We start from the raw sequence: 63,220 nt of genomic DNA, 5'->3' as shown, positions 1-63,220 counted from the left end.
CTTCGAAGTCGCCCACAATTTGGTTGACGACGAGCTGAGAATCACTAAAGGCCTTCAAGTCCTTCACTTCTAGCTCTTTGGCTAGCTTAAGCCCGGCGACGAGCGCTTCATACTCCGCCATGTTATTGGAAGCAGAAAACTCGAGGCGCAGGGCCTGCTCGGCGACCACCCCCTCCGGGCTGGTGAGAATAAATCCTGCTCCGCTACCCCCCGAGTTTGAAGAGCCATCGACATGTAGAGTCCATGTCAAACTCGGGGTCTGCTCCAGCGGTGGCTCAGATTCAGGCTCGACCTCATCCGGTATGGTGCACTCGACTATAAAGTCTGCGAGTGCTTGTGCTTTGATCGCCGGTCTGGGCCGGTACTCGATGTCGAATTTCCCGAGCTCAATGGCCCATTTAGTGATCCGACCCGCACGATCTGATCTCTGCAGGATCTGCTTGACCGGCTGGTCAGTCAGCACAGCCACTGTATGAGCTTGGAAGTAGGGTCGGAGCCTCCGAGCCGAGATGACCAAAGCATAGGCGGTCTTCTCAAGCTTGGAGTATCGGGTCTCAGCGTCCCTTAAGACCCGGCTGGTGTAATACACTGGTTTCTGAAGTTTCCCCTCCTCTCGGACCAGGACCGAGCTTACTGCTAACAGGGAAGACAGCTAGATACAAGTAGAGAAGCTCACCCTGTTGAGGCTTCGTGAGCAGGGGAGGGGAAGCCAGCAGGTGCTTGAGCTCTTCAAAAGATTGCTGGTACTCGTCCGACCACAAAAAGTTCTTCGGCTTCTTGAGGGCTGCAAAGAATGGAAGGCAGCGCTCGGCCGAGCGGGAGATAAATCTCCCGAGGGCTGCCACTCGGCCCGTGAGCCGCTGTACCTCCTTGACCGTCCTGGGAGGCGTCATCCCTTGGAGGGCTCGGATCTTCTCTGGATTGGCCTCAATTCCTCGTTGTGTAATAATGAAGCCGAGGAATTTGCCGGAGGTGACCCCGAATGCACATTTAGCTGGGTTGAGCTTCATCTGGTACTTTCGGAGTGTGAAGAATGCTTCATTGAGGTCGGCTATGTGGTCTTGCGCCGCCTTGCTTTTCACCAGCATGTCATCCACGTAGACCTCCATGTTTCGGCCTATTAGGTCTTTGAAGATCCGGCTGACCAGCCTTTGATAAGTTGCCCCGGCATTTTTTAGACCGAACGGCATCACTTTGTAGCAGTAGGTTCCCCCGTCGGTGATGAAAGCTGTCTTTTCCTCATCTTCTGGCGCCATGCGGATCTGGTTGTATCCGAAAAAGGCGTCCATGAATGCCAGCAGCTCGTGACCCGAGGTGGAGTCCACGAGCTGGTCGATGCTGGAAAGTGGAAAGCTGTCCTTCGGGCAGGCTTTATTCAGGTCGGTGTAGTCCACGCACATACGCCACTTCCCGCTGGCTTTCTTGACGAGGACCACATTGGCGAGCCATTCCGGGTAGGATATCTCCCGGATGAAGCCGGCTTCAAGGAGCTTGCCGACCTCCTCGGCTGCTGCTCGTTGTCGTTCAGGGGCGGCGCCTCGCTTCTTCTGTCGCACGGGCTTGCAGGTCGGCTTTACCTGAAGCCGGTGGACCATAACCTCCGGATCTATCCCTGGCATGTCTGCAGGCGACCATGCGAAGACATCCATATTGTCCCGTAGGAAGTTGACGAGGCGACTCCTCTCGTGTTCGCCAAGGCCAGAGCCGACCTGCACGGTTAGCTCGGGAAAGTTTTCTTGTAAGGGAACTTGAATTAACAACTCACCAGGCTCTACCCGCTCTTTCTGGGGGTTGACCCGTGCCTCCATAACTTCAGTTGAGGGCTGGTCAGTCGTTGGGGCAGGCACCTCGGCTGGTTGTCTTGCTTCGTGGGTCGCTAGGTAGCATCGTCTCGCCACCATTTGGTCCCCTCGAACTTCACCGACTCCCTGGCTGGTAGGGAATCGCATCAACAGGTGGTGAGTTGAGACCACTGCTCGGAGGGCATTGAGTCCTGGCCTTCCGAGGATGGCGTTGTAAACCGAGGGCAGGCGTATTACAAGGAAGCTCATACCCACGGTACTTTCACGAGGGGCGAGCCCGGCTGTGACCAGAAGGTCGATCTCGCCCTCTACTGGGACTGAATCCCCAGTAAATCCAACTAGCGGAGCATTCATCCTCCGTAGCTGTTCTTTTGTCATCCCCATTTTACAATAAGCACCAAAATACAAAACATTCGCCGAGCTTCCATTATCAACCAGGATGCGTTTTACATCAAATTTATTTATGATCATGGAGATGACCATGGCATCATCATGGGGAGTTTCGACTCCCTCTAGATCGTCATCTGAGAAGGAGATGGCTTCAGAGGTGCGCGGACGCTTCGAGGAGGCTTCTTCCCCTGAGGCTTCCCCAGCCGAGGTCCTGCCTCGGATAGTGTTGATGACGCCGGCGATGGGCCTGTTGGCATTTGAACCTTCAGGCTGTGCTGCTCCTTCGGCTGGCTTCTTCCCTTCACGCCGGCCTTGCACAAACCGATCGAGCACCCCTCGGCGAATGAGTGCTTCGATCTCATTTCGGAGCTGATAACAATCCTCGGTATCATGGCCGTGATCCCGGTGGAAACGACAATACTTTCGGAGATCACGCCGGATTCTGGTGTCTGGCATCGGAGGTGGGAGCCGGATGCAATCCCGACTCTCAATCTCCATGAGGATTTCAGCCCGAGGAGCATTGAGGGGAGTATACTTTTCATACCTCCCTTCGGGTGCACGGGCCTGCAGCGGGAGCCTCGGGCGGAGTGGTGACCTCTGCTGTGGCGGTCCTCTCAACCGGGGTGGACTCTTCGATCGGGGCGGATTCTTAGCTTGTCGCGGAGACGGGCTTCTGGGCTGGCCGCGCTCCTCACGACGTCTCTTCTTGGGGTTTTGCTCGGTCCCGCCCCGCCTAACCGCCACGGCCTCTTCTGCCTTGGCATACTTCCGCGCCCGAGCGAACATCTCAGTGAGGTCCGCAGGAAAATTCTTCTCGATCGAGAAGAGGAATCTGTAGGACCGGGCTCCAGTCTTTAGTGCTGACATTGCGATGGACTGGTCAAGCTCCCGGACCTCCCATGTTGCGGCGGTGAATCGGTCCAAGTACTCTTTGAAGGATTCTCCCTCCTTTTGTTTAATGTCTAGGAGGGAGTCGGATGTCCGCCGCTGGGGTTGGCTGGCAGCAAAGTTGCCAGCAAATTGTCTGCCAAGCTGCTCAAAGGAAGAGACAGTACTCGGCTTCAGCCCGGTAAACCAAAGCCGGGCTGGTCCTCGGAGTGTCGCCGGGAAAGCTTTGCACATCATGGCCTCCGAGGCTCCTTGTAGGGCCATTAAGACCTGGTAACTCTCCAGGTGGTCAAGGGAATCAGCCTTGCCATTGTAGGGCTCCACCTGGGGCATCTTGAACCGTAGCGGAACCGGTTCATCTTCAATCTCCGGGGAGAAGGGCGACTTCGTAGTAAACTCAAAGTCGTCATCACGCTCCGATTTCCTGCCATGGAGTGCCTGGATTTGGCGCTCCAGCTTCTCGACCTTCTTGTCGAGTTCATCATTCTGGAGGATCGCTGCAGCGGTTCGTTCGAGCGCAGGTTGCCCTGGAACCAACTCAGCTTCTGAAGGCTGTGGCCAGCCTCCGTAGCCTCTGGCTGGGTGCTTTCTCCAGAGGGAGGCCTGGACTTGGGAGTCCTGACCTCGAAGGGGAAGTCCGCTTGTAGGAGGCTCCGGTTGAGCTGGAGCCGGAGGAGGCGGTGCCGTTGGGATGCCCCTGGGTTGCAAGCTTTGGACAGCGGTAGCCAAGGCTTGCACTTGTTGCACCAGGGCATCAAACTGCTCCGGCCGAACTTGAGGGGTTGACTCGGCCGGAGGTGGTGAGTTCCGGACGGAATGCTCAGGACTGGGTGGAGGACGTCGAGAGGCGTTGGAAGCCCTTTTGCTTCTTAGCTTCATGGCAGCGAACTCGGGCCCTTCCTCTAGCGCCAACTGTTGCTGGAAATTGGACCCGGGGGCTGCCGCGAAGCCGGGAAAGGAGGAGCTCCGCAGCCGGAAGGGTGGTGGTCGGCGGCGCGCCGACTGGTGACGTCCTCCTGGAGGGGTGTAAGTCCTGCAAAAAGCCGGTGGCCGGGCTCCTCGGCGCCGGCCCTCCGATGCTTAAGTCAGAGGGGGGCAGATATGTGGAGAGAGCAAGGAAGAGAGTATATGGAGAAGACAGCAGGAATATTTGGATAAGATGAAGAAGATGAAGAGGATGATGTCCTCTCTTGTGTCTGTGCTGTTTGCTTCTTTTTACCCGGTCCAGGAGGGTTCTGTCCCGGGCCCCCTCCTTTTCCCCCCAGGTTTTCTTTTATAGAAGGATTTTTGTTACCTGGAAGGTGACAGGAGGTTTGTCCTCTTTTGTAATAATTGGGCACGATTTGGCCCATTAATGGCGTAGTAGAGAACGGGACCGAATCAGACCGAAATCAGGGAGTTGTCACGGTCGATCGGACCTGTTGGAGTGGTTGAACCGCCGGCCGTGGTGGGCCTGGGGTCCGTGGATGGTAAGTGCATTTATTACCGAATGAACCGGCAGTCAGGGAGAGCCATACGCTCTGATGGTTCAGTGATCCGGAGATCGTCTTGGGCCGTGCTCATTAAATGACTGAGTGCATCGGAGACTTGAGGGAGTCTCATGCATTAATGGCAGGTCGTGCCGAATACCTGCGGAGATCTTATGCCTTGATGGCTGGGAGATAGTGGCAGGTTGTAGTAGAGTCGCGTGTATAGCCGCCAGGCCTTTCGAGAAAGTTAGGCGGAGAGGAGTATTAGTGAAGGCATCGGCTCGGCAAGGGTGCCGAGCCGAGCCGGTCGCCCATAGGGGCGCCCTGTGGCGGGGTTGCTTCGAGTACTCCTGGTCGGCGCCCTTTGGGCGAACACCTTCTAGCCGAGCGCCTCTATTTGGCGCTCTCTAGTCAGCGCTTTCTAGTTGAGCGCTTCTCTGGTCGGCGTCCGCTGGTCGGCTGTTCCTATCCGAGCATCTCTACTTGGTTATTTTGATTGGGCGCCTCTTGGCGCTCTCTCTGGTCGGCGCCCTTTAGTCGAGCGTCTTCCTGGTCGGCATTCTTTGGCCGAGCGCCTTTCCGGTCGGCGCTCTCTAGCCGAGCGCCTCCGTGGCGGTATGATTTGGGGTTTTTCCCCCAACACATCTCAATACATAAATTAATTAACAAATGGCAAGTGAACATAAGATAGATATATAGAGGCGGTTCCTCATATGCTCCCCCCATATCTAACAAGGGAGAGATAAAGGATGATTAGGTTTTATCATAAGAGAGTTCTAGTAAAAGCAACCCTCACAAATGCAGTCGAGAAGCCATGTCATTTGTAGGCATAATACAAATAATAATGCATGAAAATGTGAAGGAGAACAATAGAATTTTGGCCTTTCATGGACAATCAACCAAAATTTCGGTGCTGAAATTTCTGATGGATTCATGGACTAGGAAACCCGTTTGAGCATAGGCCTTGTCAACCCAACACCACCAAGTCCGAATCCTATAGGAATTAAAAAAAAAAAAAAGGGCTATCAAAAGGCCCATAGACTTGGATTTAGGGTAGGGCTTTGGCAAGATATTTAGAGGATGAGGGCTAGGTTGGTCAACATGTCCGATCCTGCAAGATATTCCTAAATGAATATCTAAACAGGCCCTTCATGTTGTCTTGAGCTTTTCTCTTAAGACTTGTTTGGTTCGCGGAAAGCATTTTCTCTCCTAGGAATATAATTTCTGGAAACAAATTCGTAGGAAGAGCATGCCTAGCAAAGTACTTTAGGCATGTTTGGTTGACCAAAAGAAAGTGACAAATTTCCAAAGTGCTTATATTTGGTTGGCCATCCACTTTCCTATGAAAGTTATATATAATTCCTATTATGCCCTTAATAAAAATTAGGTCTTTAATGCTTCTTTAATGTTGAAGGGTCTTTTTGTGAAAAAGTAAAAATGGAGTGATTCCCGCCTCATGGGAAAGACTTTCCTATGAAATGTAGGAATCATATTCCCATGGGAATACAAATTTTCCATCTCTCTCCTTTGAAAACTCCAACCAAACAAGAGGCATCTCATTACTTTCTCGTTGACCACACTTTCCTCCTTTCTTTTCCCGTGAACCAAACGAGCCCTTAAGCTCAAGCATTATCCTTTTCTTTGCTTTTTTTTTTTATTGATGTTGTCCTTTTCTAGAGGTTTTCAAACAGTAATTTCGACTCTTTAAGAAATAACCCGAATTGATGGAATAGAGTTCAAATCCTCTACTACTAGGGACTAGAAAATCCAGATCAGTTGCTTACTAGTTTGTGCACCGATCAACTGCCGATAATTGAACATGATAGATATATGGATGGTAGGACTGCATATCCTTCCCTGTTTGATCACTTAATGCTAAGTTCTATGAGGAAAAGTGAACCATTAAACTACACCGAACTCGAATTTATAGGAAATGATCAGCTGTTCAAATAACTCTTTACTCCCAACGTTTTAGTTCCTTAAAATAACTCAGGATAAAAATTGTTGCTGGAAATTGGACCCGGGGGCCGCCGCGAAGCCGGGGAAGGAGGAGCTCCGCTGCTACAGGGGGCGGACGGCGGTGCGCCGGCCGGCTGCGTCCTCCACTGCGGGGGGGTGTGCAAGTCCTGCAAGGAAAACCGGTGGCCGGGCTCCCCGGCGCCGGCCCTCCGATGCCTAAGTCAGAGGGGGCAAGTATGTGGAGAGAGCAGGGAAGAGAGTATATGGAGAAGGCAGCAAGAATATTTTTTCCCCCCCACCCCTTGGTTCTCCCAGCTTCCCTTTTATAGGTGGGGATTACGTTACCTGGGAGGTAACCGGGGGATTTGTCCCTGTCTGTGATAATTGGGCACGATTTGGCCCATTTATGGCATAGTGGAGAACAGGGCCGAATCAGACCGGAATCAGGGAGTTGTCACGGTCGATCGGACCTGTTGGAGTGGTTGAACCGCCGGCCGTAGCGGGCCTGGGGTCTGTGGATGGTAAGTGCATTTATTACTGAATGAACCGGCGATCAGGTAGAGCCATGCGCTCTGATGGTTCAGTGATCCGGAGATCGTCTTGGGCCGTGTTCATTAAATGACTGAGTGCATCGGAGACTTGAGAGAGTCTCGTGCATTAATGGCAGGTCGTGCCGAATACCTGCGAAGATCTTATGCCTTGATGGCTTGGAGATAGTGGCAGGTCGCAAGCCGTAGGAGTTGTCAGTCCCTTGGACTTTAGGCGGAGGTTGAACATTTGGTTAAGGCATCGGCTCGGCAAGAGTGCCGAGCCGAGCTGGTCGCCCAATGGGGCGCCCTGTGGCGGGGTTGCTTCAAGTACTCCTGGTCGGCGCCCTTTAGGCGAGCACCTTCTAGCAGAGCGCCTTGGCGCTGTCTTTGGTCGGCACTTTCTAACCGAGCAGCTTTGGGTGGGGCACCTCTTGGCGCGCGCTCTGGTCGACGCCCTCTAGTCGAGCGCCTTTCTGGTCGGCACCCTTTGGCCGAGCAGCTTTCCGGTCGGCGCTCTTCGGCCGAGTGGCTTTCCGGTTGGCACTTCTTGGCCGAGCAGCTTTCCGGTCGGCGCTCTTCGGCCGAGCGCCTCTGTGGATATATGACTTAGGGTTTTTCTCCTAACACTACCCCCCGACTTCCGAGCTCCAGTTGGCTATCAGCTGGAGCGCGGGAAGTAGCTTTAATTGGGTCATCACGAATTCCGAAAATTTTGATTTACTGTGCGTTTTGAATTATCGAACGCTTCGAGGTGCCTTTAATAGGCGGCGTCTCTTCTTTCCCGAAGAGCCTCATTATTGGGACACCTTTTGCGAAGCGTCCTCGCGTCGTGGGCTCATGATGGGGCCGCACGATCTTCGATTGCGGATGCGTTTCCGCACGATCCGATGGGGCGCTTCGACATTCGAAGTGCTAGCCCTAATTAAATGCGTCGTTCTGTCTTTTAGGCCGACACGTGTTATCATCTAACCAGGACGCAGCGCTTTCTTCGCTGATCCGGGCCGTTGGGGAGGTCTATATAAACTCTCCCCCGGCCCCCCTGTCCTCTTTCTATTGCCTTCTGCTTCCAGCTTCCTATTCTCCCAGCCTTCCTCAAACCGAAGTCCCTTTTCTCCGGCATCTTTCCCAGGTCCCCCTTCTTTTTGATTTCCCTCTCTTGTAATGGGTTCTTTGCCTAGCGAAGTAGTATCCACCATGAGTGTCCTGGAGGTCGAGATGACCGAAGAGTGGTTTTTTCCTCTTCACGGGTTCCATTTGGAACCTGCCAGGCGAAGGGATCGGGTAACCGATCCTCCGGTAGGCCGGATCGGAGTGCACTCGGAGTCACTCTGGGCCGGCCTCCGATTTCCTCTTCACAGCTTTGTGAATGAGTTGCTGGCGGTATGCCAGTTGGTCCCGGCGCAACTCACTCCAAACGCTTGGAGGGCAGTGATGGGTTTCCTATCACTGTGTTTACTACAGGGGATTCCTACCTCTGTCAACGTCTTCCGGCGACTTTTTATTTTTAAGTCGAATCCGGGAGACGGGGAGTGGCTCTACATCGCCCTCCGGGTGGGTCGTCCACTTTTTCATGGTGCCCCCTCATCCATTCATGGTTGGAAGGAGAAATTCTTCTTCCTGGGTTCCGAACGGTCCTGGGGGTTTGACCCCAGGTGGAGGCCGGCCCAACTTAAATCCATCAACAGGCTCCCCCAGCTTTCTCCGCGTGAGCAGGAGATCTTCGATACCATCCGCAGCCTTGGGGACGGGATTTTGCTGAACGGCCTCATTAGCGAGGACGCCCTGGTGAACGTGGGCTTGAGCTCGGCACGTCCTCAGGGTAAGGATAGTTACAGCAACTTCTTATTTCCTTATTGTTCTAATGTTCTAATTTTGCTCATCTTTGCAGACATCGCAAAAATGGTGACCAAGAGCGAAGTCCTTTACGCCCGCTTCCAAAAGAGGGCGGCCGAACTCTCAGGAGAACCGACCGAGCCGAGGAAGAAAGCAAAGACCTCGGCGAAGACCTCGACGACCACAACCGTTGAGGCGCGCGCTTCTCACCCCGTGCGCCCTGAGGCTGGTCGGGGAGAGGGCGTGGGCTCTGGCGGAGCCACGATGGCACCTCCGTGTCCGGTGCCGATTTCGCAAGTCCCTGGTCGGCGGGAAGCTCCAAATTCCGACCAGGGAGGGAGGACCTCAACAGATCTGGCGCTCGCACGCCCCACCTCTACCACGCAGCGGTCCGGTCAGTCGTCTACTCGACCCCAATTCCCCAGCTCTGAGCCGGGGAATAGCCAAGAAGCAACGGGGTCGGCCGCACCCAGGCCAGCTGAGGCCGGTCTGGCGAGTTCTTCGGGTCCTCAGGAGCGGGTGCCTTACGCTCCTGGATGGGCTGTTTTTGAGGGCGACTCGGCCCTCGATAATGTACAAGTGGCGCGCGAAGTTCTTCGGGTCGCGCTGCTCTCGGCCGACCAGGCCAAAATTCGGTCCATGAACTACGGCGAGTTCATGGACTCTGCTATTTGCTCTTCCATCCGAGTAAGTCAGCTTTTATCTCTGTGCAAATTTGTGTTTCGGCTTAAGACTGTTTCTTACATGTCCCTCTTGCAGCGCCTCCACGAGACCGAGACGATGATTCACATCATCCAGGACTATCGGGACCGGGCCCGAAGGCATCAAAGGGGGCGTGAGGAGGCCGAAACAAAGTTCCTCGCGTCTGAGGCCGAGCAGAAAGTGCTTCAAGCGAAGCTAGGGGCGGCCGAAGACGAGGTTCGGACTCTGGTCGCCGAACTTGAAGAGGAGAAGGGCGCGCACTCTTTGACTAGGTCCGAAGTGCGCGCCGCGGAGGCCTGCCGGACGGAGGCCGAATCGTCGCTCGCTATACGCGAGCAGGAGGTGGGGGAGGCTCGAATAAAGGTCCGAGATCTCGAGATCCGTCTACTTGACGTGCAATCTCTGCTCGCGGATCGCGAAAGAGAAATAAAGATTTTGGAGCGGAAGGCCGCCTACCATGAGGCTCGGGAGAAGGAGGCCCGGGAGCAGGCCCAGGACGCCGTCAAGCTCTTCCGTGAATCGGAAGAGTTTCGCAACTTGATGGAAGAGGAAGGCGTCAATGGTCTCATCCAGGGCTTCAAGGACTTCCGCAATCAGTTGCGGCGACTTCTCCCAGATTTCGACCTTAGCCTGCTTCAACCAGGCGCTGGGGTCGAAAACCCAGAAGCGGAGGCGGAGGTAGAGGTTCCAACCTCTGGCGGGACCGACCAGGAGGGTCAAGCTGAAGAAGGCGAGATCGTTCTCGAGGTCACCGAGGCAGCTCCTAAAGCCACCGTGGGGGCCTCGGCCGCAGAAGAGCCAGCTGTTCCTGAAGTCGCCGGGCCTGAGCCCTTTGTGTAGTTTCCCCTTTTTCCTATCTTCTTTTTTCTTTTTGTAAGCCGGAGCGGCCTCTATACTTTGTTAAGGCCGGGTCCGAGCTCTTGTACTAGGCCTCCGGGCTTTTTGAAATGAATATTCATGTGTGGAAACTTGTCTATTGTAGCTTAGGTTTCTCTGCTCGGATCTATTTTAGGTTCCGAGGATATGGGCTCTAGGGCCTGAGCTTAAGTTTTGGCTTGCCGAGCTCCATTGCTCGGTTCTCCGACCAATGGTATAGCAACGCATAGATAATGTAAAAAACATTAAATAAACGGGTACCTTGCACAGTATGCGTCCATGCGCCGAGGCGACTGAGGACGCTTCTCTGCTCGGACTCCGTTCTTCGAGGACGTCGGCAGAGAAATCCAGAAGCAGAATAGATAATGTAAAAAACATTAAATAAATGGGTACCTTGTACCGTATGCGTCCATGCGCCGAGGCGACTGAGGACGCTTCTCTGCTCGGACTCCGTTCTTCGAGGACGTCGGCAGAGAAATCCAGAAGCAGAATAGATAATGTAAAAAACATTAAATAAATGGGTACCTTGTACCGTATGCGTCCATGCGCCGAGGCGACTGAGGACGCTTCTCTGCTCGGACTCCGTTCTTCGAGGACGTCGGCAGAGAAATCCAGAAGCAGAATAGATAATGTAAAAAATATTAAATAAATGGGTACCTTGTACCGTATACGTCCATGCGCCGAGGCGACTGAGGACGCTTCTCTGCTCGGACTCCGTTCTTCGAGGACGTCGGCAGAGAAATCCAGAAGCAGAATAGATAATGTAAAAAACATTAAATAAATGGGTACCTTGTACCGTGTGCGTCCATGCGCCGAGGCGACTGAGGACGCTTCTCTGCTCGGACTCCGTTCTTCGAGGACGTCGGCAGAGAAATCCAGAAGCAGAATAGATAATGTAAAAAACATTAAATAAATGGGTACCTTGTACCGTATGCGTCCATGCGCCGAGGCGACTGAGGACGCTTCTCTGCTCGGACTCCGTTCTTCGAGGACGTCGGCAGAGAAATCCAGAAGCAGAATAGATAATGTAAAAAATATTAAATAAATGGGTACCTTGTACCGTATGCGTCCATGCGCCGAGGCGACTGAGGACGCTTCTCTGCTCGGACTCCGTTCTTGTACCGTATGCGTCCATGCGCCGAGGCGACTGAGGACGCTTCTCTGCTCGGACTCCGTTCTTCGAGGACGTCGGCAGAGAAATCCAGAAATGGAATAGCGGGCCGAGCTCGTTGGCTGAAGCCGGTAAAGAATGAGCCGAGCTCGCTTGGCCAATAAAGACAACATCCCAACGTATCGGGGCATCCCGGCCGAGGTCGGGGTAGGAGCACGAGCCGAGCTCGTCCGGTCAGAGGACCGCTACTCAATAGTCGATGGAGCACGAGCCGAGCTCGTCTGGTCAGAGAGGACCGCTACTCAATAGTCGATGGAGCACGAGCCGAGCTCGTCCGGTCAGAGAGGACCGCTACTCAATAATCGATGGAGCACGAGCCGAGCTCGTCCGGTCAGAGAACCGCTACTCAATAGTCGATGGAGCACGAGCCGAGCTCGTCCGGTCAGAGAGGACCGCTACTCAATAATCGATGGAGCACGAGCCAAGCTCGTCCGGTTAGAGGACCGCTACTCATAGTTGATGGAGCACGAGCCGAGCTCGTCCGGTCAGAGAGGACCGCTACTCATATCTCGACGTCTCGAGCTTCCCGGTAACCGGGGCATCCCGACGTCTCGGGGCATCCTGACCGTGGCCAGGTAGGAGAACGAGCCGAGCTCGTTGGTTGATGGAGAGCGCACCACGAACTCACGGACATCTTCAGGGAGTCCACGCAGGTACTCCATCATCCCGAGGCATCGGGGCATCCCAACCGTGGTCAGGGAAGAAGAATAAACCTGATGCCATGAGATAATCAGGAAAATTGGTGAGCTCGGAATAAGTTCGCAAACCATCAGTTTATTGTAAAATGAAATTCACAGAATGAAATTCAATGGTTGAATAATGGGGAACCCCTTAGGGCTCTACTGGTGGTACACGCGGAGATTTTCAGAGCTCCAGCTCCGCGGAATGGGAGTCCCATCTAGAGACTCCAATTGATAAGTTCCGGGTCGGCGAATGCGCGTGACTCGGTATGGTCCTTCCCAATTCGGGGCCAGCTTCCCTCGCTCAGTTGGTCGGGAGGTTTCAGCTCTTCTTAGGACAAGGTCCCCTGGTCTGAAAGATTTGACTTTGACCCTGGCGTTGTAGTACTGAGCTGTCTTTTGCTGGTACCTCGCCATACGCACTCGGGCGACCTCCCTTGTTTTCTCGATCAGGTCGAGGTTGCCTCTGAGCTGCGAAGAGTTGGAGCTAGCATCGTGGTGCTCGACTCTTGGAGAGGGGAGCCCAATCTCTAGTGGAATGACGGCCTCCGTCCCATATGTTAGGTTGAAGGGAGTCTCGCCGGTGGGGACGCGGAACGTAGTCCGGTAAGCCCACAGGACATTGTATAGGTCTTCGACCCATTGTCCTTTGGATTTGTCAAGCCTGGTTTTGAGACCCTGCAAAATAGTACGATTTGTTACCTCGGTTTCTCCGTTTGTTTGAGGGTGCGCGACCGAGGTGAAGCGATGGTCAATGCCAAGCTCGGAGCAGAACTCTCTAAAATAGATGTTGTCGAACTGGCGACCGTTGTCAGAGATAAGGATGCGGGGAAGCCCGAATCTGCAAATGATGGACTTCCAGACGAAATCCCGCATCTTCTGCTCGGTGATCCGGGCGAGGGGCTCGGCTTCTACCCACTTTGTGAAGTAGTCGATGGAGACGACCAGGAACTTCCTTTGCCCGGTGGCCAGTGGAAATGGCCCTAGAATGTCAATTCTCCACTGGGCAAAGGGCCAAGGGGAGCTGATAGAAGTCAAAAGAGCCGAGGGCCGGCGCTGAACGTTGGCGTTCCTTTGGCACCGGTCGCATCTCTTGACGAAATCCATAGCATCCTTCTGGAGTGTCGGCCAATAATACCCTTGGCGCAGAATTTTATGGGCCAAGGCTCGTCCTCCCAGATGGTTTCCACAAATTCCTTCGTGGACTTCGCGCAGGGCATAATTAGCTTCCGTTGGGCGAAGGCATCTGAGAAGGGGAGAGGTGAAGGATTTCCGATAGAGCTTTCCCTCGTATAGTATGTATCGAGTGGCGAGGCGCTTGATTCGGCGAGTCTCTCGTACATCAGCAGGGAGAGTTTCGTCTTGCAGATAGCTGATGAGTCCATCCATCCAGCTTGGCTCGAGCTCGGTGCAGAGGGTCTGCTCGGTCTCGTCCGTGCTGGGCTTTTGGAGATATTCCAGGACTGCCCCTTTGGGAAGCTCGCTCATGCGAGAGGACGCCAGCTTTGATAGCTGGTCGGCCCTGAGATTCTCCGACCTGGCAATATGTTGAATGTGGAAAGAGTCCAAGGTCGAGGCGAGATCCCGTACCTTCTGGAGATACTTCTGCATGGTCGGGTCTCTAGCTTCGAAGTCGCCCACAATTTGGTTGACGACGAGCTGGGAATCACTGAAGGCCTTCAAGTCCTTCACTCCTAGCTCTTTGGCTAGCTTAAGCCCGGCGACGAGCGCTTCATACTCCGCCATATTATTGGAAGCAGAAAACTCGAGGCGCAGGGCCTGCTCGGCGACCACCCCCTCCGGGCTGGTGAGAATAAATCCTGCTCCACTACCCCCCGAGTTTGAAGAGCCATCGACATGTAGAGCCCATGTAAAACTCGGGGTCTGCTCCAGCGGTGGCTCAGGTTCAGGCTTGACCTCATCTGGTATAGTGCACTCGGCCATAAAGTCTGCGAGTGCTTGTGCTTTGATCGCCTGTCTGGGCCGGTACTCAATGTCGAATTCCCCGAGCTCAATGGCCCATTTAGTGATCCGACCCGCACGATCCGATCTTTGCAGGATCTGCTTGATCGGTTGGTCAGTCAGCACGGCCACTGTGTGAGCTTGGAAGTAGGGTCGGAGCCTCCGAGCTGAGATGACCAAAGCATAGGCGGTCTTCTCAAGCTTGGAGTATCGGGTCTCAGCATCCCTTAAGACCCGGCTGGTGTAATACACCGGTTTCTGAAGTTTTCCCTCCTCTCGGACCAGGACCGAGCTTACTGCTACAGGGGAGACAGCTAAATACAAGTAGAGGAGCTCACCCTGTTGAGGCTTCGTGAGTAGGGGAGGGGAAGCCAGCAGGTGCTTGAGCTCTTCAAAAGATTGCTGGCACTCGTCCGACCACAAAAAGTTCTTCGGCTTCTTGAGGGCTGCAAAGAATGGAAGGCAGCGCTCGGCCGAGCGGGAGATAAACCTCCCGAGGGCTGCCACTCGGCCCGTGAGCCGCTGTACCTCCTTGACCGTCCTGGGAGGCGTCATCCTTTGGAGGGCTCGGATCTTCTCTGGATTGGCCTCGATTCCTCGTTGTGTAATGATGAAGCCGAGGAATTTGCCGGAGGTGACCCCGAATGCACATTTAGCTGGGTTGAGCTTCATCTGGTACTTTCGGAGTGTGGAGAATGCTTCATTGAGGTCGGCTATGTGGTCTTGCGCCGCCTTGCTTTTCACCAGCATGTCATCCACGTAGACCTCCATGTTTCGGCCTATTTGGTCTTTGAAGATCCGGCTGACCAGCCTTTGATAAGTCGCCCCGGCATTTTTTAGACCGAATGGCATCACTTTGTAGCAGTAGGTTCCCCCGTCGGTGATGAAGGCTGTCTTTTCCTCGTCTTCTGGCGCCATGCGGATCTGGTTATATCCGAAAAAGGCGTCCATGAATGCCAGCAGCTCGTGACCCGAGGTGGAGTCCACGAGCTGGTCTATGCTAGGAAGTGGAAAGCTGTCCTTCGGGCAGGCTTTATTCAGGTCGGTGTAGTCCACGCACATACGCCACTTTCCGCTAGCTTTTTTGACGAGGACCACATTGGCGAGCCATTCCGGGTAGGATATCTCCCGGATGAAGCCGGCTTCAAGGAGCTTACCGACCTCCTCGGCTGCTGCTCGTTGTCGTTCAGGGGCGGCGCCTCGCTTCTTTTGTCGCACGGGCTTGCAGGTCGGCTTTACCTGAAGCCGGTGGACCATGACCTCCGGGTTTATTCCCGGCATGTCTATAGGCGACCAGGCGAAGACATCCATATTGTCCCGTAGGAAGTTGACGAGGTGACTCCTCCCGTTTTCGCCAAGGCCAGAGCCGATCTGCACGGTTAGCCCGGGAAAGTTCTCTCGCAAGGGAACTTGAATTAACAACTCACCAGGCTCTACCCGCTCTTTCTGGGGGTTGACCCGTGCCTCCATAGCTTCAGTTGAGGGCTGGTCAGTCGTTGGGGCGGGCACCTCGGCTGGTCGTCTTGCCTCGTGGGTCGCTAGGTAGCATCGCCTTGCCACCATTTGGTCCCCTCGGACTTCACCGACTCCCTGGCTGGTGGGGAATCGCATCAGCAGGTGGTGAGTTGAGACCGCTGCTCGGAGGGCGTTGAGTCCTGGCCTTCCAAGGATGGCGTTGTAAACCGAGGGCAGGCGTATCACAAGGAAGCTCATACCCACGGTACTTTCACGAGGGGCGAGCCCGGCTGTGACCAGAAGGTCGATCTCGCCCTCTACTGGGACTGAATCCCCAGTGAATCCAACTAGCGGAGCATTCATCCTCCGTAGCTGTTCTTTTGTCATTCCCATCTTACAATAAGCATCAAAATACAAAACATTCGCCGAGCTTCCATTATCAACCAGGATGCGTTTTACATCAAATTTATTTATGATCATGGAGATGACCATGGCATCATCATGGGGAGTTTCGACTCCTTCTAGATCGTCGTCTGAGAAGGAGATAGCTTCAGATGTGCGCGGGCGCTTCGAGGAGGCTCCTTCCCCTGAGGTTTCTCCAGCCGAGGTCCCTCCTCGGATAGTGTTGATGACGCCGGCGATGGGCCTGTTGGCATTGGAACCTTCAGGCTGTGCTGTTCCTTCGGCTGGCTTCTTCCCTTCGCGCCGGCCTTGCACAAACCGATCGAGCACCCCTCGGCGAATGAGTGCTTCGATCTCATTTCGGAGCTGATAACAATCCTCGGTATCATGGCCGTGATCCCGGTGAAAACGGCAATACTTCCGGAGATCACGCCGGATTCTGGTGTCTGGCTTTGGAGGGGGGAGCCGGATGCAATCCCGATTCTCAATCTCCATGAGGATTTCAGCCCGAGGAGCATTGAGGGGAGTATACTTTTCATACCTCCCTTCAGGTGCACGGGCCTGCAGTGGGAACCTCGGGCGGAGTGACCTCTGCTACGGCGGTCCTCTCAACCGGGGTGGACTCTTCGGGCGGGGCGGATTCTTAACTCGTCGTGGAGACGAGCTTCTGGGTCGGCCGCGTTCCTCGCGGCGCCTCTTCTTGGGATTCTGCTCGGTTCCACCCCGCCTAACTGCCACGGCCTCTTCTGCCTTGGCATACTTCCGCGCCCGAGCGAACATTTCGGTGAGGTCCGCTGGGAAATTCTTCTCAATCGAGAAGAGGAATCTGTAGGACCGGGCTCCAGTCTTCAGCGCCGACATGGCGATTGACTGGTCAAGCTCCCGGACTTTCCATGTTGTGGCGGTGAACCGGTCCAGATATTCCTTGAAGGACTCTCCCTCCTTTTGTTTGATGTCGAGGAGGGAGTCGGATGTCCGCCGCTGGGGCTGGCTAGCGGCGAAGTTGCCGGCAAACTGTCTGCCGAGCTGCTCAAAGGAGGAGACAGTACTTGGCTTCAGCCCGGTGAACCAAAGCCGGGCTGGTCCTCGGAGTGTCGCCGGGAAAGCCTTGCACATCATGGCTTCCGAGGCTCCTTGTAGGGCCATCAAGACCCGGTAACTCTCCAGGTGGTCAAAGGGATCAGCCTTGCCGTTGTAAGGCTCCACCTGGGGCATTTTGAACCAGAGGGGAACCGGTTCATCTTCAATCTCCTGGGAGAAGGGCGACTTCGTATTGAACTCGAAGTCGCCGTTACGTCCCGATTTTCTCCCGTGGAGTGCCTGGATTTGGCGCTCCAACTTTTCGACCTTCTTGTCGAGTTCATCATTCTGGAGGATCGCTACAGTGGTTCCTCTGGGTGCAGGTTGCCCTGGAACCGACTCGGCTTCTGAAGGCTGTGGCCAGCCTCCGTGATCTCTGACTGGGTGCTCTCTCCAGAGGGAGGCCTGGACTTGAGAGTCCTGACCTCGAAGAGGAAGCCCGCTAGTAGGGGGCCCCAGTTGAACTGGAGCCGGGGGAGGCGGTGCTGCTGGGATGCCCCTGGGTTGCAAGCTTTGAACGGCGGTAGCCAACGCCTGCACTTGCTGCACCAGGGCATCAAATTGTTCCGGTCGAACTTGAGGTGCTGGCTCAACCGGGGGTGATGAGTTCCGAACGGAACATTCTGGGCTTGGTGGAGGACGTCGAGAGGCGTTGGAAGCCCCTTTGCTTCTTAGCTTCATGGTAGCGAACTCGGGCCCTTCCTCTAGCGCCAACTGTTGCTGGAAATTGGACCCGGGGGCCGCCGCGAAGCCGGAGAAGGAGGAGCTCCGCTGCTACAGGGGGCGGACGGCGGTGCGCCGGCCGGCTGCGTCCTCCGCTGCGGGGGGGTGTGCAAGTCCTGCAAGGAAAACCGGTGGCCGGGCTCCCCGGCGCCGGCCCTCCGATGCCTAAGTCAGAGGGGGCAAGTATGTGGAGAGAGCAGGGAAGAGAGTATATGGAGAAGACAGCAAGAATATTTTTTCCCCCCCACCCCTTGGTTCTCCCAGCTTCCCTTTTATAGGTGGGGATTACGTTACCTGGGAGGTAACCGGGGGATTTGTCCCTGTCTGTGATAATTGGGCACGATTTGGCCCATTTATGGCATAGTGGAGAGCAGGGCCGAATCAGACCGGAATCAGGGAGTTGTCACGGTCGATCGGACCTGTTGGAGTGGTTGAACCGCCGGCCGTAGCGGGCCTGGGGTCTGTGGATGGTAAGTGCATTTATTACCGAATGAACCGGCGGTCAGGTAGAGCCATGCGCTCTGATGGTTCAGTGATCCGGAGATCGTCTTGGGCCGTGTTCATTAAATGACTGAGTGCATCGGAGACTTGAGAGAGTCTCGTGCATTAATGGCAGGTCGTGCCAAATACCTGCGAAGATCTTATGCCTTGATGGCTTGGAGATAGTGGCAGGTCGCAAGCCGTAGGAGTTGTCAGTCCCTTGGACTTTAGGCGGAGGTTGAACATTTGGTTAAGGCATCGGCTCGGCAAGAGTGCCGAGCCGAGCTGGTCGCCCAATGGGGCGCCCTGTGGCGGGGTTGCTTCAAGTACTCCTGGTCGGCGCCCTTTAGGCGAGCACCTTCTAGCAGAGCGCCTTGGCGCTGTCTTTGGTCGGCACTTTCTAACCGAGCAGCTTTGGGTGGGGCACCTCTTGGCGCGCGCTCTGGTCGACGCCCTCTAGTCGAGCGCCTTCCTGGTCGGCATCCTTTGGCCGAGCAGCTTTCCGGTCGGCGCTCTTCGGCCGAGTGGCTTTGCGGTTGGCACTTCTTGGCCGAGCAGCTTTCCGGTCGGCGCTCTTCGGCCGAGCGCCTCTGTGGATATATGACTTAGGGTTTTTCCCCTAACAAAAATAATTAAAAAAAATCAGGTGGACCATGCATTTTTGCACGTCTCAATAGTTTGAAGTCTCCGTGCTTTGCAGGAGTTTGTTGGTTCAAGCAGTGCCATGGAGACATTATGGAAATTGTTCCTTTATTTACATCCCTTTTGGTCATATGTGACAGTTATTATTCTCTCATTTCCTTGGGTGCGGCAGAATTTGAACTTAAGTCACTGGTTTTCAAAATCCAACATACCAATTTAACTAGTTGGTATCCTAAGAGAGCCTATAGTTGGGTGCACGATGTAAGGACCTATGAATGCATGTGTTTAATACCATATCGATTATTTACTAGAAATCTTGGATATATATGCAGAATTAAAAAATCCAAAAAATACTTTCCAACTAGCCATTTTGGATGAGATCTAGAGTTGTTACAAATAGTATCAGAGCAAACTCGGCCTAGAGCTTATGTGGACTAGGAGATACTACAGCACAAGTTTATGAAGGATGACTACGAACCGATTATGGTGCTTGTGATTTGATTTGAATCGATTTGAATTCTTAGCCTGATAAGAACATCAAAGCTTGAACAAGAGAAGTATGTAAGGACCTGTGCAGACGTATGTTTAGTCCCACATCGGTTATTCGCTGAAAAAATCTTAGATACTTATACAGAATTAAAAAACCAAAAAAATACATTCCAGCTAGCTTTTTTAAGTGAGATTTTGAGTTGTTACAAATGGTATCAGAACGAACTCATCCACATAGCCTATGTGGACTAGAGAACACTGCAGCATAGGTTTATGGAGTTTAACTGCGGGCCGATTGTAGTGCTTATGATTACATTTGAATGGATTTAAACCTGAGAATGTCAGAACTTGAACAGAAGAAGTATGTAAAGACCTATGTCGACATATATTTAGTCTCATATCGGTTATTCGCCAGAAAGATCTTGCATACTTATACATTATTAAGAAACTCCACTAATATAGAAAGCAGATGCCATAAGGAAACTTCTATGAGCTTGCACAACAAACAGAGCTCAGGTCCCATGTGAATAAGATTGAACCGTCTAATTGCTCATCTACCACTCTTTAGTATTGCTCATCTAATTACTCATATATATATATATATATATATATATATATATATATATATATATATATATATATATATATATATATATATATATATATATATATATATATATATATATATATATATATATATATATATATATAACGTTTCGCTCTCGATCGAACATGGGAGCAACATATATCCCACATCTCTCTCTCTCATCATGCTATATTGTTCTTTTGTTTTTGTTAGAATAATGCCATGACAGTTGACAGCAAGCAATCGAATCATATCTTCCATGTTAACAAGTATGCCAGAGCGGCCATGGTGTGGCCAGCCGCCCATGATTATTTCTTTGAGGAATTGATCATTTGATACTATAAACTGAGTTCTAAACTGAATGTCCATCCAAGATCACAGACTGCAAATTTGGTTTCTTTTAAGTAATGCCATCACCATTCATCTCACAGGTCCTACGTGACTGGTATCGGTCAACGCCGATGGTAAAAGCAGTGATAGAGACATTTAATTTTTAGCTTTTTTTTTTCTTCCTCTTAAGCCCTGTTTGGGGAGCTTTTGGAGGGTCAAAAAGTACTTTCTGGCCCTCCAAAAGTACTTTTAGATAAAAAATGGTGTTTGGTAAAATTTTTGGAAAGTTGTTTCAGCTTTTGCGGGAAGGTGAAAACAGCTTTTAGGGAGAAGCTCCAATTTGGAGCTTTCCGAAAATGCTGTTTTTAGCTTTATCGAGAAGCTATTTTTTGGACCAAAATACCCCCATTTAAATCACACTTTTTTCCTTTATAACTCTCATCCCGCCTCTTCCTCTCTCACCCATCCTCTTCCTCTCCCTCTCTATCTTTTTCTTCCTCTCAACGCCGCCGCCTCTGTTCCTTCTTCCTCTTCTTCTTCTTTTTTTTTTGTTTTGGAAGCTCATGGCTGCCCACGGTGGCAGCCACCATGCCGGCCACCACCCATGGCTGACAACCCCTCTATATTTCAATGAAATAAAATAATAAATAAATAAATAAATAAATAAAAAGAAAAATAATGAGTGAGGGGCAATTAATCTGATCTAAATAAATAAATAAATAAATAAAAATATTAGTAATTATTCAACCAATTTTATCACCTAGCTAGAAAATTTGTTACAGAGATAAATGGTCTTTAGAAGGATAAAAAATTAATTTACACTAATAATTATAATATTTTATATATTTATTATTGTATTATACTATAAATATAATATTATATTACATTATATCATAATATATTGATATGTTATGTTAAATAATTTAATATTATATTAAATTATTATTCTATAATACATAATATTATAATATTATATTATAATGATATTATATTACATTATATTAATATTATACTGTATCATATATTTATGTATTAATACATATTATATTTTATTATGCTCTGTTATATAATACTGGTAATGTCCTTTATGGTCATTTTGTCACACAAAAGTACTTTCTCAATTTGTTTACCAAGTACATATTAAAGTGCCACAACACTTTAGAAATGTAATTACCAAACAACAAACAGCTTTTTATAAAAGCTCTGCTTCGGACAGCTCTACTTCCAACAGCTTTACTTTCAAAAGCTCTACTACTAACAGCTCCCCCAAACAGGGCCTTAGTAGTTAGACTACAGGTAATTAGCATGCTTTGCATTTGAAACATCTGAAAGAATGGTTGTCATCTCCTTCCCTCAAAAGCCAAATAGTTGTTGGATTTTTTTTTTTTCATTACTCTCGACTTTGATTTAAATACGAATGGCCAAATGCTTGGAGATTGTACCAAGGAAAAAAAAATCTTTGATTCCTGTATTAGAATAGATAGCTTAAATCACATAGCTTTACTCTAAAAGAACAGAGGCAAATACTGCCGTTGGATAGAGTTGTCTTCTGAGAAGTGGAGCCTAAATCATATGCTTGCTTCTTCTTGTGCTTTTGGAGGCAAGACGAGAATATTATATCTGCATGCTGACACCAGAAAAAGGTTGGTTGCAGAGAAAAAGGCTGTATTCCAATTGATTTAAGCTCAACCAGTTCATATTAATAGAGAGGACGGCTAAATATAACCTGTACTTTTGCAACATGAATGAAACACCTTCTATCCCTTCTTACAACACAATTTTCTAATTAAGACGGTCTCTATAATGTTAAGCTATTTGGATATCACATTCCTCATGGAACAGTTAAGCTCATATATATTTAGATTTAACCATGACCCTGATTTTAGATCTGTATTGGTCCCAATTGTAGTTTTTACTGCAGTTTTAACGCTTGGTATGGACCCACCACAATTCAAACCACAGGACACATTAAAGTAAGGAAAAGATTTAACCTAAATGCATAGGTGAAGATCACACCTTGCTCCATATGAACTAAATAAGGAACTCGGAATAAGAGACGATTATGTTTAACAGCATGTTACTATGTATTTATATATGTAAATACACACAATCACAGGTCTGTAGACATACATATACATACATATATACATGTATATACATATAAGTACCCTATCAAATAACTTGAAGTTTGAAATTAATTCTTCAAATTAAGATTTATACTTATAGCCGAGCTATATTGATACATTCTCTCGAATATTTCATAATCCATATTAATAGTTGGCTGAGCTGGTTGGTAGTCTTCTCTATTAGAAAATTCGATCACATCTCATGTCATTTTCATTATATATTTTAAGTTTGCATGAATAACCTTTTAAAAATTCAAATTTGCATGAATACCCTTTTAAAATTTATATTTATTTCTATATCCTTATAAAACACTATTTTTACATAAATGTTTCTAATATAACGGTTCTTCTAACACAGTTAATAAAAAACATATTTATTTTAATTACAAAAAAATAAAATTTTGAAATTACTTTTTTTGTTCTCCATCGCAATCGCCTTATAAATGTTTGTATTTGCACATCTACCTATTTAGAATATTTTAGTCATTTTAATTTAAAATTCTTAATTTTTTAATAACGTTAGATGGCGTGATTATATATGCAAAAATAAAAAAGGCAGAATAGCGCGATGATATACATGCAAATATCAATTTTGGAAGGATATCCATGTGGAATTCGATATTTAGGAAAGCATTTATGCAAAAAAAAATTTTAAAAAAAAAACATACATTTTGTCCATCAACCAACGATACCAGATCCTGAACTATCCAATCATCCACCAAATGGATATGTGAGACGGCGCAGCGCTATCTACTTTACCATACCATTTGGTGGGTCCCTCGTAATCGCATATTCCAACGTCTATCATTTCAAAATTCATATCTTTGGTGTGCTCCGGTCGGAGCCGTTGGGAGGATGACTCCCTCCCGCGAAAAAGCCGCGGGCGATTGTGAATGCCGCCGCGCAATCTGTCATGACGCCCAAAAAAGACAGCTTTTTATTATTTTTTTCCTCTTTTTCTTTAGAGAGACAGAGGAGGGGGAGAGAGATAGAGAGATAGAGAGATGGAGACGTGACGTCCTTCGTTTGATCCGAGGGAGGGAGAGGGCAGCAGCTGGATGTGATCTGAGACTGAGAGGGAGAGGAAAAGATAATGAGAGATTGAATTCTTCTCACCTTCTCTCTTTGATACTCTTCCTCCCTCCTGTCTCTCGCTCTCTCTGTCTCCCCTCCTTCAAACAAAAGCCATCGAAGAAAGTGTCTTCCGACAAGATTTAAAGGGTCTGTCCCTGAAATTTTGATTGGGTTTTTCCCTTTCTTTTCTGATTGGTTTCGCACTGGAAGATATGTCGACGCAGCCGAAGCCGAAAAGGCTTTATCAAGTTTGGAAGGGAAGCAATGTATGGATCTCTTATCTTCATCTTTTTATTGTTCTTTCCATCTTTATGCTGAATTGTTGTTTGGATTTTGCTATTCCATTGGAAAATGCTTGTTTGGTTGTTGTTCGCCAAATATCATCTATGTTTTGATTGATAAACAAATCGTGTGATGACAATTTTTATGGCAAGACGGGATTCGGAAATGGGTCTTTGCCTTGCAAATTTGGCACATGATCCTGAATATCTTTTGCTGTCAGATGATATAAATTTTCTCTCGTTTATTATTAGATTAGAGATTTGGTTGGTTTTTGTTTCTCTATCAGCTTTATCAGAACCTGCTTATTATTGATAGAAATGATTTCGATCTCATTGATTTCTTGGAAGAAGATTGGTTTTTGAAAGGCATGTGAACTTTCTCAATCAATATTAGGTCACCACATTGGACATAATGATTAGTAACAAGAAGTACTAGCAAATAACAACACCACCAACCATCAACATCATTTCAATCTTCTGAAACTGGATCTGTGGATATGCTTATTAATCAAGCTTCGATACTACAATAAGGGGATTGAATGAAGCGGCTGGGCAGCAGCCCCTCTTTCACTCAAATATCTATGATCTTTTGGTGTTCCAGAGACTTGAACTATAAAACTTCAAATTTGGAAGTACAGCCCTCAATATATGAGTTGCCCTGTGCTCTATTTGTTTCATCTATTAAGTATTCTTGTCTTTCTAGCTATTTCCTTTGCTAAATTTATGTTCTGAATGATATAAAACGTTCATACTAGATCATCGGATTTATTTTGTAATTGATGAAGTTTAAGGTGGAGCTGTGGATTCTAATCTTGCTATTTTTTCGATTGTTCAAGTAATCTTGGTCTTTCTTGATTGTGGTTCTGTGAAAGCGCCACTGCTGACCATAAATTGGATGCTACATGATGCCAGGAAGGAGTTATGGGGATAGACTTATAATCAGATATAGTCTTTTTAGTCAAATGATATTTGCATATTTGAGGACCTGCTGCCAAGGCATTATTAAATCTTGGTGTTCTACAAAATCCCACCTCTTTCCAAAACACACACATATATATGTACCATTCATGAATGCAACCAGAAGCCCCTAAGCCTTGGGATGCATTGCACTTATATGTACCATCCAATCCCCTCTGAAAATTTCTTCTATTGCAATTCCTAAGCTTCTCTTTTGAACCTTATCCATTTATTCTTTTGTTTTTTTTCTCTCCTGGCAAAAGTAGAAATCCTATACTTCTCAGTTTTGCAAACACATATACGTCCATGTTTCCTTCTTCATGATGCATGCATTGTCTTAGAATCATCCAATTTATCGCAAAACAAAATTTTATGGCTAATTAATTACTATCTTAAAAATAGTTCTTCTTTCTCTCTCATCAGAGATCGAAATTATGAAGTTTTTGCTCAAATACTTGTGCTCGTCAAACTCCTTTTGGATGTTCAGAAACTCAGGCGCTCAAAATTTTATATGCTTGTTTTGTGTTTATGTGATTACTATCTATATTTCTGAGAAAAGTAAATAAAATGGAAGACAACTACTTATTAATTCCAATGTTTTTATATTGCAAAGATTCGCTGACTGATAATTATCAGGTTTCATGAGATGTAGGACAACATGCATTAATAATTGCGAAACCTTCTTTTGTTCTTCTTAGAGGTTCTTCTGTGGCGGAAGGCTGATATTTGGTCCAGATGCTGCTTCATTACTTCTAACAACACTTCTAATATCTGGCCCAGCAATAACATTTTGCTACCAGATAATTGCAAAAATCTGCCAATATGAGAAGACCAAGGGCCAAGATGATCAAAGGCCAATACTTGGGTATCCAATTCTAGTGGTGACAATAGTCATCTTGATATTGGTGAGTAATGATTGAACGGACAGTCGCAGTTGTTCATCGATTATGCAGTTTGATGCTCTAAATTTAGTTGGATGTTTTTTTTTTTGCATACTTATCTGATTGATGATGCAGGATTTGGTTTTTCTCTTCACTACATCCAGTAGAGATCCAGGTATAGTACCGAGAAATGCGCGACCACCTGAAGCAGATGAAGCATTTGATATGGCTACTCCATCTATGGAATGGATAAGTGGGAGAACGCCGCATTTAAGATTGCCTCGGACAAGGGAAGTTCTTGTTAATGATTTTGCTGTAAAAGTAAAATACTGTGACACATGCTTGCTTTATCGCCCACCCCGTGCTTCTCATTGTTCAATCTGCAACAACTGCGTTCAAAAGTTCGATCACCATTGTCCCTGGGTTGGTCAATGCATTGGACTGGTAAGTCTCCCCGACATAATGCCATTTTTAAGCTTTTAATCAGCCAATCATTGATAAACACTCGGAGGACCTGCAGCTCTGATGATTCCTGATTTCTTAATATTGGAGCATCAATATAATTGTATGCATAAACCATAGTGAACAAATAGCCTTATCCCAATCATCAGGTTTAGTCCAAAGTTTCCCCCAATAGTATTGTTTTTAAGCTTTTAATCAGCTAATCATTGACAAACACTAGGACCTGCAGCTCTGATAACTGCAAATTTCTTGATATTTGGGCATCGATCAAATTGTATGTATAAACCATAGTAAACTAATAGCCCCATCCTAATCATCAGGTTTAGCCTTTTACTTTACCATTTTATCTTATTAAATGTTACCTCATCCATCTAACCAAACTTCTCTGAATTCTTTCAATATGTAACATGCAGAGGTGTATAAAATAACCAAACTTCTCTGAATTCTTTCAATATGTAACACGCAGAGGTGTATAAAATTAATGTCAGCATTTGAGACATTATCTTTATGACAATTTCTTTACCCAATATCAGCCTCCCGTAAGCTTATGTGGGTGTGGAAGCATTGTCAAAATGTCCAAAATTCACATAATCTTCACCTCTTAATCCTTGTTTCAAATATTTTTTAAGTAAATTTCATACCTATCAGGCTTTAATCATGGATGGGGTGGAATTTCAGAAAAATAAAAGAAAAGAAAAGAAAAATAAACAACCAACATTTTGTATGGTCTAAAGCTCCTGTGTTAGTTTTGACAACCACTGTTATATTACCTTGCAGAGAAACTACAGGTTCTTCTTATTATTCATATCAACATCAACATTTCTCTGCATATATGTCTTCATCTTTTCATGGCTGAACATTATTGGAGAAAAGAAAAGGCATAATTTGTCCATTTGGAAGTCCATAACAAGAGAGATTCTGTCACTTGTGCTCGTTGTATACACTTTCATTGCAGTCTGGTTTGTCGGCGGGCTCACAGTTTTTCATCTCTATTTAATTAGCACAAATCAGGTGACTTTTTTTACCACTGGAATGTGCTTGTCAATATCAGCAAGTTGATTACTGAAATCTTTGATAGATTAGTATTATTAGCAAGTGAAAGAGAATTAAAATCGTAGATTCTTATTCCAATTCCTTGTTGGTGCTCTTTTTTTTTTGCTGGGTTGATTGTTGGTAGTTGTATGTGAAACCATGTAACCAACTTCTTGGAAAAATAAAAATCCTTGCATGCACCTGCATGCTCTGGCAGGCAGAGACTGGATCGTTCATACCCAAATTTGGCATTTCTATAGATTGTGATTGCTTATTAGATCCAATAGAAAGTCTAAATCTTTTTTGCTGCCTAAACCGCAGACAACCTATGAGAACTTTCGATACCGTTACGATAAGAAGGACAATCCATATAACAAGGGTGCCTTGGAAAACTTCAAAGAATTGTTCTTCTCAAAAATCCCACCTTCAATGAATGACTTCCGGTCATGGGTGCTTGAGGACACAGCAGAAATTGGATCCTGTACGCCAAATACTGGAATGGACATCACCAACCCAAAGGACAGGAATGACAGAGAAATGGAAAGAAAGACAGACAGCAATTTGCCAATACCAAGAATGTTACAGAGCTTGGATTACGATACCATCGATGAAAATTTAAACTGCAAAGATAGGCACCGGGATGATGCGGTTGATCCTTTGGCTCTTCATGTGATTCAGGAGTCTACAGATCGAGGAGCAGATGCTGTAAATGAATGGGTTGATAAGGAAGTAATTGAAATGGTTGTAGATGAGAGGGCTGATAAGGAAAGCTGCTCAAATGGAACCTCAACTCCTATTGATCATGTTGTTCATGTGCCACATATATGAGGTAAAAATTTTATTACATTGTTCTTGTTCACTCTCACAGCGTGTGCCCACTTTAATTGAGAAAGCTAAATAGTGTCATGAAATCATATCTTCAGGTGGATTGCGGTTTGTCTGTTTCTCTAATTAATTTAGATAATACAAGCTGAACCATTTAGTGCACATAGTAGATATGGACAGTGTGTCTTAGGTGTATGTTGCATTAACAGCTGGAACCTATAGATTCAACATAATACTGAATTAAATTTGAGTCATCCAGTAGGAAGGGCCAGTCTCATCTTACACTTAGGCTGTGTTGACTGCTATTCCATTCAGGAAGAAGTATTTCGATGCACCTTCTGTTTTAGCACTTTTATTGCAGCATATGTAGAAAACCTTTCAATGTCTAACAAAAGCATAATGTTCAGCTTTTTTAACATTTTACTGAACTAAAAAAAGTACAGAACTTGGAAAATGTTTTCTTTTTGTCAGCTCATATTGAACATTTACTGATGGAACCTTGGTTTCTGGCTGAACTGCATATGTATTGTTAGCACCACCTGTTTTTCCAGTAATCAGATTTAACTCTATAGCATTGAGCCGAACAAAGTAGAAAGAACTCAATTAAGTCAATAGATTGGATTCAATGATATAGCATGTTTGGATAAATAACCTTGAAACCATAGCAGATATGGGATGAAAATTTGATGAACTAGGGAACAAGAAGTTGGAACGCATACTGGAAACCATCCTCAGCATTATACCTTTTCTTTTTTTTAAAAAAAAAAGGTTCCCACTGTTAAAAGTGCAAGATGATTCTTTTATAAAAGAATAAGTGCTAGGTACGTGGTTCTTCAATTCCCTTCAGTAACTTCATTTTAGAAGTCCAGGGGGACATAAGGGAATATCATTAGGAAACCTGCAGCTTGTTTCACCACAAGCCAGAATTTCAGTTCTAGATTTTCTTTCTTTTCTGGATTAACAGGTAATCTATGTCATAAATTTTTAAAAACTCAAACATCATCACAACTCTGATTTGTTAAATGATTCTCGTTTAACTTTGCTTCTTTCTTCGCCTAAAAAGGCAAAATCTGCAGCTAGCATATTGATAATATAGGCCTCCCTTGCAAATTTGCTTTCTTAAAGGTATCACCCATTGGTTGTGAAGCAGTTGTGAGGAAATCAATACAATCTTTTGACAAACAATAGTTTGCAAACTCTGATTGAACCATCAGTATCATTCCTAGTACATATAGAACACTGTTGAATTCCAAGACCGTAATTTTTTTTTTTCCTTTATGATCAGCAATTGGTTATATTACAAGAATACACACATCAAAGAATTTAAAAGGTACTGGGTATAAGAAAAGGAAAGGAAGATGAAACAAGCGTTAATGCATGACCCATTGCTCCCCGAAAACATTTTTTTGTTATACCACATGCAGAGTAACTTGTTATGCCAGTAGCACAGGCAGACTTCATGCTATATAGGACTTTGAACAACAACTTCCCCCTGTCTCTTTTACTTTCTAATCCATTTAATGCTATATTCATATGAATATTGTATTGCTTTACACATTTGAATGCAGATTTAGCAAAGTCATTCTTCCAGAAGTTCAGATACGTGTGTCAAGTTTTCAGGTGCTTAAATGCCAGATATTGGATCTTGTGGATGTGAATAGGCCCCTAATGTTCAAGCTTGTCAAGGTTGATCTCCAAGATGTGTTGTTATAGATCCTGAAGAAGGAAAAACAACAGATTCATTCCTCTGTTCAATTAAGTTCAAATTTTAAACTCGCATTTGTTGTACCTAGTAAGCACCACATATTGAGTTCAAAATAATAGAGGCACCAAAACAATAGGGATGTTAGATGCGGTGCTGAAAGGTGGTTTTGTTTAAATGTAAAGATTGCTTTGGCACTTATCAGGGATCTGTTGTATTTATCTTGTAGATAAGCAAGAATTGTCGGTTAGTGGGCAAGATAACTACTGATCATAATCTCGTTTTTGGGAAATGGAACATGCCATGAGTGGAGTGGAAATACAGAAATATTATGCAAAAAACTACAGTGCTTGCTCTACATTTTAAGGTAATAATTTTCTGACAACAAACTGTTCCGCTCCTTAACTGAAGACCAGAACTGGTTATGGAACAAATTTAGGATTTAGTTCATGTACTCATGTGCCGATTATTTGATAAGATAGAAAGGCTAGTTCCTCGTTGGCACGATCTAGGCATTAGTCTCAGAAATTTCTACTCAAACCTAGAAAGAGTTTTAGTCAAGCACCTAGCACAAGCTTCTGAAGCATTTTCTGAGTATGTACAAATCATTTGGCTTGCAGGTTTTCAGTTCAAACTGAAAGTTATTTGGTGGAGGCTGTGCGGATGATTTAGCTTGATCAACCCTATAATTGCTATGTTAGGTCATATTGACATGTTTGGCAGAAACCTTACTTTTTTTTCAAAAGAAAAAATGGTAGTGGCATGCAACTTCTTTAGCATTTTTGTGTTTTATTCTAGTAGTTACCCACTTTTATTTTGTAGGTGCCGAAGCTTCTAATGTATCATTTATCTCAATCTCCTTGCAAGGCTGATCATACTTAACAGACATTTGGACTTCACGTTATTTCAGCCGTATATTCTAAACCCGGCTTGGTATCCATCCCCATGGTCAGATCTTAGCACCAAGAGTATGTGCTGAAGCCAACCTGATATCATTCACATGCATGAGTGTGGTCTACCAATTCACAGATACTAGACAATAAAAAGAGGGCAGAGCAGAATGTGGTGTGTTTTCTTGAGCAACATAACAGATGGAAAGATAGTTCCAAGTTTAACAAGCTATATTAAGCTCTTCCAACATATTAAAAAAATGTCAGTTCCCTGGTTGCATGGATTGTATAGCCCACCGTGAAGGTTGATAAACATCAGGAGGCTGAAGATCCACACTAGCAGCAGATTTGCCTAGTATCTTCCTCATTTCATCTGATCGATCCACAGCTACAATGTACAAGAAGAGTAATTCATTGACAACATCATCAATCCAAATTAGACCTCATTGGAGGAATTTGTGATGATATTCTTGGAAAAAAATAAAAAAAAAAAAGAGAAAAAACTAGAGGACATAAACAACGATTAGCAATCAACAAATGTGCATCAGCAGCATCAGGGATGGAAAACTCAACCCCATTTTTCTTGGTTTTCATGGTGTATCAGTGATGGATGCCTTTGCACATTGGTAGTGTGGCTCACATGCATGTGATGATATTCTTGAAAAAATATATATAAAAAAAAGAAAAACCTAGAGGACATAAACAACGATTAGCAATCAACAAATGTGCATCAGCAACATCAGGGATGGAAAACTCAACCCCATTTTTCTACCAATCCCATTTTTCTTAGTTTTCATGGTGTATCAGTGATGGATGCCTTTGCACATTGGTAGTGTAGCTCACATGCATGCCTCTGAGGACCCCCTCCAAATACTTAGAAAGAGTCAACAGGATGACCTTTGAGAAGGCAAATTTTTGATATAGGGAACTGCCATGCATCATTTCTAGAGCACAAAATGATAGGCCAAGGAACCAAACGGAACCGAAAGACCATCTTGAAAGCATCATACATTGTTTGGAAAACCTCAGCAACTTGGCCATAAAACACTAACATGTCAGCCTGACAAAATATAAGTCGAAAGAAAAGATTTCATGCAGGTCGGATGAAAGAATGTGCAAGAAATTGAACAGGGACAAGAAAGAAAACCTAAAAATGTTTGAAATGAATACTCCATATGCAGCCTACTACAGATAGGAGAAAGTCCACAAAATTAACGAAGAGGACGGGACACTAGTTGTTGGCTCTTCTACTACTTTTCCTTGCACTGATTTCATTTCGCAAGTCAATGGTTGCTAGGTGCCAATATGATATTAGCCAAGTCTAAGCGTCTCAAAAAAAGCCAGTCACTTAGGCTTCACTTGGCAGGGCTGCTAGCAATAGAGCTTTTGAAAGTAGAACTTTTTGAAGTAGAACTTTATAAAAACCTATTTGTTGTTTGGTAACTATATTTGTAAAGTGCTGTTCAATTTAATATATATTTAGTAAACAAATTGAGAAAAAGTACTTTTAGTATTACAAAATGACCATAAAGGACATTGCATAGTATTATACAATAGAACATAATAAAATATAATATATATTAATACATAAATATATGATATAGTATAATATTACTGCAATATAATATAATATTATTACAATAGAGTAATATAATATTGTATACTAAAGCATAATAATATAACATAATTTGATATTATACAACATAACATATCAATATATTATAATATAATGTAATATAATATTATATTTATAGTATAATACAATAATAAAGATAAAATATTATAATTGTATTATGTATTAATATTTTATTAATATAAATTTTTAGGAACTCATTTTTACATTTTCTGTTTTCTTTATTGGAACTCATGCAAATTTCTATAATATAAAGAGATATTTCTTGTAACTATAATATTTTACCATGGGTATTTTTGTCTAAAAAAAATTATAAATCAAAATAAATTTTCGATGCATGCTAAAAGTGCTTTTTCGAAAAGGCTTCATTTTGGAGTTTCTTTCCAAAAAGCTGGCAAAGCTAAAACAATTTTTCGATTTTTTTACCAAATACTTCTATTCCATCCAAAAGCTCTACCAAACGAACTTTTAGTCATCATCAACTATCAGCTACTGGATTGATCATGTTGTCACATGTTACTATAAAGATTGGTTTACAGCTTTCTGATTACAGGGCACTTACAACTTTTGTGGATTACAGCTTCACGCTTTCATTTTAGAGTTATGCAGTTGCCATGTTCAGTTTACATATGGATGATATCTGTTACGGAGAACATAGCACCAACTAGCAAAGACACGGTCAATCTCCAGCCTCCAAGTTTTTGACAAGGAAGAGACAATATATTATTATTAATCACATAACCCAAGCCTTGGATGATGCAACAATTTGATGCCTCAATCTCTCTAATAGTTTTTGCTGAGCAGTCCAAGGATGCAGTTAATAATTATAATAAAATATAGAGACTTGGCTACACTTGCAAATAGACTATTTAAACACCAAAAATCATATGATCTAAAATCTCCTAATATATGCATCAAATGATTGATATATATATATATATATATATATATATATATATATATATATATATATATATATATATATATATATATATATATATATATATATATATATATATATATATATATATATATATATATATATATATATATATATATATATATATTATAATATATATATATATATATATAGGGGATTGATAACCTACTCTTTGTTATGATAGGTTATCAATCTATCTATTTTTTATTGGACAAAAAATACCCTTACTTTTTATAACTCTTAAGGGTATTTTATGTCTTTTTACAACCTCACATTAACTCATCCCCTCAACCTCCCCAATTAATGCTCTATCCCTCTCTCTCTCTCTCTCATATATATATATATATATATATATATATATATATATATATATATATATATATATATATATATATATATATATATATATATATATATATATATATATATATATATATATATATATATATATATATATATATATATATATAACGGAGAGAGAAAGAAAGAGAGAGAGAGAGCGCATTAATTGGAAAGTTGAGAAGATGAGTTAATGTGAGGTTGTAAAAAGACATAAAATATCTTTAAGAATTATAAAAAGTAAGGATATTTTTTGTCCAATAAAAAATGGATAGATTGATAACCTACCATAACAAAGAGTAGGTTATCAATCCCCTATATATATATATATATATATATATTAGACTGTCTAAGTTTAAATAATATAAAATAATAGTTTTTTTTTTTTTACCACTTGACATATAAGGTAAAAGAAGGATAAATGCTCTTTGGCATACTCTGGAGGCTGGAGCTACAATGCAGTCCAAGGATGCAGTTACAGCATACCTACACTTAATAATTATAATACAATACGGAGTTCAAATGAGCCCTTGTCTTCGGAAATGCTCGGTAACCCCGGCAGAAACGTCTAGAATAATTAAAACAGCGAAGCCTTTAGACATATCAGAGCCTAAGCAACTGAAACAAGGTTTCGTTTGCATTTGTGATGGAAGATCCAACAGTTTCATGCTAAAGCAACCTATGAAAAAGTCAGTTTTTCACTAGCTATCACCACAAAACAATGTTCATTTTAACAATACAATGAAAAACACTCATAACCTGATTTTCTTGAGCAGATCCCTATGGGAGGGGCGAGTTTCATCGACAACAGAAAAATGAGCAAACTGAATACATTGCCGGAGTGTACGAAGTTGAAAATGAATATAAAATGAAGCACCAATCAAATGCTCTTAATCTGCATCCATTTCCTCTAATGCAGCTTTCGCAGCTGCCTTGGCTTCCTCCAAGAGATCATCTGGCACCTGTTAATTGAAGGAATCATTTTAAGGAGCTTCATAAATTATAAACATCCACACGCTTTGTTTAAATTTAGACCCGTCAAGACGGGCATAAATTATTGGAAAAGCTATCAGATATGAGCAATGATAGCTAAGCTCCAATATATGATTCCACATATGATGCCCGCCACAAACCTACTCATCTAGGTCATACAATCAGGCTGTAAAAAGTAAGCACCACATTGGAAAAGGTCATGTCGAGGGCCATATATTGAACACCAAGCATTTTTCATCAATTAAATCAAAGACCAGAGCCACCAGACTAAAAGGCTCTGTGTGGCTGCTAAGAAAATGAAATAAGAAAAGCAAATCATCAAATCATAGGGGAAAAAAGAAGAAAAAAAAGGGCTCCAGAATTTTCTCATGTTTGCTTGAATTGAGAATATTGCAAGGAAACTTGTACAGAAAGTTGTTGGGAAGTGCCATCTTGTAGCACCAGCCTTGTTTTATTTCTCTCAAACTCAATATTTATAAGAGAAGAAAAATTTAAGGCCCCGTTGAGAAAATAGTAACCTTAATTTCACCTTATTTTTCTCTCGAATTCTCACTTTATTACAAGACAACAGAAAATTTTCCTCTCTTACAAAATTTTCTCTCCCTTTTCTCAGTAACCAAGCAAGTTCTAAAGACAACCAGCCTAATTTTTCCCGTATATAGTGCAGTTACAACAACAGGATGTAAAAGAGGACTCCAATGGGAGTTGCACTGTGAAAATCTGTATTCTTAGATGCGACGCATACAGTCAAATGCCCGAAACGAAAATTTCTATGTTTTGGATACTTATTCACTATGCATCAAGCCATATGCAAACACAAAGGAATGTTTTACCATTGTAATTATTAATTGGGATTATTTGGTGCACATATGTGAGAGATATCCAAAATTTATAAAATTTTGTTGGCAGGCATTGTAGATCTCATTAATCACATCCAACAAGTTAGATTTTCATCTTGCAACTCTAAACACCGAATTTACAATATGTATAAAGTTCTTTCTTCACACCTGGTATTATCACTGTGGCTGGAAGTGTCATAACTTATATTATATATAGAAATCACAAAAATATTTAGAATCAGACGTTACTGATTATTAATTGTCAACTGTCATGTCACTCAACAATACCTTCAGACATTAATCAACAATATATAAAACAATACTTAATCAAGAGTCTCTATTAAGTGTATTAGCAACTAATATTTGTGAAACAGTGATGACATCAGGAAACTATCAGAACTTAAACTGAAAAGCACCCCTCAAACTATGGGCAGGTGTGCACATAAACATATAAACGCATGCAACAAATGCATACATGTGTCCAAACAAGCATGCACTAATGAAAACAATATGAAATTAAAAGATTTGAGTTCAAGTTGGCTATGTAAATCAGGTTGGTGATGAGTAGCACAAGCGAATTTAAGGACTAAAGTAGATATAAAAGAATAATAAACAACAAAGTAATAAATAGGAGTGGACATGGTGGAGATATGAGTTCTCAGTTGTCTCATTTGTTTTGGAAGATGTTTGGAAATAAGGGGTGGGGTGCATTGGGAAAATTTTGTTGAGAGTGACCAACAAAGAGATGCTTCTTCATATTTCCAAACAGGACGGACAAAAAAAATATGGATATTCTTCTTTAATGCCACCTAGTTGAAGAATAATAATACATTTTGACAAACAATATATTCAATTCCAACGCATTTTCTTCTGAGGAGCATCTTCAGAATTATTTTAAAGGCAGTTCTGAGTCTAAAGGTAACCTAGGAACAACATTAGGAATGAGTACATAAAAGAACTTAGAAATATATATACCAATAGATGATAATAAAATAGAATTGATTCAAATTGTTTGGTTTTCTGCAATGCATACTGCAAATGGGCCTTCAAGGTTTAGATTTGTGATAAGCTGGAAAAGTGGGAAGAACGAAAAAAAAAAAACTAATTGTAAGTCATGAAAAGAATTGGACCTAGTTAGCATTGGTGGAGGGCTCACTGTTGCAAAGAATCAATTGCACGAAGGAATTTGTAAAATCGACCTTTTTAGGTATGTTTTGTCAGTGATGGATATGGCAATTTAGCCACCAGAACAAGAAAGGTTCCTGTTGCATTCTTGTAAAGCATATTACCAGAAAAAGAAAGAAGTGGCAAACACTAAAATGAGCACTTTGTGGTGAATGATAAAAACATTACTATCGAATATAAACATCAACATTTGGGGTAAAAACGACTTCTATCCAAATCATATTAAAACCAATGATAATGTAGAATATGGCCATCGCAAACTGTAAGTGAACTCAATGACATTAAAATACCGTTTATGCATATTTATCCTTCACTGGGCAACATCTTTATAGTTAAAATACTTTTATGTTTGTTTTGCTAAAATACTGTTTATGCATCTGATTCCCTTTTTTTTGGTGATATGCATATGATTCCTTCACTGGGCACCATTTGTTATAGTTACCTTCTGGTGCTGGCGATTGGACTCATCACAGACCCAGCTCATTTCCAACTCAAAGGCTTTATCCTTTGCCTCGTCATGTACCCCATAAATTCTGCATGTCACAAAAAAAAAAAATGCAAACCATATGGTGAAAGAGTGCAAAAAGGAGTTGCAGAAGGTGATGCCCATGCATAGAAAAAGACCATCCCTTCTTTTCTGAAGAATCAACCAGCAAAAGAGATGTTTAAATATTCTTCCAGTCAATTTTTTACTTAAAACAAATCCAAGTTGTCACATTGAAACGGTAAGAGAATAGGAAATTCACTTTCTTTTTTAGGTTACTGAATTTAATATATAGTTAAAAGGTCGAGAATAGTCTACATAAGTGATCGCCGAACCACCGAACTGAAGCCCAGTCAGAATGATTCAGCATCACACCTCGGTTCAGCTATAAAAACCCTCCGCTCAATGATTCTCCCCCACTTTGTCCGATCGTTCAAGAGCCTTTGAGGGCTCTCTCATTCTCTTCGGTGCCAGACGCCGCTCGCTCCCCCATCTTCACCCCCCCCCCCCAAAAAAAAAACCACCACTCATGGCCAGCCGGCATAAGAGGGCTTTGTCACTGAGAAGCCTTCCCCCACTCCCTCCTTTTCCTCTCCCTGTTTCGGTATGCCCCAAAATGGCACAACACGGACCATACCGTGCCAACCAGTTGTCGACCGGTACAAGCCCCAATACTGGTTCGGCAAACCTTGGTTTATATGTGGTGAAATATTCTACTTTCCCATATATGGCATTTGAAAATCACCTTATAATATCACATTTAAATCACAATTCCATAGGACCAGAAATAACAAAATATGTAGTGAAGAGACAAAAGGTAACTGATGATTAAGCTAGGACAGAAAGGTCACAAGGACCCACTGCAAGAGAACAAACAGCACCTTCTATATGAGTGGCACTTTCCTTTCTAAATAGCTACATCTTGGAAGGCACTATCACGCTTTGGCAAGTGAACTAATAAATTTCCCAGAGCAGATAAGGATTGTACCTTACCAAGAACAATAAAGACAAGGATTGAAACCAAAGCAGACAAAGATGTAAAACTAAAAAGAATAAAGACAGGGACTGAACCCAAAGTAGACAAAGATGTAAAACTAAAAAAGAATGAATTATTTGTAATGGAACTATCTAAATTTACCCTTAGCATAACAGATCTGCCATTTTGTATGGTGTCATATATTTCCATGTGATATATTTGCAAACTTCAGTTAATTTTCTCTTGATCAGGTGGCAGCAGCAAACATACTGTTTCCAAGTCAATCCTCCAATCTACCTTATTACATCAATAAACCATAAAATTCAAAAGAATGGCTTTCTTGTTGCAAGAACCCCAGAAATCAGTAGGATTAGATGGGGAAGGGGGATTCTCTAAACACGATGTTTAACTTTCAAGGAGATACACTACTATTGAAAAAAAAAAAGTAAAAAGGAACTCTAAAGACTCTTGAGTAAATTATCCTTCATCCAAGGAGATTTTAAAGACAATTTCGAAGTCTGAAACTATGAACATTATAGATAGAGTTAGGAAAAGAAATACTCTTGGAAGCTAATCAGCTTAATATTTCCAAACATGGTACAGCACACTACTGATACCAGGTATTATCACTAGATAGATCAGATATATCTAATAACCAATGGCATCATTTTCTAATTCACAGGAAGATATGAAGGCGGCGTAACCTGAGCCTACCTGCAACAACATGAACCACGACTAAGCTAAAACAGCTGCATCTTTAGTGGGGTCGTGAGTCATGCAAACTTATTTACAAATACTTCCAAGGTAAAATATTAATTTCCTGTTTCGTCTAGTTTGAATTTTCATCTTCAATGATTTCCAAAGCAGAGAATGCCTGTCTCTAACAAAGATAAAAATGGATCGCAAGGAAGGAGATCAAATTCCCATACACAAGATAAGCGATAGTAAAAAGCCAAGTTCTTTGGATCTCATAGTATTTTTTTAATGCCTGTTAATCTAATAAGTCTGCTATATTGTTTGATCCCTGCTGAGTATTCGAATCCAAGCTTCAAATTCCAAAATTCTCCTACTACCTTTTTTCCATAAGTCTCCTATTATAATAGCAATCATAATAAACCTTTTCGACTATAAACCTTCACTTTACCTTCCATATGACACCATGAAACTCTAGAAGAGTGTGCAATTGTCAAGAAATTACACAAGAATCCATAGAAGAAACCTATGTTCTGCCGTTTGACTGTGGGAATAAAGACATGATTTCTTTTCTTCCACATGCCATATTTTCTGAGAAGAGTGGTGCTTTTGTGATCACTGAAAGATTAAAACTAATGGAACAGATGATTGTTCCCAACTTCACTTGATTAACTGAAGCTTTTCAGACTCCCTATTGCCATCATTGCATCTAGTGATGCCACCACCATCATCCCACTCTTGCTGCTACTGCAAACAAGACCACTGTGATTGCTGCCAAACAGCTCCAATACCACTTGTTGCTGCCTCCCACAACAGAAGGTATAACTAATTGATCAAACTGAGGGCCCGTTTGCATGCCTGAGCAGGTTGTGCGACATTTCAGAATGGATGCAAAGGAATGAAGAGAGGAAAGGAAGACAGGCGGCGGGAACAGGAAAAAGGTCAATGAGATTGGGAGAAAGTGAGGATCCCACAATATTCCAGGCTATTAAAAAAATCATTTTTCACATGCAGTGACATGCCAAAAAATATATTTAGTGGTAGAGTTAGTAGCTTCCCCAATTCCTCCAACTTATCTCTTCTCATGGCCTGTTATTTGAAAAGTCCCACAAACATGGGAAATATCATTAGGGTAGGATTGTCAAGCCATCCAAAGACGGCCTGGATGTGCACAAGCACCTCAGAGTAACACAACAAGAGAACACAATAATAAGGGGTAATCTACTGTCAGAACAAGATAACGGAATGATTGCAGAATCACTTACATCTTGGCAACTTCAATAACCCCTTCCCTGCAAGTTAGTTCAGATAACTTCAGCTTCTCTATCTCTCTGTATAACACCATCAATTAAGCCATGTCAATAACAGGAATATAAAGTCAAATATATTCATGTCATCATATAGATCCAGCAGAAGAATAAAAAAAGAGTTATTTTGAGCCACGAATTAGGACTTGCACTAACCTACATACTTAAAAATATTGAGCATGAGCATACAAACAAATATGAATAGCCAAGGAGCATTCATGTGAGAGTAATATGTAAAAACAAGATGATAAACATGCAAGAACATAGTGCATAAAATCTGAATACTGAAATGATAATTACAAGATGAGGTGTGTGTGATTGTAGGAAGAGTCTATGCTATTACTTTCATTCAAAGTTAATCAAGGAATGAACGAATTCGCACCTTTATCAAATAAGTTGCAATAAGGAAGCATATAAATAGGTGAGCATTAACTTACGTTTTTGCAGCCTGTCTTCCCTTTCCAATTGCAGCACCAAAGTACCTCTGCACAAATTTCACTTATCAAAGATTATAAATTGCTGGTAACTTGAACTCTAAAATGGAACTTGAATAAAGCTAGACCCACTGCTTTCACAGATTTGCACACTCACAGACGTGTGTGTGTGCACATACATGCATGCATGTTCACACATGCACAAACATTCATATCCTCACTTATGGACTTGCATAGGCCTATGAGCCTCTAAATTGTTGCTATTATTGATGACCAATGACAAATAACACATAGTTATGACTCACAAAAGAAAGATAAAAGCGGCACTAGTTTTCTCGCATTATTTTTTTCATACACCACAATGAACACTCACATATGAGATTCCTGATGGTTCAATCATGTACAGCTGCGGTCCATCTCTGTCATAACCCCCAAGAAGAACTCCACAGCCAAATGGCCTGCAATTTAAAGTTTGAAGTAAAAGCAAATAAGCTCATTCATCGTATAACTTATTTTCAGTGAATGAGGTTACAAGTGAAAACACAAGAAAAATGTCCAACCTCAGCCACCAATAAAGCGTGCAAAGATGAACATAACCGGCAACACGTTCTGCAAGTTCTTTCACGGGTATTGGCTCGCCATAGACTCTATCATCATTAGAATATTATATTATTTCTTTTGCAATTCAAATAATGAAAATCAAAACAATTTGCTTCAGGTAACCATCCTTTGCATTTTTGAAAATTATATAATTATTTTCTAAAGAAACTGTTCATGGCACAGAGTTGCCAAATGTAAACCTTTCATAACTGGTTGCTTCAGACTTAGCTCGTGCAACGATTTGCCTACCATCTGCAGCCAAGCCTGCCACAGCCTGCAATTAAGAATGGAGAAAGTTAAAAATAAAATTAATCCAAGGTGGCAGAATGTGACAGTAAATACAAGATGTCCACAATAATTCTGAAAATAAATTTTTAATTGGTACAACAAAGGAGGCTTTAGACACAGTACAGGATAACATTCCGAACATATATTTCACCCTATACAGAAAACATATGTTCTCTCTATGGTAGAATGTTACCTAAAAAGGATGGGGCAAGGATTGTCAGTTATGGACATCTTTTTCAAAGAAAAACTGGTAAAAAAGAACTTTAGATGAAAACCATATATGCAGACAAGTGACAAGGATCAATACATCAGCTATGTTAGAAATCTTGGCTCCCAGTTCAAGCATCCATAGTAATGTTATTTGATGTATTTAAAATAACATTAAAAGTTTGAAACACATTTTAACAGAAACAAAATATTTGACCAATCAATAGCAATTAACACAGCAACTTTACCCATCAGGGGGAACAGATGTAGGTGTCTCCAGCCATTTTAGCCTACATGGTTGCATTAAGACTATTGTTTAAAGATACTATAAACAGAAAAATCCGAAAGACAAACAAAAGAATGTTTATGGCGAATGTAAATGCTGTTGGGTTTCTTAAACATAACAATTTGTAGAAAGTCGGGGCATCAGGTCTCAAAATATAGCTCTTTTCGCAGGATCTTTATAAAATGATCTAGAAATATTGATAGCACTAAAACAAGTATGATTTATGAATATGTGACATGCATGAACAAGAAAATTGGAATCATATTATGTTGTTGGAAAGAAGTTCAGGCATCATTACTGATTATCATTGATAAAAATATAAAATATTGTATTCCAAAAGCATTAGTTGCTACTGTTTGTAAAGGACATGAGTTACTTCATCAACCACTAAATCTTTCTAACATCATTCACATGCCCATCATATTGGTGCAAAAATTTTCTAGAAAACCTTCAGAATTACACATTTTAACCCATGAACAGACATTAGCAAATCATTTTTGATGGATCAATAATTTTGGTAAATTGGGTGAACTCAACTATATTGCGATGAAGTAATATCTATGAACTGAAATAGAGTTTATCATGATTGCAGTAGAAAGTATCTTGAAAATTTGACTCCAATAGTAATTGATTCTAGAAGTTATCCAACACATGTGAACTAGTTTCATACTAAGAAAATACATGTAAACCAGTTTGACACTAAGAAATGTGCATGAGTAAGAGAAACACATTTTCCCAAAATATTAGAAAAAGACAAGTGGTTGTTGGCAACAAAGAGGAATAAAATTCAATACAGACAAAAGGAGCCTATGAATTCACGTGACGAGAATAGAGATGACTAGGATTTCAAGGGACATGTCTAGCACAAATTCAGAACAAAGTAACGTGAAACATGCCAAGAGGCATATGAATGGAAGAGTTATTCAACATTTTTTTGAGAGATTTGTACAATTTTTCAGTTATGATAGCTCGCACAAAGTTTGGCCTTAAACTTATAATTTTTTATATTTCTTCAAGATGAATTAGTTGCCCATTTCTTTAAGATGAATTAGTTGCAGAACAGATGAACTGAAGCTAAGCATAAATGAGTTCATTCTTTCCAACACAATTATAATTGCCTAAGCATAGGTTAAGGGTTTTTTAGCCCAACTGTGACTAGAACTGACTTGAAGCCAATCATAAATTATACTCCCTTTGCTAATTGTGAGTTTTTCATCTTGTTCTAATCTTAATGATTGGGTTCCTTCTCCATACCATTAGTTTTTGAGATTGTCACTAACGAGATTTACCAACGCTGCATGTTTTCACCAGCAGATGTTTTTACTTCTAGGTAATCAAAAGAATTAATGTATAAGCACCTACTGTATATAGTAAGTTGCATAATTCACTGCAGATTCAAACAATTTATTGTAGAACAAAAAATAGCAAAACATAAAAAGATGAGAAATGGGTATGGTAGATAAAAGGAACATCATAAGTTTGATTAAGACATAAAACGATGAGACATTAATGGAATTTCTAACAAACTTTTAGATGTTCAGATGAAAACAGTGTTGATACTGATTCATTGACAAGATAATAGACTTCTTAGACCATCTGAAAATCTGATTATAAACTGAGTTCAGAATTAAGTAGCGGGGTTTCATAATCATAACCATAAAGCCCTATCCCAACTGTCTAAGAATTGAATGGGAGATACATGAGTATTAAAAAGTTTAACAATGGGAAGCACTTCTAGGTTATGGTCAATCTAAGGATCACCTCCATTTCAAATTGTACTTACTGCAGTGGATGCATAGCAAAAAGCAGAGCCAGCAGACTGCATGTACAAGGAAAGACTACACACATACATGGAATGCATGAAAGTAAAATCAGCATTTGCGGGAACTACATGTCAGGCTATAACTCATTTTTATGGTCAACATTTTACAAGGTAGTATGCCAAAGGCACAGATCAGCTCACCTTGTAAAGGTACAACACACAGTTGCCAGTGTATCAAATGCATCCCATGCTGAACATATAGCACATGGTGCAGCATGGTCTTTGAGTAGCCACACTGCAATGCTTCACGGTCAAAAGATGGCAATGGCATGTCATTCCACATCAAGACAACCAAATATATTTCCCTTGCCTCATATTGCCATTGTTCTCTCAACAAGTTTCTTACAAGGTCAAAAAACTCCACCTATAATCCAGCTCCCTTTTATCTTAAGACAATTGAAAAGATTTTCTTATGTATATCATAAAAAAATTTAAAAAAAAACTATGAGACTTTAGAGGGGTATGCATGAAAATTTGGTGTTATCACCAAAATTTATTTTGAAAAAAACAAGAAGAAGAAGATGAAGAAGAGGAAAAAAGTGTTCTCTTATAAATGAAAATTGTTCACATGTACTTCCTTATAGGGAAAAGAAGTTCTTAGTACCAGATTTGAGAATGGGTGATTCTCTAACTCCGGTAATTCTGAATATCAGGTTAATGCAAGATGGTGTCTCTGTTCCAACAAAATACATGCCCATATACCTGCATATATGCGTATGTATATGTGCATCTATTTATTTTTCTACAACCTAGAAATGCTTGGTTACGTTAGTATCATACAGTTAGATCCTCACACCTACACAATCGATTTAGTAAGACAATCAAAGACAAAATCCCTATGGTCCAAACTCCAAAATCGCATCTAGCACTGCTGACCAAATTTATCACCAGTATACGACATGTGCTCATTAACAGGTAAAACGGTCCGGAGATCATAATTACCACAACAAATTTACAAAAATACATGGCCTAACTGAAAGTTAGAATACTAATCTGTAGCAGCAACAAATCGAAAAGCAGGCTCCCAACTAAAATAAAGAGAAGGTGAAAGATTCACAAGAATTTACCATGCCAGAATGCCGATGAACGGAGTGGATCCTCCGATTCGACCCTGCTAACATCATCTTCGATGAAATGAGCTTCTCCACACCCTAACACCGCCCAAATCAAAATGTTTAACTAACAAAGCAAAAACCCTAAAAATTTTGTGTAGGAAACAGAAAGAAATCAAATCCATCGAAGCATACCATAACGATCCCGTCCTTGCATTTGATCCCAATTACAGTCCTAGCAGAACAAAAAGGAGAAGAAGAAAAAAAACCTTTAGATTTCAAAACCACAAAAATAACTCAAAAAAATCAAAAAATTAGAAAAAAAAAAACGTCGAGAGAATCTAGAGTAAGATCAAGCAGAACAACGAAGATTTCGAGAAATTAAAAGATAGAGAAGGGATCCAACCCGCTGTTGTCGACGGCCTTGGCGGCGTACTCAATTTGGAAGACTCTCCCATCGGGGGAGAACGTAGTGACCGAGAGATCGTAACCCGTGCCGATGCTGCTCATGATGCCTCTTCGCTTCCACTTTTTTTTCCTCCGTCTTTCTTCGAATGAAATCGAATGGAGAGTGAGCGAGAGCGAAGGTTTTGGTTATAAAGGCCAAGGAAGGGTTTCTTAAGGCTCAAGAAGAGAAGAAAAAGAGGAGAAATATTAGAAAAGGCTGACAGCGGCCGTCTATTTGACTCAGGAACCCAGACCCGCTTTTAGATGGACCGACAGGGGTAGAATGGGCATTCAAGCCCCGAGTAAACCACCTAAACTCCATGAATAGCGTAAAAAGCCGGTTTGGTCTTTTCCGGGTAGATTCTCGGGTACGCGTAGCAATACTCTTTTTCCGCTTCCATCTCTTTGTTGCTGTGTTTTGTGGCCTTCCGTTCTCTTCTTCCCCCCATCCTTTTTTCACTGGCAATTGAATGCTTACAAAACACTTGAGAAAGTAAATAAATATAAAATTATTAATTATTTTTTATTTAAATTATAAAGTTAATGACGGAATCTCTCTCATGTTTTTTCCTCTTTTTTTGACATTGTGTCACTCTTAAAAAGAGTGATTGAAATCTCATTATTTTTTTCCATTTTCAAGGTAACTATTTTATTTTATTTTTCAAAATTGAATTTATTTAGATAGAAATTACTTCTATTGCAAAAGAGGTGGAAGAGCAATTTTTTGGAGAAAAATAACAATAAAATATTTCTTAAATTGAAACTATTTTTATTTATAGATTTTTTTAATGGGGTTTGGTCCTTCATTGTTTTTCTTTTTTTTATCTTATCATTTCATCTTCCTAATGAAATGGAAATGATCACCATTCTCCCAATGATAAGATGGGAGCTATTAGCTAGCTTCTAGCCATCTTATGTGGAGGATTTTGTGCTAATGCATGTAGAATTGTTTCACACGTGAGTAACAAAATATTAATACTACTCCAGTGGTAAATAACAATCCTCCTACGTTGCATGTCTCAAAAATTTTCTCATTCCACTAGCTTTCAACTTTCATATTTATCTATCATCTTTTTTCTTGGCTTTCTGATTTTAGAATTGGCAATGCTTAGTTTTTGGCACATCCCATGCATGTAGAGAAATAAGATGGAAAGAGAGTATAGTGCATTTCTGGAGAGCCCAGCAAACATGGATCATAGACTTTCATGAGCAGTGCATGGTAGAATGAATGTGTAATGAGTACTTGAGCAGGGTTGGAAAAATTAATAATGAAAGCCATAAGAACAGTAATAAATAATGAAATGCATCAGAAAAATTGGTGATGTATAAGAAATAATATTTTTTGAATACAGTCAATATAGAAGGAATCCATGAACTACAGTTCTGGAAATGCCAATTCTAGAAAAATGGGATAAGGCTTGCTTGTTAGGTGGGAATGATTAGGTTACAATTACTCTATGGTGTAGGTGGTGTCCTGGATATAGTTCATAGTGAGATTAAGGTATTCTTCAAGAGCCCAAAAAGCTGAATCATTAAACGATAAACAAAAACAAGAAAATTTGTTTGACAGTTTAGAATCATGAGCGTTGCATCGCTGCGGGTTATGCACGAAACGTAAAGAGAAACTTCACTCAATATTCATGTTGATAGCTTGATGTTAGTAAACCATGGACTGTAAGGTTTGTGTTGATGGTGAATCAAGAGCATTACATCGCTGCAGGTTATGCATGATACCTAAAGAGAAACTTTAGTCAATATTCATGTTGATAGCTTGATCTTAGTAAACTATGGAGTGTAAGGTTTGTGTTAATAGTTTGATGTCAGTTGTTTACGATACACCATGCAAAAAATAAAATCATGTACTGGCATCCATCCTGGTCTCCATATAACACTTAAAACTTCATGCTTGATAACTAATGGGAAGACTTTGAGTTAACTGACAACTGTTCAATGATGCTAACCCTCCACTGATAAGTTGCTATTAAAAACTCTTACAGCATGATAGCATTTTGAATGTCATATCTGAGATCATCTGATTCAACACTAGTGGTTACTTTGTTGATAAGAATGGTGCTGTAATTCTTGTACTATTTCAATTGAAATTAGATGAAAAGTCCATATCTGTGGCACTTGCTGCATTTTTTCACTTCTGCCGGTAAAACAGATAAACCGCATCCTTGGTCTTTTATGCATGAATCATCAGGCCTCAAACCAAGCCTATTAGACATGGTCATAGGAGCTTACAGAACCCATCAATGTTAATCTGAATGGCATTATGTCCAAGTCGCTGACTTGAAAATTAGCTGAAAAGGATGTAAAAAACTTTGTTACTGATATGCATTTGTTAAAACATGACAGTTAATGAACAAGTAGATGCTTTTAGTAAACAATTACTACTTGATTAATCTTTGCCTAATTGAACTCTCAAGATCAAACTATGGACCAGCAAGAACAATCTGCAGGAGTAGGAGATTGGGGGCCAAGCAGTGATCCTAATTGCCATAGATGCAGCTAGGCCTTGCTCTAATGCTGGATTAGTGCCAACCTTTGCCTCTCTGGACTTGAATTTCATTACAGCTCAAAAGAAAAAGACCATACTTTCAATTTTTCTCTCTTTTTTTTGGAGAATAAGATGTTTATTTGCCACCAGTTATGTTGGAGCCCGAGACCTTTCACTTGAAGAGGAAGGTGGCAACCAACTGATCCAACAGTTGTAGGTGATTGGTTCTGCATTTCACACTAGTTAGCCAAAGCTCTCCTCAAAATTCTAGATTTGTTTGGAGCAAGCTTGGCCTATTTACAGGCTTGCATGGTATTCCTACATCCTCTAGGTCAAATAATAGTGATAAGCCTCTAAATTTTTTTTTGAGTTCTCCTCATACATCCTTCATGGTTGGAATGGTTTAAAATCTAGTACAACAGACAGTAGTATCAGAGACATACAAAATAGATTGTTTAAATGGAAATCTTCCACAACAGAGTTACAGTCATTACAAAAGGAATGCGCGCGCGTGCAAAGTTCAAATGGTTTTATTGGATGTCATCAACACATAATAATCATATAATAATAATTGTGCTGAAATATAGCAAGGTATGCAGAAGACATACATCGGTAACGATAAATTACAACATGTTCTTGCAAGTAATTCTTACTTGCCTGTTAGGAACTAAAAGTTATATTACCACTAAAACAAGTGGCTATATATTTAGGTCATTAAGTCTAACATTAAGCGATCACCAAATCAAAGATTTGAAGTTAAATTGCCCAAACTTTAGTGCCTTTATTTCATAGAAAATGAGCAGCAGGCTGAATAGACAATACAAACAATTCTAACAAACAGTGAACCCATGGAAAAACTTGCACAAATTATGTCCATGGCTGAAACAATATTTTGACATGCGATAAAGTGTTGCAATGATGGATTTGTTGAATAAAAAACATTGAATCTAATACAACACCGATATTATCAGGAATTTCTTAAATAAGCAACATCGACATATTGCGCCCAACCTTGGAAACATCATCCATCTTAACTTCCCATGGCAGTCCTACTTGAAGGTGCATAAGAATAAAATTACAAAGGACTCTTTTCCTGCAACTTAGAAATGTTAGAGAAAATGTCGATGCAAATATTGAGAATAAAATATGCAAAATAGCTGGCACTTGGCATGCATTGGTCCAACGCCTGTTTCTATTTTTGAAATTATTCATACATACCACACAAATGTGTTTCAACTACATCCTCAGATGTTTTGGATTACAAATAACTTTCCAAATGCAAACCTATGATAGAGTAAGAGTGAAGGAAAACTTAAAGAAACAAGTAGAGTAGCAGATATGAAGAAGGCATAACCAGAAATAGAAAGAGAAAAAAAATCACAACCGAACTGGAAAAAATAATCCCTAAGGTGAAAATCCAGTTGTCTTCATGAACCAATAATTCACTGCCCATATTTATCAAGATATGTAGAATATCTGACTCGCATAGGAGAATCGGAAGTTAGCAAGGAAATGCTACAAAAATTAGACAAATATGTGAACATAACCAAAAGTAGGCTTCGAGCAATCTACTACATATGGCCTTGGGTGAGGTCCCATCTTGAACCATATGTCATCAAACTTTTATGGAGGCCTCCATAACTTAATTTGGCCTCTGAACTTTTGATTCATTAGATCATAGATAGCAAACTTGGTCTCTGTCTCCAGGGTTGCCTATAGACATATCTCACCCTTCTTTATGATCCATAATTTAGTACTTGTGGAAAACATTCCCCTGGGGAAGAGATGAATACATGACACCATAACTGCAGACTTCTTGGTTTCGAGCTGATTTTACCAAGATAGGAGATATATTGATGAACGACAGCTTATACTTCACTAAGGCAATGGTTTTTCCAAAAGGAAACAATTCTGTTCAAGCTATTCCAGTTTGGAACATGATTGTGAGGTATCTCAAAAAAAAAAAAAAACTTCAATTAATTGAAAAGGTGAGAGATTATGTGGGTATTTATGATACGTATAATTTGATCATTTGATCAATAAGAGATCCATCTTCTGCACAACTTATCCTACATCTGAAACCTTTAGCAGCCACTTACATATGCACGCATTATAACTAGCAACGATTAGACTCTTCAAGAAATCATGGATAATTTTGTTGTATCAAATCAGGTTGAGCCTTGTATGAACTGTTATAGTGGGCAATAAGACTTGGCCAAACACAAAAGATATACACAGATTCCAGCCATGCAGATGTGAATGCTAAAGTGGGTGTGCTCAAAGTGGTACGAAAGCTGGGCCTCAATACAAAACAGCAATGAACAGATTTCAAGTAATTCCCATTCCCAATTTGTCTGAAAAAGTCCCTATCAGAACAACTCATCCCCACTATAGTGAAGAAAAAAGAAAAAAGCGTAGCAACAATAAAAATGGAATAGAGCTCATCATTCATATAGCTGCTAAATAGGTGCTATTATCCCTATACTACATGAAAACTTGCTCTAAGTGATTACTCCTGCTGTGATCCAAACAAAGCTAGCCACAGAGTGGAAACTTTAGACAAGATGACCATTTACAGAAATGGGGTGCGGTTAGTACCGAATGACACACCCATTGAATGATCAAGTATCCCAAAAAAAATTATACCTCATCCACAAATCACTCCAACTACTCTTTCCCAAGACAAATAAATAGTGAAAATAAATGTAATCACAAAAATCTTGTCTAAACCAAAGGCCATTCAAAGCAGGATAGATGTCAACTCAAGATGGAACCTGGGCTTGCCTTCGGTGCTGATGCAAACAATTCAAAATGGTTCATGAAGATAATATGAGAATGCCTGAACTAAAAAGGAATGAATCATCCAAAATCTCAGAAAACAGTAGCCACTGGCCTCCATAAAGTAGTTCATGCATGGCATTAGCTTGAGAACCTTACCCCGCAGCTTTCTAACCAGTAAGCTGGAAAATCTTCAAGACACTTGGAACTGAAAAAATTCCATAAAATGCGGATTAACAGCAGATACGTGGGATAATCCTTAGAGACTCGATTAACGGAACCTCCGGAATCCTGAAAGCCAGTTCTTGAATTGATGACCCATGGTCACCATATATTTGGATCCCTTTCAAACTTCTGAACAATCATAGATTGACCACTAAAGCTCAGACATTTCGAAAGCCTTCAAATGAACAATCCAAAGATTCAGACAATGATAATGTCATGCATAGTTAAAAGGGAACAACTTTCCACTCGATGCGCTTACCAGTCTAATTTGACACATCAATTTCCTTCCCATGATCTTCATTAATCGTTCTTCTCAACCTTCTTAACCATATCTCGTAATCCATTGGATATGGAGTCCCACAAAGGCTGTCCACATAATCAGCAAAGGCTTTCAGCACTGCTGACACGTCCCCAAGCTTCTGCTGTATAACCCTTCTTGACCATGACACTTCCCTCCACTGAAGTGCCCCTTCAACTGAATCCAACTCTGGGAAGACACCACCACATGAAAAGTATAGCAGATAGATTAGACTCTCAGCATCTGATGCCGCACATAGTTTTCCTTCCTGGAGAGCATACGTAGAAGAGAAGAAAAGATTCATTGATGGGCGATCCCTTTCTTCGAGAACCGCATGACCCCACCCAATCAGTACAAAAAAGGGATGCCTGATGCCATTGCTCACACGGATCACATTCTCTGGACGGATGTCAGCATGCCTGATTCCAGCCGAGGATGCAGTTGCAAGGGCAGATAAGCAGTCATGGCAGCACCTGAGAGCTTCCTCAGAACCAAATAAACCATTTCTTATCAAATTGGCAACTGTCTCACCCACAGGAGAGGTGACCAGGATGGGGGTACCGCACCATGGATGACCGCAGTTTCCACCAGAGCTTGGTTTGTTACATTCCCCGGGATGAATTATGCGTCCAGATGCAACCATTTGAGGAAGGTATTTGCTGGACAATCCCCTCTGTTTCATCGAAGTCAATACTTTAGACTGCCTCTGAACCTGGTACCACAAATTCATATCCTCCCATGCAGGTTCCAAATGAGTAGGACTAGAACCAACATATAATAGAAGTGCCTTTCCTGGTTCTTCCACAGGAGTCACAATATAAACTGGAAGTTCGCCATCAGCTAACACTTCATTAATCTGGAAACCCTTCTGCCAGTTTGTGTCTTCCATCCACAAAACTGATCCTTTTTCTAGCTTCAGAGTTCCTTCAGATTCAAATTTTACAGATTCTTCTTGGACCTCAACAATTTCAGAGGAATGACTGCATTGCTGGAAACGGAACAAACCATTTCCATTTGTACGTGTATCTACCAAATGCCTTTCTGTTCTTCGACTCTGTAAACGGGAACTATGTTCTGTAGCTAAATCTTCAAGTGAATACTTTGGCATTCCACAAAACTGAATGATACAGTGGAAAGTTGCAAGAAGAACCTGTAGAGTTCCAATATCTCCCCAATTGGCATTCCCAAGCTTGTTCCAAATACGGTCAATGGGAGAAACACTAATTCTGGCATGTTCTTTTATCCATTCAGCTGCACATTCATATACACTATTAACATCGAAGTCCAACTTACTCACATCGCCTTCAACTTTTACCACCCCACCATACTGTGAATCAACAAGAACCACGAAAACACAATTTGAATTGCGAAGAACAGTTGATGATCTGCTTAGGCTTCGTGACAATAGAACACGGAGAGCAAAAAACAGCGCTTCCCCGAGAACGGCATGGGAAGGCTGCTGGTCACCCTGCAATGGAAGGCTCACAATATCAGGCCTTAACAGGGCTAATTCAACAATGTGATCCCATTTCCCATGAGAATGCCAACTATTCTTGAGCAATATGGCTGTTGCACAAAGACCTCCAAGCTTTCCACTAGCAATGGCCTTCTCCGCAGGATAGAATTTGGGACTTGTACTGTGTATACAGGCAACTGAAAAAGGTACAGGTTCATCATGACCCCAAAAGGTCTCCCACAAGCCTTTAACACTAGCATGTAGAAAATCTTCAATGGCAAGATGTGCTGTTGCTTCAACAGCATCAGATGTTGATGCATAGAAACTGTTCGGCATTCGTATAAACTGGTGAAAAGAAACACCTTCTAGAGAATAATCAAAATTCTGAAGTTCTGTTGGTTCAAAAGGAACATCAAAGGCAGGCTTCCTGAATCCGGATTCTTTGGATATTCCTGAAAACCAATCTTCAAGGTTTGCCGTCAAAATCTCACTATCCACAAACTTCCGAAGAAAATTCTTACAGCTGGAAGACGATGAACCCCGGGGCCGACCATGTGATGATACACTGGACCGTTTTGGCCCAGAGCCAACTGAAGCACAGTCTGGGGACCCACCTGGCAAAAGATGAAGCATTGAAAAAATATTTAAGCTCTTGAATGTAATGCACCAGTGGTGCATCAACAATTTGAATTGAACAAGACTGATTATGAAATTGAAATTCCAAATTTAGCGAAGCGGTGATCTCTCCCACGTGGTGAGAACTTATAAACTTCCCAGATGATTAAAGTGGTATAAACAGGAAATAACAACAACTCTGCAAAAGAGAGCTTGAAATATTATTCCAAGTCCAAAAATCTCAAAGTATTTGTTGCAGGTTCAAACTAGATATTGACAAAAAGAAACAACTTAAAAAGTATCCGTAACAGCTATCATTACAAACATGTGACCACGGGATCCACTTAAATCTGGCACACACTAAACACATCACTCTCATGTCATTTGCCCATCCAAAACTGTTTTTGTTATCCTTTGTAACCTGTTCCATTGATCAGTGAGACTCTGAAGCCTCCATCGCTTCCTCTCCCTCTTCCACACCCTTCCCCTCTCCTGCTTATTTGAGTCCTTGAGCCATGATGCGGTACCAAGTGAATATATGGTTTATGATCAAATCCTTGTAATGCTCCTTTATCTAGATTGAGCATCCATCATATTTTCTTCAGCCATTGTATTTTTCCTTGATTGATGGAAAGATGCTTCTGAAAATAATTTTTTCTCCCATCAATCTGTAGATGAGAGAACATATGCATTGAAAAGCATACACATGTTGCCATTAAGATATGGCAATATAACATGCTACAATAACTTGTGATTATAGTGTGATTATAAGGTCAAACTGAATTACAGATGCCTACATATTGTTTCTTGATATAAAGATGATCCTGGAGACAGTTCTTATAATTGATACTCACAGTGAGAGCTCGGCTACATTCACTCATTGCTGCCCTAGGATTACAAGGATCAAATTTCAGTGAGGCAGCACATTAAAAAGAAGTGTTAATCCTGATTACATTGAGAACCATAAAGTAAAAGCACAATTGTCAGCATTCATCCAACTAAATGGGATCAGACTTATAGACCCTTGTCCAATAATTCCTCGAGTGCCAGATGAAAATGAAGGTCCATATGAACATTTGGCACAACAAAATAATCTTTGAACGTATCAACCAATTGCATTGAGAGACTACAAAGTCTTGAATAACTACTACTATGAAAAAGGTGCTCCATGATCATATTAATCTACCTACAGTAAGTCTCATGTCAATGTTCCAAGCAATTGGAGGAAATGTTGCAGCAAATTAAAATTAACCATATACCAAAATTAAGATCAAAGGGTGTATATGAGTCATTTATTGGCTACAGTTCATCAGCCAGCCACAGAATGAAACTAATCCCCATCCTCTAGAAACCCTAGCCATATATTCCTTCATATATATATATATATATATATATATATATATATATATATATATATATATATATATATATATATATATATATATATATATATATATATATATATATATATATATATATATATATCTTATCTTTTAACTTTCAAAAATTCAACAAAATCAGTATTCTCAACACCGAATCTCTCTTTTCTCATTAGAACCTTAAGATAAGGCTCATATACATAGACTTTAACCTGAGAAACCTAAAACCTTAAGATACGGCACATATACATAGCCTTTACCTGGTTCTATTTCCTTTATCTTTTATCCTTCCCTAATTTTGTTCCAAAACATATTTCTTGACAGCAAACCTCCATTAGTTCCAAAACCCAAATGGTGTATAAATGTGCTACTCTCTCTTGGCCCAAATGATCGATAAATTTACCAGGTTCCATTTCCTTTATTGTTTATTTCCTGTCCTAACTTTGTCCCAGAACATTTTTCTCGACAGCAAACCGCCATCCATCCAAAATCCAAATGGTCTATAAATTTACCTTCTCTTGACCAAAATCTTGAAACGCCAACCACATAAAAATCAAAAAATTTGTATCAAAACAAAGAGTCCAGCAAAAATATTCTATTAATCCTATCGCCATTCTGAAATCCTAGTTTAAGACCAAGGCAATTAAGGTTTTACAGTCTAGAGCAAGGTTGTCAAAAGCAAAAGCTGCCCCCTAAGGCAACAAGACCCCATAAGACCCATGGTGCTAGGCACCAAAAAGGTGCTCACTTGAGGATAGGAAGGTATTAATATATTAAAAGTTCAATATTTTCCATTTATATAGTAAAAGTTCAATATTTTCCATTTATATAGTAAAAGTTCAATATATTAAAACTAAATACCATTTATATCTACAAAGACTACAAACATCATAAGATTAATTATTCATGTTTTGGCATTCTAAGTCATGATCATCTTAAACATTAGATATCATGATTCACATATTTTAAATCATCAAATCAAAATACTACCTTTTTAATGTGTTTTTAAACAAAAGTCGGCAAAAATAAACCACTAGATGTCTGAAAATAACTTCAAAGTTCAAATACGCCAACAAAACACCACTTTCTAGAACATATTTCATGATTCTAAACAATGCGTAACATAAAAATGTACAGTGCTGAATATCCTATAGTAGACATCTATTTAAGGGCTCCATATAGAAAAATCAACATCAAAATAAAGCCAAAGAGCTCTAAAAGAATGGATAAAAAGGGATTGGAAAAATAGTACTGGACATTGGAGAGGCGCTCTCCTGAATGCCTCTCACTTTATCCCAGGTTCTCGCCTACGCATCACCTTAGCAAACCTACCTGACCCGAGGATTATTGAGACCCTTAGTGGTTTCCTTGCCTCAACTGAGCGCCTGGAGTGCCATTGACAAAATTGGCCTAGAGTAATATAGTAAGGTTAAAACTTGAGATCACTTAGCTTCTACCATTATGTATTTATATTTTGTTTTGTTTGTGCTCCAATTTCTCAGTCACATGCCTATTTGTTGACTAATGCAAGCCTTAAGGAATACAGTAGAAAAAGAAGCTTAAAGATCAAAAGTTCAAATCTTCCAATAAGGTAGCTTCATTCTCCCCTACTTAATATCCACAAGTAAATCTTTTTTTCAAAAACAATTGCATTTTGTAGACTAAGATAATGACAAACCTATGCGAAATCAACTTACTAAAAGGAAGGCCATGTAGGTTAAAAACTAAGAGTGATCAGAAGTTAGATTGTGTTCAATTGTCGCAATGTGGGAAGAAAAAAATTGTATCTTCGCATTAATTGTGGTGTTGTGCAATGAGGGGTGATATTAGGGCATGTCAGGTTCAGTTACTTCCATCCTGGACCCAGAACTGTAAGTGGGGATTTGGGTTTAGATTTTGCCAAACTTACGCATCCAAAAATCAGGACCCACACATCCAAAGATCAGTTCAGGTCCAGGTCTGGGCAGTGTATATATCAAAAAATACATCAGGGCTAAAAATCAGGTCGTATGTTAAGACCCTCAGCTACCCAACATTCAACAAGTTTGGATCATGTATTATCAGAGCTGGGTCCAAGTCCCAAGCTAGTAGCAATATCTGGTAATTACAATTCCCTTCACGTCCTCAAAAAATTCACTAATAAGATGTACAGAATATGACCATGCATCATATACGTTATAAACCATCCAGTCCAGGTGGGATCAAGTCCAGCAAAAACAGTCCCATACCCTGATATATATCAGGTTGAGTCCAGAAACCCAAATGGCAACAAGAGATTAAGCACAGGTTCATGATCAATTTCTCTAGCAAGAAATATTATGTTTAAGAGAGTTCATATGAAGTGTAATATGTACATCAGTTTTTCATATTTTTACAAGGATGATGATGGCTCATAATGCAAAAAACAAACTCTGTTTTTCTAATATCATGACAAAAAAGCAGAACAATTGATGTTGGAAAACCTGACAATGAGAAGCAAGGTTTTAAAAGCCAGTGCCAGTACCCATGCTAATATGGGGCGTTACATCACATGATGTGGCATGGCCACTTTTGGCTTAAAATGAGGATTTTATTTTTTTTCTAATTTTTTTCTGTTTTAAACCTATTTCTAGTTAGGTGGGCCATATTTGATGTATTAAAATATTATCCTAAAGCAGTCATCCACATAAAATCAATTTACATGGCTGTCCGTGCATTGAAAAGTATAGAAGAGATATGGATGAAATTTGAAATCAAGCACTACTGAAAGACACATTTTTATTGAAATTTTTTCAAGAAGACACTTTCATTTTCCTGCAGTCCATTGGGCTCCAATCTTAAGAAATCCCCTCCTAATATCCTTAGGGTGTGAAAACAAGAAAGGGGGTGGGGGGAAGGTGTTTGCACACCTTATGGCTCAGCACTAAGTGATTTGACATGGTATCAATGCCAGGGGTGTCGAGTGTTGGTACCTTGTCGGTACAGTAGGTGGTGCACAAAACCTTAATCCTTGATGACAAGCAAAATTCAACAATAATATTAATTACAAAATAGTACCATCCAAGATGAAAAGAAATAAGTCGGAGCATGTCTAGATGGTTGGAGGAGCGACTATGAAGATTTTAAAACTTTATAAGCATCAAAAGCAACATTCAGCCATAATTCTACAATCTTTTTTTGACATCTTTCGATTATAACTCTTCTAAATCTGATATCTGATTTATTAAGGAGATAAATCTCTATGTAAATGTTTGATAGTTATTATATCAGGATTACTTGGAAAAGCTAAATTTTAAGGGCTCTAAGCATGAATTGTGTAAGTGGGTTCGGTAGACCAACAAAGGATATGGACCACTTTCAACATGAATTGGTCCTGCAAATTTGCCTCATGTGGATAAGAAACTAGATTCATCTCTTCAAATGAATGGGTACAGCTCTCATAAAATATTAAAATATAAGTTAGCATTGCTCGTGTACAACAAAACAAACATGTTTCACTGTGAGGGGTTGGCCTATAATTTTCATTAATACAAACTCAACCTAAGATTAGACATGACCTGAGCTGCATTTATTTAGTTAATGGAATGAAAACGAACAATGTTGGGTTAGGTTGTTCTCAACCTCAACAAAATGAAACCTGTTTCTTCCCCAATAACCAATTCTTTCGTGAAGGTTCAAGTGGAACATCTAATACTTCCTTGATCGATTACCCTAAGAAGATATCCAAATATCCCCAACATTTCGCATTGCTTAGTACAACAGTCAGTACAGAGGAAAAAAACACATATAGATCTAATATAATGGAAATAATGGGTTAATCAGTTGATATGAGACAATGACCAAATATAAATCTTAGCAAGGTCCTCTGAACCGTCCCAAACCGATTGGTTCAAGGTGCATCAAACCAAACCAAACCGATTAGGAAGCCAGACGATTCGCCACCCAAAGGAAACAAGGTTAGAATCAACTAGAACCAGTCCATACTAGGCTGAACCAACTAGTTTTGTATAATTCCAGACAATTCTGACCCAGTTCGCCCTGGCCGAACCATACCGTTTTATAAAACGCTAACCCCACCCCATGTTCGATCGATCTCTCTCTTTCTCCTCTCTCTCACCCCTCTTCCCCCCCTCCAATCCCTCCACCTCACCCTCCTAATCCCCTCATCTTCCTTAGTGATGCCATGGGGACTCATCGAGGACTCTAGACCCAATCGACAAATTCCAACCCCAATCGACAACCTCCGGCACCCGATCAGTGACCTTCATCTTCCGATCCACAGCCCCCCTATCTGGTAGGTCCTTCTTGCCCCTCTCTCCACCTTCTCTCTTTCTTGCTCATTCACTCTCGCCGATACCTAATCAGCATCAGCATGCATAAGTGTGTCAATATAATAGGTATCATACAAACTCAGCACTTGATCGCTATAGGTTCCAGTACCAGTTTTGTAAACCTTGTATCTTGGCTAGGTTGCTAGAATTGGGAGGAAGTGCAAGTGCAGGTGCAAGTGCAAGAAAGTGGATATTTTAGAAATACTTTTAGTAAGAAAGTACTTAGCGAAGCAGGTGGTGAGTTCAAGATTCTTAAAAAATTCCAAAGTGGGATTTACCTTGAATGGAAGATTCTAGCTACTAAGATCTTAGGTTTCCTCATCTTAGTAAACAATATTTGGGACTTTACGGCCTCCTTAGCAACTGCAATACTTGTAATAAAGTTATCAAGTAGCATAAGCACGCCAGGAATTCAGGGTCTATGGTAATTTCATTGGCCTAGATCTAGAATGATCCTCCTACACCTTAATTGATCACCATATGATTCCTTTCTCTACACTTTAGTGACCCTATTAGCTGAAACCCATCCTTCAATTGCTTAGAAATCCACACAATAGAATGAATTGCAAAAATATTGAATGTACACATATGATATAATCTTAGGACAATCCAAAAAAACCTACTAGAATACACATCATAGATTTCAGACCTAGCACCACCACAACACACCACTCAATCATGACCCACATCTTATTTTTTTTCCCCAATAAGTGTGAATCAGCAATCCAAAAAAAACCTAAATTGCTGTTTCAGCATGAATAGAGTCATGAATAACGTGCCAAAGGATGCCTAGATTTGTAACATCTTTTCTAAGAAGAAGATTTGTAACAACTAGCATCAAGAAAGATAAAAGTTCAAACAATTCTTCTCCCACTTGATCACTCAAATCTGGAAATGACATGTGGTGGTCAAGCAAGCAGAAGAGCTGAGAAAATCAAGTTATCTTGGTGGAGTAACAAGAAACATGACAGGCGATCAAGATCAATTAAACAAAAGAGGCAATTTGATATTATTACCATCATTGTCCATTTTCCTTGCAAGGTGGGCCCTTGAGACCTAAAATCATCATGCAAATTGTCTCGCCTAGGTCAACCACCATAACAATATTTTACTTTTCTAATTTGACTTCATGGTGTGGCTAATAAGTCTGGTGTGGCCAATAAGGCCTCGAAGCTCCTAGCCTAGAGTCGAAAACAAATATGGAAAGCCTAGAGCTCCACTTCAACCAAGAAATATTTGACAGGTCTAAACACACATTGGCACGGGTCCTCATACACTCTCTCCATTTAAGCCCTAGTATCCTTATGTAAACCCTGTGCAAGCATGAATTTATATATGCCCACTTTATGACTAATGTGGACCAGAAGACACTACAGGACAAGTCCATTTAGGACAGATCCTGGGCTAATCGTGGTATTTGTAAATGAACCTGATTAGTTTTGTAATTAGATTTGGATTCATAGCCTAGCGAGGACGCCAGAGCTTAAACAATGTGAAATATGTAAGACTCCGTGGGCATATATTTGGTCCCATATTAGTTGTGCACTAGGGAGATCTTGGGTACATATACAATGCCAAGGAACCCAGAATAATACCTTCTAGTCAGTCTTTTTGGGTGAGGTTCTGAGTCATTATAATGTAGGAGCAGCTACTCGGTCGGGACCCGTACCAGCTTTCTTCTTGACAACCCGAATCAGTAACCTACGAATTCATTAACCCCACCTATCGATGAAGAAATTGGATTGTCTTCTCCATATTACCATATCTCTAAGGCCGCACATGACCAGGGACTGGTGCTTGGTCGGATGAGTTTCTTCTAAAGGAGAAAACCGTGCATGAGACTTTCATCTCGCACGGCTCCTAAGTGATAAAAGAAAGAAGAGATAATCAAAATTTGTTCATACAAGCACTTAACACTTAGCTGATATTAAGACACCACTTCTAAGAATCAGCATTACTCACCTTCTGGTTCATTGATAAGTGTTTTTATGTAAGGTATCTACCAAGAAAAACTTTTGTCTGCAGCATCATTTAGACTTCAGGCCAATTATTCAGTTGGTTGACAACAATACAACAGACCAACCAACTTATCCCAAAAAAATAAAAGAAAAGAAAAGAAAAAAGAAATAAAAGAAGTACTCATTCACTAGCCTCTGATGCTGTTCCCCCACAATAAAAATCACAGTTGTCTTCCAACACAGCTGCCTGATCTAGAACCAGAAACTGTCAATGGTAAGGGACACCTCATACTTGTGACAAGTTCAGCTGGAGGCCATTGATTATAACATGACAGCCACGGTTTACTGATTATACACGTGATCAGAAGAAAAAACATTTCCACGGCACGTCCCCATAGATCAATTCAGCCAGCAGAATTCCGCAAGCAAAACATCTCCACTAAATTCCGCAACACACCGAATTTCCCACTACGAAATCCTCGGAAATCTCGAAAGAATCTTTACGAATCCAATCACATTTTCCACCAAGAAAACACCTTAAAATCTAAAATCCTAGCTCCCAATCCCATCAAATGGACGTCACCAGAACCCCATCCCACATCCCAAAACGTCACCAGAACCCTATCCCACATCCCAAAACCCCACCTTTCCCCACCCAACCTCTGATTCCTACTGCATAAGTCAATAAATTCACACCTTGGCTTCGAATTCTCCCCAAAAATGACAAAACCCAGGAAAGAACAGCAGATCCCAAAAAAAAAAAAAGCAAAACCATTTTTACCATTAAAAAACCCCAAAAATCATCAGAAAAGCACCAAAGAAAACCAAAGCTCCAATTTTTCCATCAGTAACCAAAACCTTCTCATTGAACCAAAAACACAAAACAAAGAAAGACAGAGACACAGAGAGAGAGAGGATTTGAGAGGAGGAGAACTTACCTTCCATCGGGCTAGGGTTTGTGGTGCTTTGGAGGTGGAGATCGTGGTTCGAGGAAGAACATCCGTCCCCCCTTGCCCGCAAATATTCTTCGGGGGAAATTCTTAGTCGTTGTAATCGGTAAACGGCTCTTCTCCCTTTCGTCTTCTACTGTGGACTCGTTTTCCTTTTGGAGCGCACTCCCCCACACTCTCTCTCTCTCCCTTGTTTCGCCTTTTGCCCTTGTTTCTCGCTCCCCCGTGACGGCTTATTTAATAGAGCGAGAGCCAGAGAGAGATAGATTACGTTTACGTACCTGCCCCGAGATTGTTCCCATTTAATAATTTCTCGCGCTATTCGAGATTTATGCTCTCTTTTTTTTCTCCCTCTCGCGTCCCAACGGGTATATACACAGAGACGCCTGCCGACTACCGCGTTCCAGTTGTATCCACTATCCTGCCGTAGCTCTGGCTCTCCCTCGCCTCTTTCTCACTTCTTCTTCAGCTTCTGCCATGGCGCTTAATGAATGGCCAATGTCAACATGGCACTTTGCCCAGCCTTGTATCATGCCAATCTCTATCTGCCATATGGGACAAAAACTAAACTCCTCCCAAAGCCTATTAGGGCATGCATTCTTAGGGATAAAATTATTTTTTAAAAAAAATATATATATATTTCTAGATAAGCTCTTTTGCGTTACTACTTTCGAGTATTAGGATAAACTATTTCTAAAACCTTTATTGTTAGATTCCCGACGAATTTTTTTCTTTAGAAAAATATATCTTATTTGTGACAATGCTCTATTTATATTCTCTTTTAATAGAAGTATGTCATAACTAATTAAGTCTTGCTTAAGTAGTAGATATATGGAAAGTGCGCCAATTAAATGTATGAGTACATAAATTAGACAAAATGATTGTAATATGCACTTGCCCTTCTATGAACTTAAAAATCTATGCTTTTTACTAGCCTTCTAAAGATGGGTACGATAAAATAATGTCTATTATTTGATATTTTTAAGATTGAAATTCAAGATAATCTTGGTGAGAAGAGCAAGCTACCAATATTAACAAACATGTTTTCAACGTTCAGTATATCTAATAATCGATGCAACTTAAGATTAATTGGACAGTACCGAAAATTTGTAAAAACTCATACTCTCACCACCAACCATTAAAATCAATTGGCTTCTTCATTTCAATTTCATATGTTCAACTAGTAAAAAATTGAATAACTTGATAACCTTATTAATCATCGTTTGTGACTTATCGATACAGTAGCTGATAACAACTTTATTCACTTGTCCAAACAAATAACAGTAGCTATTTTTACTATCACATAAAAATTTGGAGAGCGCACGTATTAGCATATGAGATTTGCATCATCAAAGCTTTGCTAATACTCTAACAAATAAGAAAAAGATGGAAATATATCCAGCCGATTTCGATGTTAAGTGAAGCTTTTTTGCTCATGCTCATTAAATTACCCAAGCACAGAGCTGCACCTTATTGACACCACAGCCATTAAAATTTGGCTAAATGTTTCACTAGATCAGGGAAAAGTTGGAACTGAATCTAGTTGG

The 63,220-nt window shown here is 41.6% G+C and overlaps 3 protein-coding genes across 11 annotated transcripts; 1 reads left to right on the top strand and 2 right to left on the bottom strand.

The window, feature by feature from the left end:
* The first annotated feature begins 23,546 nt into the window (after positions 1–23,546).
* On the top strand, positions 23,547–30,047 carry LOC103722971 (putative protein S-acyltransferase 1). Its single transcript, XM_008813737.4, has 6 exons — positions 23,547–23,915; positions 25,586–25,792; positions 25,904–26,212; positions 27,008–27,241; positions 27,584–28,091; positions 29,656–30,047. Exons 1-5 carry the CDS (start codon positions 23,862–23,864, stop codon positions 28,088–28,090), a joined length of 1,311 nt encoding a protein of 436 aa, XP_008811959.1. The 5' UTR covers positions 23,547–23,861; the 3' UTR covers position 28,091; positions 29,656–30,047.
* A 4,163-nt stretch (positions 30,048–34,210) lies between these two features.
* Positions 34,211–45,408, bottom strand: LOC103722970 (proteasome subunit alpha type-3). The gene is made up of 10 exons (XM_008813736.6): positions 45,164–45,408; positions 44,953–44,992; positions 44,773–44,856; positions 41,303–41,376; positions 41,063–41,149; positions 40,876–40,960; positions 40,506–40,552; positions 40,027–40,092; positions 37,051–37,141; positions 34,211–34,553 (listed from the first exon to the last, which is right to left on the bottom strand). Exons 1-10 carry the CDS (start codon positions 45,265–45,267, stop codon positions 34,482–34,484), a joined length of 750 nt encoding a protein of 249 aa, XP_008811958.1. The 5' UTR covers positions 45,268–45,408; the 3' UTR covers positions 34,211–34,481.
* A 1,682-nt stretch (positions 45,409–47,090) lies between these two features.
* LOC103722969 (uncharacterized) lies at positions 47,091–62,257 on the bottom strand. Of its 9 annotated transcripts, XR_015968254.2 has the most exons (5): positions 61,662–62,256; positions 50,967–53,075; positions 50,642–50,882; positions 48,716–48,797; positions 47,091–47,507 (listed from the first exon to the last, which is right to left on the bottom strand). XR_015968254.2 is itself a non-coding variant. In XM_026799914.4 (3 exons), the coding sequence occupies exons 1-2, from the start codon at positions 61,666–61,668 to the stop codon at positions 50,971–50,973; spliced, it is 2,112 nt and encodes a 703-aa protein (XP_026655715.3). In that variant the 5' UTR covers positions 61,669–62,257; the 3' UTR covers positions 47,091–47,507; positions 50,967–50,970. The 9 variants fall into 9 exon arrangements, 4 of the variants coding, with proteins under 4 accessions (XP_026655715.3, XP_089781148.1, XP_008811956.3 ...); XR_003382827.4 differs by having other exon boundaries at positions 50,642–53,075; XR_606560.6 differs by lacking the exon at positions 48,716–48,797.
* Positions 62,258–63,220: the final 963 nt, after the last annotated feature.

Source organism: Phoenix dactylifera, chromosome 8 (assembly GCF_051530095.1).
Source record: "Phoenix dactylifera cultivar Ajwa chromosome 8, Ajwa_hap1_PhDact_Kaust_v1.1, whole genome shotgun sequence".
Taxonomy (NCBI): domain Eukaryota; kingdom Viridiplantae; phylum Streptophyta; class Magnoliopsida; order Arecales; family Arecaceae; genus Phoenix; species Phoenix dactylifera.
The sequence above is the reverse complement of the archived record's forward strand: the minus strand, read 5'-3'. Positions and strand labels throughout refer to the sequence as shown.

Coding starts and splice junctions, on each gene's coding strand:
- LOC103722971 (XM_008813737.4), top strand. CDS start 23,862: ATGTCGACGCAGCCGAAGCCGAAAAGGCTTTATCAAGTTTGGAAGGGA. Junction 25,793..25,903: donor CAATAGTCATCTTGATATTG/GTGAGTAATGAT, acceptor TTGATGATGCAG/GATTTGGTTTTTCTCTTCAC. Junction 27,242..27,583: donor ATTTAATTAGCACAAATCAG/GTGACTTTTTTT, acceptor CCTAAACCGCAG/ACAACCTATGAGAACTTTCG.
- LOC103722970 (XM_008813736.6), bottom strand. CDS start 45,267: ATGAGCAGCATCGGCACGGGTTACGATCTCTCGGTCACTACGTTCTCC. Junction 44,993..45,163: donor AAGGCCGTCGACAACAGCGG/GTTGGATCCCTT, acceptor TTGTTCTGCTAG/GACTGTAATTGGGATCAAAT. Junction 40,961..41,062: donor ACGCTTTATTGGTGGCTGAG/GTTGGACATTTT, acceptor TTTAAATTGCAG/GCCATTTGGCTGTGGAGTTC.